This window comes from Phacochoerus africanus, chromosome 1 (assembly GCF_016906955.1).
Source record: "Phacochoerus africanus isolate WHEZ1 chromosome 1, ROS_Pafr_v1, whole genome shotgun sequence".
NCBI lineage: Eukaryota > Metazoa > Chordata > Mammalia > Artiodactyla > Suidae > Phacochoerus > Phacochoerus africanus.
Genome location: NC_062544.1, coordinates 28,375,961 through 28,446,488, shown reverse-complemented (window position 1 = coordinate 28,446,488; position 70,528 = coordinate 28,375,961). Strand labels below are relative to the sequence as shown.

Genomic DNA, 70,528 nt, shown 5'->3' with positions numbered 1-70,528 from the left:
CCTGTCCCCTGGCAAGAAGTTACTGCCCTTCTCCCCTATTCCCACTGCCCCTGGGCTCAGGTACCTTGCTGGGGGTGTTCAGGGAGCATCTGCTGGTGGGATTAACAGCCCTGGGCGCTCCGGGGGCGGGAGAGGGGAGGGGGCTGCATGTCTCACCAGAGCTGTGAAAGGTTCATTCAACAAGGGGCCTCTGCCGCCACCTACCGGGCATCTGAGGAAAGGGCTTTACAGTCACCCAAGGAGCTCTTCCTGTTGTCTGGACATCTGTAAATTTATATATTTATAAATGTTTGGATATTTATGAATACCACCATCTGCAGCAATAAAAGAAGCTATGACTTAATCAAATGATTACTATATGTCAGCTATTGTACCAGGTACTTTCAAAACACCATATCTTGATCTCTAACAACTTTAAAATGTGGCTGGTGTTATCTTGTTGTATGTATGTATGTATGTATGTATGTATATATGTATTGCATTTTTAGGGCCCAGGCTGGGGGTCAAATCTGAGCTGCAGCTGCCAGCCTACGCCACAGCCACAGCAACGCCAGATCTGAGCCACATCTGGGACCTACACTACAGCTCATGGCAACCCATTGAGCTAGGCCAGGGATCGAACCTGCATCTTCATGGATACTCGTCAGGCTTGTTACCGCTGAGCCACAATGGGAATTTCCTTGATGTATTTATTAAAAGAGAAAGAGACTCCTAAAGAAAAAGTGGTCAAGTTCCCACTGCTACAGATGGCCAAGTCCAGATTCTTATCCAAGTTTCTCTGGCCCCAGAATGGGGCTGAACAGTGTCCTGGAGAAAGGCAGAGAGGCAATGAGAGGGTGGGTAGGAAAGGAAGAAGAATGGAGCAGAGGGCTGTAGAAGGCTCTGGAAACTACTCTTGGTGCCCTTCCCAGGAAAACTCACTCATGTTTCCTCCCTCTTGGAGGCACCCATGCTGTCCCAAGGCCTGGCTCCGAGCCCTCCTCAGGACCTCTTCCCCACGACTCTGGGCATGCACCCCCTCACCCAGTACCACACAAGGGTGGAGAGCCTGGGCCACCATGCTCCTGGGCGTGTGGGGCAGGGGTGAGGCTGACTCCAGGCCCTAAGCCTGGTGCCCGGGGGACAAAAGTCAATTACCCTTGGAGAAGTGTAGGCACCCAGGTTTTGAGGGTCTGAGAGTCAATCTCCTCGAAGTCTGGGGGCCTGGTAGTTTCCCCAGCATGCTCTGATGGTCAAGGGCCCTGTCTGCTACCGCATGTGCCCTCCTCTCAATGGAGGGCACGTTGCTGATGTCAGGGAGACCAGCGCTCTTTTTCTGGCGCTGCCACTTTCTAGCTCTGTGATCTTGGGCAACTCCCTTCACCTCTCTGAGCCTCACTTTACCCTTCTGTAAAGTGGGACTAATCCCAGTCCCTACCTGTTAGGGCTCAATTGGGAATCAAGTGAAAACACCTGCGTCGAGCCCTGCGGACACGGTAATAAATGATATTACGAAGGATCTCACAGCCAGACAGCAGCCGTGCCTCAGAGCCTCTGCAAGGCTGAGAGGTGCCGTGAGATGCCCCTGAAGAATCGGGGAAACTGAGTCACTGGGCCAGGAAGTGCCTGGGTCCAGAGTTCAGCCTGAGTCACAGACCTAATGCTTGGGAAACCTCCTGCAGCCACCTCCAGAAAGGCTTCGGGCCACTGTCTGTTGGCCTCCTTCGCTCCCTGCCCCATCATCCAGGCCAGGCCAGGTCCCATCTATGTATCTGCCGAGGGAAGGATGCTCTGAGATGCACATTTCTCCCCCCTTACGGCTGGGGGAACCGAAGCTGCAAAGAGGGAGCTGGTGGCTTACCCAGGGCTGCAAAGCTGTGTTGGGGGTAGGACCCTGACTCCCCCTCGGGGGCGCCCATCAGCAAAGTTCCCAGTGGCTGGGCCCCCTCAGGGCTGGCTCACGCCCCCAGCCCCGGCCCTAGGATCAAAGGCGACGCTGCAGGAAGCCCTTCCCATCTGACTTCCCCAGAACTAGGACACGCTTTGACGTCAACACGTCCACATTCCTGCCCTCCAGCCCCGGGGCGGGGGCACTGATTTCCTCCCACCAGCGTTGGCATCACAAACAGGAAGCTGGGTCATGCGGGCAGGGCCGGGCCGGGCACCGGCAGGAGGGGGTAGGAGCCCAATCCCGGCCTCAGTTCCCAGCTGACACCCAAGGGGAGCTGTTTGATGTGTCCTCAGAGTCACATTGTTCCTAAGGTGCTTACAAAGAGGCTTTGGTGACTTTGTCCTTTTTGGTCCGCACGCACTCTCGTTCTCATTCATTACGACTCCCTTACTGATGAACAAAATGGCTACCATGGCTTTTCTCTCTTAATTCCCATAGTCCTCTTATTTTCACTGAACAGATGGGGAAACCGAGGCACTGGCAGGTTAGGTCCAAAAAGTCCAGGAGTTCCTTGATGGCTCAGTGGGTTAGGGATCCAGTGGTATCACTGCTGTGGCTCCGGTCACTGCTGTGGCGCAGGTTCAATCCCTGGCCACAGGTGTGGTTGCCCCCAAAAAGTGTGCAGCAGTGGGGAGCAGCCAGGGCAGGGATTTGGACCCCCAGAGTGTCTGGCCCAGAGCTGGTGCAGCCTCCTCCAGCGCTGTGTTAGCAAGAGCAAATCTGATGGTGTCTCTCCTGGGCTTATCCCTTCCGTGGCTCCCCTTAACCCCAGGGACAAAAATCCGTGCTCTGAGGATGGCACTCTATGCCCTTGTCCTGCTGCCCCCACCTCCCTGGTATGTCTGCTTTCAGCGTATGGAGTCACTTCTGATCCCTGAAATGCCTCTCGTTTCTCATTATGACCGTTTTCCATACGGGGGTCATCCAAAGGTCGAAGAAGGGACAGAATGTGGGTCGGGTCACAGAACCAATGAGGGGCAGAGTCGGAATTCACACCTGTTCTGGCTGGGCCAAAGCCTTCCATGCCCGAGTTTCCCATGTCACAGGGCAGAGAAATGTCCCCAGGGGCAGCTTCCGGGGCCCCACCTGGGAGATGCAGGGCAGGGGCCCTGGAACCTGCATGGTTAGTGACCTCCCGGGGGAGTCCGAGGACCTCCTCTCCAGCCCTCTGCAGCCCCCACAGCTGTCGGAGGGGTTCCTGTTGTCACAGAAGCTGCAAGGCATGCTGGGGGGCTTTTCCGGCGGCTGGGCCTGCCTTCCCAGGGCTCATGGCAGCCGGGAGCCACCTCAACTTCCTGCTCCTCCCTCTTGGGAAGCCCCTCCATGCTTCCCTCCTCATCGTCCTCCCCTCTCCTCTGGGCAGGCGGGCTTCCTACAGCAGAGAAGGGCTGCTGCAGCCTGGGGTTCTCACCCTTGACTGTGCTTCAGAACTGGAAGGGGAGTCCCGTTGACCATGGAGGGATGGGGACGGGGGTCTGAGAGAAGGTGTCCAAGGCCACCACAGGACGGAAAGGCAGGGAAGTTGTGGCTCAGTGGGTTAAGAAGCTGACTAGTATCCATGAGGATGCGCGTTCGATCCCTGGCCTCTCTCAGTGGGTTAAAGCTTCCTGCATTGCTGTGGCTGTGGCATAGGCTGGCAGCTGCAGCTCCAATTCAACCCCTAGCCTGGGAATTTCCATAGGCTGCAAGAGCAGCCCTAAAAGGACCCCCCCCCCCCAAAGAAAAGCCTACCAACCAACCAAACGAAAAAAATCCAAAATGCCCTGGAAGACTTTTAGGCACAGATTGCCAGGCCCATCCCTGAATCAGATGTGGAAGTCTGCGTGGGGCCTCAAAGCATGAGGTTCTGTGTGTTTGTATTTGTGTGTGTGTGTGTGTGTGTGTGTGAGAGAGAGAGAGAGAGAGAGAGAGGGAGAGGGAGAGGGAGAGGGAGAAACCATCTCATAGCCCTATAATTCCTTCACCTAAAAGTACAAATTCTCCAATTCTGAATGAGGCATTGAGGATTTATTTCTGGGTCTTTTCTGAAATTTTCAGCATAGCTTCTGCTTTTTTACTTTTTACTTTTTCAAATTGTTTTTTAAAATTAAAGGGTAGTTGATTTACGATAAGTTTCTTTCTTCAAACTTTGATGCTTCACACAGCCCTTCTCACGGCAACGCACAGGGACCTGGGCTGCCCCGCCAATGGGAGGGTAACATCCCCGATGGTGTCTGATGGCACAGGATGAAGTCATTCTGGGTCATTCAAGGTTAAACTTAACAGAGGACTCTATGGGTTAGTTTAAAAGTCTCACTTGGAAGAATGGACAGAGCATCTTTCTTTTCTTTTCTTTTCTTTTCTTTTCTTTTCTTTTCTTTCTTCTTTTCTTTCTTTCTTTCTTTCTTTCTTTCTTTCTTTCTTTCTTTCTTTCTTTCTTTCTTTCTTTCCTTCTTTCTTTCCTTCTCTCTCTCTCTCTCTTTCTTTCTTTCTTTCTTTTGCTTGTTAGGGCCACACTCTCGGCATAGGGAGGTTCCCAGGCTAGGGGTCTAATCAGAGCTACAGCTGCCGGCCTCTGCCACAGCCACAGCAATGCAGGATCTGAGCCATGTCTGCGACCTACACCACAGCTCACGGCAACACCAGATCCTTAACCCACTGAGTGAGGCCAGGGATCAAACCCGCATCCTCATGGTTCCTAGTCGGATTTATTTCCACTGCACTATGACGGGAACTCTGGACAGGAATTTTTCCAAAGACATGCAGAAGGCCAATGGGCGCGTGAAAAGAGGTTCAAGATCATTGATGATTAGGGAATTGCAAACCACAGCCATGACGAGATAGCCCCTTCGTGCCTGCTAGAAAGGCTAGCATCAAAAAGGCAAGAAACAGCAGTTCACACTGTGGCACAACGGGATTGGCGGCTCCTTGGGAGAACTGGGACTCAGGTTCCATCCCTGGCTCAGGACAGTGAGTTAAGGGTCCAGCATTGTCAAAGCTGTGGCTTGGCTCGAGGCTTCGGTTCGGATCTAATCCCTGGCCTGGGAACTCTGTACGCTGCAGGGCAGTCGAAAACAAACAAACAGACAAAAACCACGAGGAGGAACTGGAACCCTTGTACACTGCCTGTGGGCGTGTAAATGGGTGCAGCCACTATAGAAAACAGTTCGATGTTTCCTCATTAAACTAAAAAATAGAGCTACCGTATGATCCAACAATTCTGCTTCTTGGTATTTATCTGGAGAATGGGCGAATACGAATTCAAAAGATATATGCACCCCTATGTTCATAGCAGCTCTGTTTGCAATAGTCAGACATGAAAACAACCTGAGTACCCATGATAGATGGATGTGTGTGTGTGTGTGTGTGTGTGTACCATGGAATATTCAGACATATAAAGATGAAATCTTGCCATTTGGGGCAACGTGGGTGGACGTTGAGAGTATCATGGTAGGTGCTGTAAGTCAGATGGAAAAACAAAAATACCATATGATTTCATATGTGAAATAGAAACAAACCAAACCAAACCAAATCAAACATACAGCTACGGAGGATAGGGTAGTGGTTCCCAGAGGGAAGGGGGTTGGGGGGAGGGTTCTGTATGGTGACAGAGCTCAATTTTGGTAGCGAGCATCGGTAGTGTATACAGAAGTACACATGAAACTCATTTCCTGTCATAAACCAACGTTACTTCAAAAAAAAATCTCATTTGGTGTCATGCAGTGTCTCTGGGGGCCCCCACGATCACTAGCAAGCAGTGTCAGTCACTGAGAGAGACAGTTTGGAAAGATGGATGGGTCCAGGGGGACCTCAAGCCCCAGTGGAAGGGCATGGATTTCTAACACGTGCTGGTGCCATGCTGCCGCTGCTGCTGCTGTGGGGCCACACTTTGAGAAGCACTGGTATGGAGGAGGCCAGCTGGAGGGGTGGGCTGCCCGGGAGGCAGGGGGTGAGCAGGGGCTCAGCACCTTCCACCAGGTACAGCTGTGCCTCAGTTTCCTTTTTCATCAAACATGGGGAGACACACGTGCCTCTCAGAGCTGTGAGGTTTAGAGACCAGGAGACGTAGAGGACCAGAATTTATTTTTTTTGCTCACTCAGGAGTCATTTTTCAGGCTGGCTCCTTCCACTAATGTTTCCTAGGAAATATCTCTGTTCCCCTCATCCCTACTCTGATTCTCAAGGGGTATCGAGGATTTGGGGCATCACCCTGGTGCCCCCGGGGACGTGAATGAAGCAGCGGGTCGGTGGACCAGGCGTTGCTGGTTCTCCAACCCCTCTTGACAGATGGGGACATTGAGGCTGCACGTCCACTCTTCCACAGCCGGGAAGCGGCAGGGACATGTGTCAAACCAGCTCTTAGTTCCAGCGTCCCTGAGGGCTTCTTAGGGAGACCACCGCGCTCACCCCTGAACGAGATCCCAGGATACTGGGGAGACCTGAGTTCCCTGGACGGTTTCTCAGGTGACGGCGCCCTCTGGTGGTCGGCCTGCAAGGGCTGGGAAGGCGGGGAGCCTGGCGCCAGACCCTGGCAGCCCTCCTCCTCTTCCGGGGGAAGGAGTCTTTCGTTTTTATTCTTTCATCCATTCCGCGAACACTTCCAGAGTGCCTACGGAGTGCTCGAGGGACACACACTGGGACCCACGAAGACACCGTGGCTGCTCTAGCCACATTTAGTCCATCTGGGAGAACAGACGTTACTCACCAACCCACGCAGGTGTAGAAATACAGCTTATATTAAAAATGCGCAGAGGAACAACTCAGGGTGTGTGACAGTGTGTACCTGAGGGACCGGCCTGTGGCTGGGTCAGCCAAGGCCCTTGGCAGGAGAGGCTTGATCGGGAGTGGGATCGGGGTGGGGTGGGCATCAGTGGGGACCTCTGGGCAGGAGACACAGCACATGGGAAGACGCTGAGTGGGGAGGAGGCCAGGGGAGCCCGCAGGCTGGAGGGGTCTGGCCAAGCGGGGCGGTGGGAGGGGACACCCCTGTGGGAGGAGCTAGCTGTGTGGCCTTGGGCAAATTGCTGAAGTTGTCTGTGCCTCAGGTTCCTCCCTCGGATAACTGGGATGGTCGCGAAACACCACACGCTCCTGTGTATTTGGAGGTTCTTGGTATTTCTTGAAACTTTAGCTTGAGATTTTTTGATAATTTTGTAAAATGTCAGCTACTATCGCTTTGAATATTGCTCCCACTCTTTTTCTTCTCTCTCTCTCTGTTTTTCTTTTTAGGGTGGCGTCCGCAGCATATGGAAGTTTCCAGGCTAGGGGTCACATTGGAGCTGCAGCTGTTGGCCTACGCCACAGCCACAGTAACACCAGATCCGAGCAGCATCTGTGACCTAGACCACAGCTTGTGGCAACACAGGACCCTTAACCCACTGAGCAAGGCCAGGGATGGAGCCCGCATTCTTATGGATACTAGTCAGGATCCTATCCTGCTAAGCCACAATGGGAACACCCTCAATTAATTTTTCCTCCTATTAAAAAACTTCTGAACAAAAATTGCAAATCAAATAATAGACGAGGAGAAATGTTTTCAACACAAACATCCAGCAAAGGATTATCGTTCTTACTAGCACTCTTACTAACCGCTAACACTGCCCCCAAATCAGCAAAGGATAAGGAAACGCAATTCACAATAAGATAGCCCAAATAAGAAAATGTATATGCTTGCCAATAATGAAATATCGCAACATCATTGAGATGCTAGATATTTAAAGTATCCAATTGATCAAAGCTGAAAAATGACCAATACCCTGAGTTGATGAGTTTACAGGGAAGTAAGTATTCCCACATTGTTGGTGAAGTTGTAAATTGCTTCAGTCTTGGAGTTCCCGAAGTGGTGCAATGGGACTGTTCCCTGGCCCAGCAGAGTGGGTTAAAGATCTGGTGTTGCTGCAGCTTTGGCTTAGGTCGCAACTGTGGCTTTGATCTGATCTCTGGCCCGAGAACTCCATGTGCTGTAGGGCGGTCAACAAAAATTTTTTTTCAGTCTCTTTGGAGAACATTTTGGCAGCAGGGATCTAACATCTTAGATCTTTGCTTTTTAGGGCCACACCCAAGGCATATGGAGGTTCCCAGGCTAGGGGTCCAATCAGAGCTGCAGCTGCCGGCCTACACCACAGCTCACAGCAATGCCGGATCCTTAACCCACTGAGTGAAGCCAGGGATCGAACCTGCCTCTTCATGGGTACTAGTTGTCTTCATTACTGCTGAGCCATGATGGCAACTCCATATCTTTGCCCATTTTTTGACCTAACAATTCCTCGTCAAGGAATTTATCCTGTGGAAGCATTTGTGAGATGAGCCAAAAAAGCTTCAAGGACCTGTGTGACAGTGCTGTTAATAATTGAAAGAATTTGCATGCAATCAAAATGTTGATTAATAGGGGAATGATGAATAATTTATGGATCATCCAATCAACCGAATATTGTGAAATACTTAGATTTGATGACAAAAACATAGAGTAGCAATTCAGAAAATGCCAATACAGTGGTAAGGGACCCTGGGTAGCCCTTGTCCTAAAAGCCACCACTCTGCTTAGGGCCATAGGCGTCAAAGGGGGTGAGAGTCCACCCCCGGCCCCCCGGGACCCTCGGGCTGCCCCCCCATGCCTCGGCCATCTTCCCGACTTTCTCTCCTTCCTGCCCTGCCCCACACGGCCTCTCAGCTGAGCCGATCCTGCCATCTGCCTTCTCTCTCCCTCGAACCCTCCACAGTGCACCGCCAATCCACGTGCATGTTCACACACATACCCACACGCATCAACGCTCACTCCCAGACATTGCCACACACTCACCTTCACTCCACTCACACTCACCCGCCCACAGACACACACTCACCCGCAGCAACCCTCACCACCCCTGTATTCACACGCACCCACCCTTTCACTATACCCTCCACTCACACTGGACACAGCCACGCGCACGCTCTCACCCACGCACGTTCCCCCTGTCACTCTCACATTCATTCATACTCTGCACATTCACCCATTTTCACACACGTAGAACTCACCCACCAACATTCCCTCACACACATTCACTCGACGCTCGCACACGCCAATAGTCATCCTTCTGTAGATCCTCACACATGCAAACACCCCCCTACCCTCACCCTTGACACGTTCACACTCACGCTCACCCACCCACACTCACTCACTCACACACACTGCACCCCCATGTCCAGGACCCCTGTTCTCTCTGAGGTCCACAAGCCCGCCTCTGTCCCCGGCTGGCTGCTCTGAGCTGTCCCTCCCTCCTGCCTGACCCAACTTTCGGTATCCCGGGTGGACGATGTTTCCCCAAGGGAAGGATGTGCAGATTCCCAGTTCCCTCTCCTCCTTGGAGACTCTGTCATCTGGCTCTGTCACCCTCTCCCGCTTCAGGGCTGCCATCGCCAGTCCCCTGGACACCCCCTAATTCACTGATGACCGAGCTCACTTGGGGGCACTCTGATGCTCATGAGAGTGAGTGACCCACCCAGGTCCCAGGTCCCAGGCCCCCTCCACCTCCAGGGACTCTCCTGTCCCTGCCCCTCAGCCACCTGCTCTGCTGCACTGGGGGCCTCTGTCATCTCATAAACAGCATTGTCATTGACCATTCACGTCCAAGTGCTCAGCTCCAGGCCACCACTTCCCGTCCTGCCAGCTCAAGAACCTCCCCAACCCCAGAAACCCACTGGCCTCAGTCTGTGGTCACACTCATCCCCCCGCCCCCGCTGGCCCCCCTTCCCCAGCTCAGAGTTCAGAGCCCATTGTTCACTTCCTCACAAACCCCTCTCCTCTTCAGCTTTATTGATGTTTTTAGGTCCACACCCGCGGCATATGGAGGTTCCCAGGCTAGGGGTCCAATCGGAGCTGCAGCTGACACCCTACACCACAGCCACAGCCACAGCCACAGCCACGCCAGATTTGAGCCGCATTTGTGACCTACATTGCCGCTTGCAGACACTATGTCAGGTTCTCAACCTGCTGAGCCACAAGGGCAACTCCAAGGGGGTGGTTTTTGATTGTCCCTCTATTTGAGGGGCTCTCCTGTAGAGAGCCAGGGATACTAACTTCTGGGGATACCCAGAATAGCCCTGGGCGACAAAGAACTCTCTTATCCCAAAGCCGGTTTCTCTTACCATTAAAACAAACCCATCCCTCCATCCATCAATTGTTCAAACCAATAACTCATGATACTATCTCCCCCCACCCCCCACCCCGCCTGCCACTGCCTTTCTCTTCCCACCTTTACATCCAAACTTTCCGAAGGATGGTCCACACGGTTTCACCTTCCCTCCCCTGGTCACTTTCCAGGACACTTTAATCAGACATCCACGTCCACCATTCTGTTGAAATTGCTCTCGTCAAGCTTGCCCAGGGTCTCCCCATTGCTAATCTAACAGCCCTTCCCTGTTCTCATCAAAAGAAACTTCCAGCAGCCTCTTCACAATTCACTTCCGTCCTTGAGAAGCTCTTCTCAGCTCAGGACACCCCCCTGGCTGGCTTCTCCGCTGGCTGCTCCTCCTCCACCTGATCTCACATCTTAGGGGTCCTCGAATGCGGTCCTGAACCCCTGCGTTCTCTCCATTTACACCGTCTTCCCAGTTGAACCCATCCAATCTCATGATTTTAAATACCTTCTAGGGCGTTCCCATTGTGGCACAGGGGAAATGAACCCCACCGGTATACATGAGGATGTGGGGTCCATCTCTGGCCTCTCTCAGTGGGTGGGGGACCTGGCATTGCTGCAAGCTGCAGTGTAGGTTGCACAGGTGGCTCGGATCTCATGTTGCTGGGGTTGTGGTGTAGGGTGGCAGCTGCAGCTCTGATTCGACCCCTAGCCTGGGAACCTCCATATGCCACAGGTGCAGCCCTAAAAAGCAAAAATAGAGTAAAAGAAAAGAAAAGAAAAACCTATATTTCAAATCTAGACTATTCCCCGGCTCCAGATTCATACGTCTGGCTGCCTACACCACACCTCCTCTGGAACACCTCACAGGCAGCTCAACATGAATATACCCCAAAGGCAAAGTGTAGCTGCATTCTCGGCCCAAGCCTCCTGGTACCACCATGCACACGACTGCTGCAGTTGGAACCTTAGGGGTCCTTCTTGATCCCTTCCTTCCCATCTCCCAGTCTAACTCTGAGCCCATTCTCTTATCTCTGCCCCCCAACCCCAACGCATCCTCCCTCTGTCCACTTGTGCCCACTGGCCCCGTATCCCCTGGGTGCAGACCCACCTCCATCTCTGCCCTGGACCACAGCAGCAGCCCAGCACGACTCTCTGCTGGCCGTCCCCCACCTCAGGTCATTGTCCACAGACCTCATCAGAAATCGATGGAACACCTACCACGTGCCAGGTCCTGGGAACAAAAAGTGAATGAGATAGATTCTCTCTGCTTCCACTCACCTCTGGTAGGGTGAGTGAGAGAGAGAAAACTGGAAAAATGTGAGAAATGCTATGAAGAAAATAAAAGGGCTGCTGAAACAGACAAGAGTCTGCCTAGCAGGGTCACCAAAGGTATTTCTGGGTAAATGACCTTCAAGTTGAAACCCTGAGATGGCAAAGCCTTGTGGGCCCCCATAAGGAGCTTTGGGCTTAATAGGAGAATCTTTGTAGGATTTTAAGCAGAGGAATTGTATAATCTGGCTTATGCTTTAAGAAAATCCCTGCAGCTGCTGTGTGGACAATGGATTAGGGTGGGGTGAGGGCAGAGGAGGTGGAAAGCACTGATTGGCCAGGCCATGGGCACAGCTTTCAGCCAAGGCAATGAGCTCAGCCAGCACGATCCACAGGGATGGGGTGGGGTGGGTGGCGCCCCTGGGAAAAAACTGAAGCGCTGTTTCCAAAATAAGGGGAAAGAAGCCTGGGCAGGAAGACAAGTAATGGCTGTCCACTCCAGGGACCAAGATCAAGTGGACTATTATGCAGACGAAGAGCATTAGAAAGCTTTCTACCCTGGCATGTCTGAGGGCTCAATAAAACTTAAAGGAGGAGTTTCCTGTTGGCCTAGTGGTTAAGGATTTGGCATTGTCCCTGCTACGGCTTGGGCTAGATCCCTAGCCAGGAACTTCCACCTATCTCAGGTGAGGCAACAGAACAAAACGAAACAAAACAAAAAACTCCACTTTATTGAGGAAAGGGCTACCATAGGTCTAAGATATGAAGGGCTGTGCAGACCAGGAAAGAGAGATTTCTCTTCCCTTCTGCGGACTCAGGAGGAGAGTGGGAGAGGCAGGAACTCTCCATTGTGGCTTCTCAAGGATGGAGCCGTGGTCCATGTGGTCCAGTCCAAGAAAATCCTCATGGGATCAAGACCAGAGTCCAGCGTATAAAAAAGCAGTATCAACACAACGAAATTCTTCCATGAGTATCTCTCAGTCACCATGCAAAGGATGGATTTCCTACTGTCTTGTTCCCCCGTAGGTACTCTGAGCCTCTATTCCAAATTCCTCCTGCTTGACTCTGGGGCTCCCCCTTACTCTGGCTTTCTTCTGAGAATCCTCCCAAAAAGTGGTCAGGGGAGAAGTGGGACAAAGCTACTTGGTAGGAGGCAAGAAAGGTTCAGAACACATTCGCAGAGGAGTCATTGTCCCCTGGCCGTGGCCCGATCTTCCCCTGGCCTGTCTTCCTCACGCACCAAGTAGTCATTTGCTTAAGTGCAGAACTGCCTGTGTGTGCCTAATAAGAGCTGGGCACAGCTCTGAGAATCAGAGCTGAAAGATGAACTAGATCTTGCCCCTGCCCTTGAGAAGCTAATGGTTTACAGAACGTGATAGGGAAGAAAGCAAACCATCACAGATTAACCCAGCCTGGCGGTGTGGGGGGCCAGGGACAGCTTTCTAGAGGAGCTCGTATGGAGACTGGGAGGTTTGAGTGGAGAGCAGGCGAGTAGGCATCATCCAGGCAAAATGTGTGTGAGTCTGTGTGTGTGTGTGTGTGTGCATGAGTGTATGCACTTGGAGTGTGGGTGGGGGAACATTCCAGACAGAGAGAGAAGCCTGTGTACCATGGCTCTGACTCTCAATCCATTAACCCAGGCATGCATGAAATGAGCTGATATCCCCCCCAACCTCATTCCTATTTTGAGATCCCATTCCACCGGGCTTCTCTCTCTTTCCCCCAAGGTCATGGCCAAGTTCCAGGGGTTCGTGTCGTGCCAGATGTTTGCGGGGAGTAGGCGTAGAACACAGCCGATTCCTGGTTCCATCCACGTGGTAAACCAGAATGGTCCTAGAGTGGGTATTGCGTGCTGAGTCCTTGCACCCGAGTTGCTTTCTGTCCCGTGGCTTCTTTCTTTTGGGAACGGAGGGAGGGGGAGACCCTAGGTGGGGGAGGGAAGTGCCGGGGGGTCAGGGAGACTCAGTTAATATTTTAAAAGTACCAGCCTTCCACATCGTAAGGCGGTTTACTCTGGCTAGCACATAGCAAAGTTTAGGGTGGTGGGGTTGGTGAGGGTGGAGGAGCAAGCGGGGAGCATTGTCAGGCTGGACATTTGCCAGGGTGGACATTTGTCCCTCATCCCTGAAGAAGCAGGTGGTCTGAGCCTGGCAGGGGTCATTGCTTTCTCCATCGGAGGTGGGCGGGCTCTTTAAGGCCACCTGGGGGTGTCTCACAAGTTCACTCTACCCAGATTATGCAGAGAGAGGTCTTCTAAGTGGTCTAGAAGGTCTTCCAGTCTGTTATTAGAGAAACTGAGGGTAGCAAGTGCCAATGGCTTTGCTGGGGTCACAAGGCCACATCTCACCCCCAACCCAGGGCACAATGTCTTCCCTTATGGGAGTGGGAAATAATAAATAGCCCTTGGAGATGCCCCCTTCTGATTTTATTGAACTTAACTCCTAGTATTAGCAGACTTAGCTCGGATCCCGCATTGCTGTGGCTCTGGCATAGGCCGGTGGCTACAGCTCCGATTAGACCCCTAGCCTGGGAACCTCCATGTGCCGTGGGAATGGCCCTAGAAAAGGCAAAAAGACAAAAAAAAAGAAGAAGAAGAAGAAGAACATAGTCTTGTCTGGCCAGTTTTTTTTTTTTTTTTTTCCAGCACCTGCAGCATATGGAAGTTCCTGGGCCAGGGATCGAACTTTCGCCACAGCAGTGACCCAAGCTGCTGCAGTGACAACACCGGATCCTTAACCTGCTGTGCCCTAGGAGAACTCAATGGCCAGTTCTCTCTTCATGCCCACAATCCAGACCTCTCTTGCATTACAAAACTATAATATTTTTCTTCTAATGGCAATATATATTTCTGGTAGAATTTCTTCTTCTTCTTCTTCTTTTTTTCACATGCAGAGAAGCGAAAGAAAATAAAATCACTCATTTCACAACCACCATCTCTCCATCGAGATGAGCACCATCCACATTTCGGCATATTCCCTCCAGCTATTTTTCTGTGTCCAATTTTCACATATGTTTTAATATTCATGAATTGTTTACAGGGTCTGCAACTCTTTTTTCCCCCTTAGTAACCTAGCAATATCGTTCTCATGCTAAATGTGTTCCGGTGAGATTGAATCCCAGGTCGTGAGCTGTAACGATGGAAGGAGGAGCTCTGACCAGAAACTGTGAGCAAGTGGCCTTGGGGCGTCAGGGCTGCCAGGTACAGAGGCAGGGCTAGAGCCACGTTGCTGTCATTGTCGCGCCCTGTCTAGCCTCCCCGAAGGATGTTCCACTCCACGTCCGGCCATCGGGACCATCCACTGCTTCCACGATGCAGGCTACTCATGCTGGGATTCCGCCCTTGCCACCCAAAAGGTGGTTGAGGTGACCCCCTCCAGAGCTGGTCACAAACCCAGACCAGACTTCCTGCATCAGCTGGGTAACAATTATCTCAAATTCTTATGGACCAAATTGTGTCCCCACTCCCTCCCCCATCTCGTATGTTGAAGTTCTAACTCTCAATGTGACTCTGTTGAGAAAAAGGGCCATTTGGGAGGTTATAAGTATAAATGAGCTCATAAGGGTGGGCCCTCCTCTGATGGGACTGGTGTCCTTTTTTTTTTTTTTTTTGGTCTTTTAAGGGCCACACTGACAGCATATGGAGGTTCCCAGGCTAGGGGTTGAATCGGAGCTGTAGCTGCACCACAGCCACATCGGTGACCTACACCACAGCTCACGGCAGTGCCAGATCCTTAATCCACTGAGCGAGGCAAGAGATCGAACCTGCGTTCTCATGGATGCTAGTCAGATTCATTTTCTCTGAGGCACGACAGGAACTCCAGGACTGGTGTCCTTATAAGAAGAGGAAGAGACATTGGAGGGCCCTCGCTCTGCGTGGGCATGTGCGTGCACACACACACACATGCACACGCACACGCACACGCGCGCGCACACACACGGAAAGGCCATTCCAGGACACAGTGAGACAGCGGCAAGAGAGGTCACCAGACTCCACCTTGGATGGTGCCCTCATCTTGGATGTCCAGCTTCCAGAACTCTGAGAAAATAAATTTCTGTTACAAGCCACCTAGTCTGTAGTAGTTTTGTTATAGCCTCTCCAGCAAACTAAAACACACATGTAGGGGAGTCACCTTGATGGCCAATGATAGTTTTAGCAGCACTGCCGTTTCTTGTCTATATTTGAGTGCTTTCTCTTTACAATTAAAAAAATTGTGAAATACCTAGAACACAAAGCTTACCATCTTAACCATTTCAGAGTGTACAGTTCAGTAGCATTAAGTGTATTGAGATTTTTGTGCAAATGCTACCATCCTCCTCCAGAATGTTTTTCATTTTCCTGAACTGAAATTCTGCATCCATTAAACAATCCCCCCCAATTCCCCTCCCCACTCCTGCTTTCTTATTTTTCTTTTTTCTTTTTTTTTAAGAGCTGCACCTGAGGCATATGGAAGTTCCCAGGCTAGGGGTCGAATCGGAGCCGCAGCTGCCAGCCTACACCACAGCTCACAGCAATGCTGGATCCTTAACCCACTGAGTGAGGCCAGGGATTGAACCTGCGTCCTCAAGGGTACCATTTGGGTTCATTGCCGCTCAGCCACGAAGGGAACTCCCTCTATTCTACTTTCTATCTCCATGAATTTGACTACACTAGGGACTTGCCTAAGTGGAATCATGAGATTTTGTCCTTTTGTGACTGGCTTATTTCACTCGGCATAATGACCTGGGGGTTAGGTTTTATTGCATTTTTCTCCCCTTGCTTTATTTTAATGTGCTGACCCAAAGTTGCATGTGTGCATGTGTGGGTTGAACAGACCTAGGTCGGTCAGTGGCCTGAGGTGGGGACCAGACTTAGGAAACCACATACCGTTCTCCCAGCATTGAGGGGTCTGGGGAAGGAATGTGTCCCAGTCCCAGCCCCAGTCCATCCCCACTGTGTCCCCCACCTTGGCGCCAGTCCAATCTCAGTCACAGATGTAACCTCAGCCCAGCCCGTCACCCTAGCACACCCTCCTCAAGCTTATCCAGATCCACAGAGCCATTCACAGGAGTCTGGTTTCCCAGGTGATCTGGTGACATCCCGAGGGTCTGCTGGGGGGTGGCGGTGGGGGGCAGCAGATCTGTCCAGTGTTTGGACTTGACCTAGCAGTTTCTTTATGCTTTGATCTTTCTGCCTCTCACTAAAACCACTAGAGGGTGATGGTGCTCCATCTTCTAGAAGGAAACAGCTGATCCCTCCCCAGGAGGAGCTCAGAAAGCCCCCTTCTCTGGACCTCAGGACTTCCAAGGTCCCTGCCTTATGGTGGAATGGGGAGACGGCAGTCCCAAGGGGCTGGAGCCCTCAGCCAGCATCACACAGCCATCCTCCCTTCTGCCCCCCGCCCAGGCTGCTCCACTGCCCTTTGTCCATCCGTCTGCCCCTTCTTGAGCCTGGCCTGCGGGAGGAAGCCTGCCCAGGAGCCTCCAGCTAGCAAGTCATGGGAACATCTTGAAAGGAGGGAAGCTGGTTGCAGCAGAAGGAAAAATGTCTCTGGGGACCTTTGCCCCACCCTGGACTCCTCCTCCAATAGGCTGCTCTGTGCTCAGCCTGCTCTCTTCCGCAGCCAGTGCTAGGCCAATAGCTGGCCACCCTCCAGGGCCCGGTTCTTGGGGTGACCTCCCCAGAGAAGCCGCCCCCAGCACCGGCACCTCTGAGAAGAACAACTGGGGGTGGGTGGGGGAAGACAGCAAGGCGGGGCCAGAGGGACGGCCCTAGAGTTGGCTCTAGACTTGCCAGCCTACATCACAGCCACAGCAATGCCAGATCTTAGCCGTGTCTTTGACCTACACCGCAGCTCACATCAACGCCGGATCCCTGACCCACTGAGCAAGGCCAGGGATAGAACCTGCATCCTCATGGATCCTAGTCTGGTCCATTACCACTGAACCACCACGGGAACTCCCACTTCCCTGCATTTCTGTCCCATGGTGGCATTGGACACCTTCTCCCAGACCCTGTCTCCATCTCTCCACGGTGGGGCGGGTCTCCCTAGGGGATGCCAAGGTGGGTATGGGCCAACAAGACTGTGGGGATGGACTCCCGGGCTGTAGGCAGCTCCCTGTTGGGCTCTGCCTGGGGGAGGCCTGGCCCTTCCCACGCCCCTCCTGGAATGCAGGGCTGCTCCGGGGAGTTGAGCAAAAGTGTGACTTTCCCTCTGGAGTCTGAGGTCAGTCAGCCTCCCAGGCCCAGGCCAGCATTCTTGACAGGGAGCCAAAATAAGCAAGGGGCGAGGGGCCTGGGCCAGCCCGAGGCCAGGAGCCCCGCCATCTGATCGCCCCTCGCTTTCATTCCTTGCGGGTAGGAGGTGTGCTGATGCCAGAGATTCCACCCTCGGGGGAGGGAGATGTAGAAACCAAGGTTCTACTCTTTGGGCGACCCTGTGCTGGTCACCCATAGGTGCTGTTAGTGGTGTCACGGGCCCCTCTCCTCGAGGCAGTACAGGGCCTGAATGGAGGCCCAGGGGACTGCTAGGGACAGAGGCAGCCCCTGGCCCAGCTGGGTCGGGCAGAAGGGGGAGGAGGGAGGGAAGTGGTACCGCACACGGCTCATCCTGACACCCAAGGTGGTGGCGGGGGAGCGGGGGGGGGGCAGTGTGCTAACATCTTTTCACCTCAAAGATCCAGAAACAGAGGCTCAGAGAGGACCAGTAACTTCCCCCACAGCTCGAACCCCAGGCTTGTCTGTCTTCTGAGCCTGCATTCTCATCTCCTATGTTAGACTCCATCACCCTGGATGCACCTGCTGGAGCTGAGACGCCGGGATGAAGCCTCCTCAGGACCTAGAGAGTTGGCTCTACAGCCCCACCTAGAGGCAGGGAAGTGAGGTGCAGAGAGGGGACCTCCCCATCACACATCCACAGGATGAACGGCACCCCCAGAAGGCACCTTGGGGAGGCTGAGCTTCCCCACTTGTTGGGGTCAGAGTGTGGACGTGAACTCTGGCCTATCTCGCTGGCTCCTAAGCAGTTCCTCCAGACTCCTCAGAGGATGGCTGAAGCCTTTCCTGGGCCCTGAGGAGAGGCAGGGGCTTGGGGGTGGCTGAGGCTGTCAATTCAGAGAAAAAAGTTTAGACCTGGGCAGGTCAGAGTCAGGAATGGAGGAAGCTGAGAAAAGAGGACCAAAGCACTCTGATGCAGCTGCCCCAGGGGCTTCTGGAAGATTCCTCTGGGTGCAAATAACAGCCAAGGTTGGGGCTCTGTTCCCATAGCTGGATGCCTGGAAAGTTCATGTTTTCCACATCCCCGTGTGGGAGCCAAAACCAGCTTCCAAGATCCAGGAGAGGTGAGCCTGAAGGGAGAGGCAGATTCCCTGTCCCTGGAATTGGACTAATAGACATTACATAAGTCGAGGACTCTGCTTGATGGCTTTTGTCTCCTTGCTCTTCTAGGTGCCAAGTCTGGACCCCTCCCCTCATCTTCTCTCCCCTCCCACTCTTCCTTCTTTTCCTCCTCTTTCCTCTATCCCCTCCTCCTCCTCCCTGTCCAGATAATTTCTTCACAGACAAACTGTGATGCTGGAGAAGGAGTCAGACCTGGTTCACACCCTGGGCTCCACAGCTCACAAGCTGTGTGATTCGGGCAGGTCACTGCCCTCTCTGAGCCTCTCTTCCCTTTTCTGTAAAGCGGGATGATAACACCCGCCTGAATGCCTGTTTGCAGGGTCAATGAAAATACAAGTGCAGAAGTCCCAGGCCCATTTGCCCTTGGAAAATCACTAGGTCTAGATTATGGGAAATAATTCCAGAAAGAAAGAGAAGCAATCCTTTTGGCTTTGAGAGGCCATACACCGTAGGCTAAAGTTACTTAATCTCTCTGAGTCTTGGGTTTTCTCGCTACAAATGGAACAAATGATGGGATCTACCACAAAAGTTGAGGTTTCAAAATGAGGATTTAATAGATGATCTTAGCACATAGTAAGTGGTCATTAAATGACTTGCTGTTTGTTATTATTATTATTATTGATTGTTTTTTCCCGTGGGAAGCCAGGGAATGAGGGAAAGAGAATTCTCCACATATATGCTGGGCCAAAACTCCTCTGAGGCTAGCCGCATGAGGGGTGCTGAGGATCAGGGCACAGGCTTTGTACACTGAAGCAATACACAAGAGATATGAGGTGCCAGGGAGCATGGCCCAGGCATTAGTAAGAGCCTGAACATCGTGAGAAAGAAGGATGCCCAAATTACATCACTAAATGATCCACAGCCTTTATGCCTTGGATTCGATTTGTCAACCTCAGAACCACAATGGTCTAAACATGTCTGTTTTGGGGTCTGCCTTCCTTTTCCAGATTAGTCGATTCCAGAGGGTAAGGGCTGTGTCATACCTGGTTTTGAATCAGGTGTAGGTATGTGATAGAGACTGGCTCAGGGATTGAACTTTTCTTCTGTGGGGTCAAAGCAAAGACAGACAGCCCTGGAAGTTTTCCTGAAACTTTAAAAAAATCTTATTAAGCTGGCACGATGTGAGTTAGGAGCCACTGGAGGCCATCCTGATTGCCAAGGGAGAGCTTGTCCAAGAGTGATGTCAACCTTGAGGAAAGTGGAACTGAGAGACAGAGGCAAATGCCTAATAATATCATGTGAGCACCTGGATCCAGCCATTCCTGAAGCCAATCATGACCTGTTTAGTTGTGTGGGTTGTTACTTAGGTTAGGTTTTTCTTGAGTTGGGTTTTTGTCTTTATAACCAAAAGAGCCAAGATAAAGTTGGTCTTTCCCCCCTGCTTTCTTACAAAAGTCTTAAGTCATCAGAGGGCACCTATGAAAATACCTCCTGGCCCAGTAGAAGTGGGTAATATCATGGGAAACACACCAAGGAGGAGAGAAAGAAGCCTAGGTTCTGGGGCAGACTCTGCCTCTAACTGAGACCTAGGAGAAAGGGTGAAAAATGTGCCCCCCGGGAGATTTTGCGTTTACTTCGGAGCAACCTTACTACCTTGGAAGAAGCCTGGTTCTCTCTCTGTAAAATGAGGAAACAAACATTATTGTAAAAATTCATGGAGAGAATGTATGAAAATCATGGTTTCTTCTTGATAAATCCTTGTTCATTTCTCTTACCCTATTGTTACCCTTTTTTTTTTTTTTTTTTTTTAGCTCTTTAGGGCGGCATTTGCAGCATATGGAAGTTTCCAGGCTAGAGGTCAAATTGGAGTTGTAGCTGCTGGCCACAGCCACAGCCACAGCCACAGCAATGCGGGATCCAGGTCATGCCTGCGACCTACGCAACTCACGGCAACACCAGATCCCCAACCCACTGAGCGAGGCCGGGGATTGAACCCACATCCTCATGGATACTAGTCAGGTTCATTTCCGCTGCTCCACAACAGGAACTTCCTGTTCCTAAGATTCAGTGTCACCAAGCTGGGCTGTTGTAGCAAGACAGGAGGCACAGGCCTGGGCAGCAACTTCACTTCTCCCCTCCCCCACTGCAAGGTTCCACCCCAGAAACCTGGGCCCTAAAGCCTGGCCTGGAGGAAGCCCAACCAAACTGGTCAGCCTGGTCTGGCCTCCACTAGAAACTTCCAGGCCCTTATCTACACCATGACTAAATTTGGATCTCAAGCACAGACAATCAGCCTGGGAACTCCTAACAAATTCCAGCCAGGGCCAGCTGTTCCTGTTGATTTTTGCAGAGGAGGGAGATAAATTTTTCCAAATAAGAAGTTTAAATTAAAAGTAATAATTGGTCATTATAGAAACATTGGAAAAAGTGTGGCCCTAAAAAGAGAGAGGAAAAAAAAAAGAAAAAAAAAAGAAGTTAGATATCCGGCCCAACATGATGGTTGAGGATCAGGCTGTCTGGCTTCACAGCCCACACTATTACGCAGGGATGTATTTGTTTCGGGATGTATTTATTTCATGCTTTATTCAACTTTTTTTTTTTTTTTTTTTTTTTTTTTTTGCTTTTTAGGCCCGCAAGCATATGGAAGTTCCCAGGCTAGGGGTCGAATCGGAGCTACAGCTGCCGGCCGACACCACAGCCACAGCAATTCCGGATCCTTAACCCACTGAGCAAGGACAGGGCTCGAACCAGTAACCTCACAGTTCCTATAGTCGGATTCGTTTCCGCTGCACCACAAAGGGAACTCCTGTTCAACTTTTCTTAGACATCTGTTGTTCCTCCCTGCCCAACTTTCCTTCATGGCTCCACTTCGCCCCTAGCGTCTGTGATTTACCCCTCATCCCCCTCCACCTTCTCCCACCTCCCACCCCCCTCTACCCTTTGCACCCCCAACCCTTCCACTCCACTCCCTCCCACCCCATCTCCAACCCCCGGGCCCTAGGTCCACAGGTGCTGCCACTGGGTGGAGGTGAGCACGTGTCTTGGGTCTGACCAATCAGAGACCGGGATCTCCCTGGTTTCCATGATCAGTGAAGAAAGAGGCATATGATCCTGTTTGGTCCATGGAGGGATTGCTTAAAGGCAGGATGTAATCTGGACCTTCTCTCAGTTGTCTTGAGAAACTGCCCGGGAGTGGGGCACATCAGAGGGCAGAGGCAGAGGGGGAGAGACCAAGTCCTGTTGCAGCATTTCAGATTCTACGCAAATGCACCTATGTGAGTTCTTGGGTTTTGATATTGGACTTCTCAGTTGCCTGAACCTTTTCATCCCTATAGCCCAGGTCCAGGTGGGGTTCTGTCACTTGTAACCAAGTTCTGGCCAGTACAGGTGGCCCTCCATATCTGCAGACTCTGTGGGTTCAACCAGTCTCAGATGGAAAATATTTGGAAAAAAAAAATTCTAGAAAGTTCCAAATAGCAAAACTTGAATTTGCTGTGCTGACAAATAGTTACATACAGTATTTACATTGCATTAGATATGGTAAGTATTCTAGAGATGATTTAAAGAATGTGGAAGGATGTGCATTTATGCAAATACTATTTTATACAAGGGACGTGGGCATCTGTGGTTCTCTAGGGAGGGGTGGTAGTCCTAGAACCAATCCCTCGATAATACTGAAGGACAACAATAAAAGCTGGTTGTTCGACATTGGGGTTACTTATAGTTTCTCATCATTGTAAATAATGATGCACTGAGCATCTTTACATACAGAGCTTATCCTCAATCACAACTATTTCCTTGGGATATTCTTTCTTTTTTTTTTGGCCAATACCTTGGGATCTTTCTTTCTTCCTTCCTTCCTCCCCCTCCCTCCCTCTCTCCTTTCCTTCTTCTTTTTTTGCCATGCCTGCAAATTCCCAGGCCAGGGATTGAGCCCGTGCCACAGAGATGCCCTGAGCCATGGCAGCAACATCAGTCCTTAACCTGCTGCACCACCAGGGGATTCCATCCTTGGGATATTTTCCCAGGAGTTCCTTGGCAAAAGGATCAAACATTCTCAGGATTCTACAGACATCCTGCAAATTGTTTTCTCAAGGCTGGCAATGGTCTGTATCCCTCACCTCCATGCCCCAACAGTGTAGGCAATGGTGATTTTCCTTTTTTTTTTTTTTTTTTGTCTTCTTGCCATTTCTTGGGCCGCTCCTATGGCATATGGAGGTTCCCAGGCTAGGCGTCGAATAAGAGCTGTAGCCACTGGCCTACACTAGAGCCACAGCAACGCGGGATCCAAGCCGCATCTGCAACCTAAACCACAGCCCACAGCCACGCCGGATCATTAACCCACTGAGCAAGGCCAGGGATCGAACCCGCAACCTCATGGTTCTTAGTTGGGTTCGCTAACCACTGTGCCATGACGGGAACTCCGCAATGGTGATTTTTAAAACTGATTCCTAGAGAGACTTTTTTTAAAACAAGCCAAAGTTGTATTTGTTTGTTTGTTTGTTTGTTTAACAGGTGAATTATGTTAATATAAAACAGATAAAAACACAAAAATCAAAACACACAACACGCAAAAGCACAACACACAGGACCAGTGCAAACCCTTCCCAACAGCCCCCCCGCCCCAGGTTTTCAAACCTTTATTACCGATCCCCAAAGATTAGACTGTATTGGAGAGGTCACAGTATGGAAATCAGAAAAATAAGAAAAAGAGACATTTTTTAAAAGGTCTGTACACAGGTAGTGGAGGTGGGATGGGGTGGGGGACGCACACGTCATCACTCCAACATGGAATACGCAATGCAGAAGGGTGTCAGTGATTACCGCGGGTTTCTAGAACACTACCACGTACGCTAGTCCCCGGCCCATTTGTTAAAGTTGCTTTTAAAAAGGATTAAAAGTGCACAGACACTTTCATAAGGCACAGACAGATTGTTGTACAAGTCATCTCATTAGGGACTTGAGAAAGACGGTGAGACAATTACTGACAGATGCCAGGAGGCCATGTGTTCCTGAGCCGGAGTCCCTCTGCCAGGACCGGGGCAGAGATGGGGTCGAGTGGTGGCAAGTGACTCTCATCTGCCCAGACCTCGCACAACCCCATCCTCAACTGGAACTGACTGGGAGTTTTCTGGTGACCTGGGGATTGATTTCCAGCCACCAGTCCCAAGGCCTGAAAGTAACGAGTAGTCATCTCCCTGGCAAGACCTGGGGCGATTCTTGCCAGTGGGGTCTTTGAAGGGAAGGGTCTGCTCAAGGCTGTTTTTGGCAGCAGCTCACTGACTGCAAGGTGCCTGGCATTCTTAATGCAAAGAAGGCTTTTTGAAGCACGCAGGGGGCTCCAGGTAGAGAAAGCCGCTGTGCACTCCCTAAGACAGACCCCCTTCCCAAGGCAACGGAATGACAAGAAAGCCTAATAGATTCTGCCCCGAATGTCTCATAATGTCACTCCCTCTGACGTCAGAGCTGGGGCCCTGTCCTCTTGGCCCCGTCCTTCCAGCATCCTACACCTAGCACTCCGCAAATGTTTGTTGAATGACTTTGCATGCATGTGTACGTGGTTTTTATCAAACCCCGGAAGACTCATAGCCTGATCTCTGATGTACTCAGTAAACCTGAGTACCTACTCTGTGCTACCTACCACAGGACCCAGCACTGGACGGGTCAAATACAAGATGACAAATCTGTCTGCCTCCCGCTCCGCACCAGCAGCGCCCTGCAGTCCTTGTCTTTAGACCCCGGGGCCCAACCCTGTGTCCAGAACATGGGCTGTGCTGACCAGTGTTTGTTGGATGAAGGAAGCGGCTGCTCCAGGAAGCTAAATCCCAGAAGATCCCCAGTTCCGGGGATGGGTGAGAAAAGGAGAGGGTCTTGGTTTGCAAACAGCCCAGTTTTCTTGGTGGTTCAAAATGAGCAGGTACCAGACCACGACAAAGGGGGCATCCTCTGGTCTCCCTGTCCCACCCCGGGGGACCCTGCTTAAAGGGGTGGTGGTCACGAGATCCAAGGAGGTGGTGGGACAAACCTCTCCCTGAAGTGGCCCCACGTGGGCACCCCCATGTAACAGGAGGAGGCCCTTGGATGGGACCCCAGCCCACATATGGCTCAGCTGTGCTGGGAGAAGTTGGGCCTGAAAGGAAGGACTCCTGTCCTCCCAGGGTGTGGGTGGCAGAGGGGCCACGGCCTGGGGTTAGAACCCTCCACACAGGCGCAGGTGCCTGGCTCTCTCCAGGGGCTGCCCAAGTGAGCATCAAGAAAGCAAACTCAAGCAGGCTCGAGCTTTCTGTGCTCCAGGTCAGGCAGTGGAGAGCATGGGATGTGGCACCAGGCACTCCTGGGTTGGAGCCTCAGTTCTCTTACCTGCCAAATGGGGATAAAGTCACATAGCATTGGTTCTAAGGAGCAGAGCTTGTCCACATAACATGTCTGAATAGAAAGATCTGCAGAGCTATGGCATCTCAACAGTTAACACAGGCAGTGGCTTCCCTTAGTGGGGCCACAGAAGGTGTGTTTTGTAATTGGTGGCATCTTTGATACGCCTCAATATGGTATGAAGACCCACCTCCCAGGCCTGACATGCCGATAGCCCTCTCCAGCCCAGTGCCAACTGTACAATGGGGCCGAATGCAGGAGAATGGTTCCCTTCCATTTCTCCAACAGAATCTGGGGGCGGTGTGGGCAGCTCCTCTGCAGCGCTGAATAAATCAGTTTAGAGCATCAGGAAATGTCTGGTTTTTAGAAGATAAACACCCCCTTAATTCCTCTTGGAAACGGGGACGCTATTTATAGCAGCTGCAGAGCACGTGAAACAGGCCACCGGCTCTTTTCTTCCCAGGTAACAGGTTGCCAGACGCATGGGCTGGTCCACCTGGGTCCAGGTGCTTGGTCCCTGGGTTCCTGGTGGCGGCTACCCTGACCCTGGCTGGAACCAGAGGAAGCAGGAGAGAGGAGCTGACTCTTATAGGCCGCGAGACCACCAGCACTGGTGCCTGTGGCTCAATCCAGTCAGAGGAGCTGCTGCCTGGAGAACCACGGTCCCGGGGGGGTGACGAGCCCTCTCACATGGGCCCGTGCGTGGTGGCCTAGCCCACACCCAGCACGTGGGGGAAACGGAAGGCTCTAGCCGACCTAACTCTGCTGGCCACCGAGCACCGCCTGGATTTGCAAACTCCAATCTCGGCAAATGCTGGGGTTCCGGTCGCGCCACCAAAGATTCTGTTGCAAAGTTAAAATGTGGGCGTGTTTCCCAAGTTCACTAGGGCAAAAGAGCCAACCAGGGGTTCTCGCAGGGGCGGGAATAGGGTTTCTGAAGTTGAGATCGGGTCGGAATACCAGGTGGAAAAGAAGCAGATGGTCTGAGACCTGGAGCATCAGAAGGGCACGGTCTGACTGGTCAATGGGATGTGACCTGACCAGGGGGACCCCAGACACCCAGCATATGTTCGTTACATGAACACATAAGCTCCAAAGGGCTTCCTTTCCCTGCCTCCCTCTGTAGATGAACAGACTAAGAATGGAAATAAAAACGGTACCTGCTCTTGGCAAGGTGTCTTGGGCTTTGGGGAATGTTCTGCCGGTCCTAAGAGTGGAGTGGACAGGTGCCAGGCTTTCTCTTGGACAGATTGAGAAGTGAGAAACAGAGAGGCCTAGGGACTGCCTGAAAGGTACAGCACACGCCAGGGCAGAGGCAGGGCCCAGAAGGGGAGAGCAGACCTGCCAGCCTAAGTGTGGTCTGGGGGTCTGCAGCGACAGACCCAAGCAGGGGTGAGGGGGTTGGGGAGCAAGGGCAGGGCCAGGGTCCCAGGAAATGCCCAGCAAAGAGTCCCAGTGTCAGTATTTTCAGTGAGTGTCTTGGTTACTCGTGAACGACCTGATGATCCACTAACTTCTTAGTCATCGGCAGGGGAAGGGAAGCTGAGAATGAGAACAAAGACCATTTGCAAAGCCCTGCTTCCTCCCCCTACCTGGCCAGCCGTTTGCCCCGCTGATGCCCACAGCCAGTGACTGGTGCCAGGCCCGGCGTCTCAGCAGGACATGGAGAGTGGCCCTTCCCAGTCTCGGCTGAGTCCCCTGCCCCTAGGATTCTCTCCCTCTCCCAGGAAAAGGGAACCTGTTGCTTGTCTTCTCCATGGACATGGTGAGGGTGGTACAGACCGAAAGCAGCCCCGCACCACGTTGGGGGCTGGTGTGTGCTTATTGTCGGGCTGTGTGGGGGTGACGGGGTGAAGACATTTCTGCAGACGACACCCACCCAGAGCCCTGGCCCCAGCACCCAGCAGACTCCTCTCGGAGACTGAGTTCGAAACTCAAGAAGCGAACCGTTCTTTTATGTTTTCCCCCCTGGCAAGGAGTTGCTGCTCGGGAGCTGTAAACAATTGAGCTATTTTTTCCCCCCTCCCCTTAGGAAACTGGAGCATCCCCTTTTCCATACCCTCCCAGGGGGTTCTGTTTAGGCGGAGGCTTCGACCCTTCAACACAGCTGACGGCACAGCCCCAGCACGTGAACAATTTCCAGTCCCACTACTGTCTGGGCTCCGAATCGCACATTCCTTCGTGGTAAATAACCTCCTAGAGCCAGGATCTCTGGAGAAATACCTATGCGTTCTCTCTCTGTCATTCTCCCACGCTCCCCTCAACTCCTCTGGTCTGTCTGCCCCCCTCCCCTCCCCCTCTCTCACACACACGCAACCCAACCGCAGCAAAAGGCATTGCACAGAGGATACCGTTTCCCAGTGGAGAGGTCACCGTGGGACCAGGTGGTCTGCAAGGCAGTTCCTGAGCTTGCTCTTGGGACGGCCTTTTAGGGGCAAAGCACTTTCGAGCCAAAAGCAACCCTCACTTGGATGCAGACCCCCTGGGGGGGGGTGGGGCTCATCTCCATGACTGTCAGGCCCTGCCTACCCCTGGAGAGTGGCAGGCCAGGGGGCTGCACCCCTTGGATGCCCTGGTGGCCGTGGTGGTTGCCTGGCCCAGGGGGCTTCAGAAAGGTGACCTTGCTCTGGTCAAGGCCCGTCGGCGGGCCAGGCTATGGCCTGTAGATCTTAATGACGTCCTTGATGGGCCGCCGGCAGATGGGGCAGCAGGCCCGGGCCTGCCTCTTGAGCCGCAGGCCGCAGCCGTGGCACAGGCACATGTGTCCACACGTGTAGATGACCGTGTCCACCTCGCCGTCGAAGCACACCGTGCACTCGCCGTTCTTGCTGCCAGTCAGCTCCGGCGGGGAGAACACGGGGGACACTGGGGGGCTCAGCGGGGAGCTGGGGGCCGTCACTGTGCAAAGGGAGAAGAGGCAGACCTTGAGATGCAGTTCTCAGGCAGGCTCTGCCGGGGGCGAGGGGGGTCCCCGAGAAGGCAGGGCTTCCAGGGCAGAATCCGTGGGGAGACAAGTTTGGAAGACACTAACTTTGGTTTTTCTTCTGGGTTTTGCCCCCTTTCCTCCCCACAAGCATCCCAGCACCATTACCACCCTTTGGGATGCCTTATCCAGATGCTTCTCCTCCCTTCAGCTGAGGAAGAAGAGGATGCCTGGAGGGTGAGGGGGAGGTAGCTACCCTGTTTAGCCCCCAGGATAGGCTGGCACAAGCTGAAGGAGCCACGCCAGCTACCAGTGCAAGGCCCTGTCTCCTTGCACCCCCAGCCCCCTTCCCACCCCACCACCCACCCCAAGGGTTTGCACCTGCTTACCCAGGGATGATTCAGACGCTGAGGAGGACTGGTTGACGCTGAAGGCCATGTCAGAATCGCTATCGTCCTGGGAGCCGCTGAGAGACCCTGATGGGGAGGTGGTCGCAGGGCTGGACTGCAGGGTGCCTGAGACCAAAGAGACTCCCATCAGGGGCAGTGGGCGGTGGCCTCTGCTCTGCTAATCCCTGACTCTCCATGGCTTTGCACCTTCACCTCCTTGTGAATCTAATGGGAGGACAAGAACCCATCTCACAGGGTTCTGCTGAGAACGGATGGAATTGTACTAGCATGACAGACACTAGTTTCCACGCTGTATTTCAGAAGCAGCACTGGAGTTTTGTTTGGGGGCACTATGTCACCCTCACTCACATGATCCAGACCAGGCCTGTAAGAACTTCTACCCCTTGGTCTCCACGGTGGTTCAGGGAAGGGCATATACCTCAAGCAAGGCCATTAGAACTATTAGAAAAGAAGGGGCCATTCCATTGGGAGGTAAGCTTGGTGCTCTAGGGCCTGCCTGAGAAGGAAGCCCTTCTCAGAGGAAAACACAGAGGAAAGTAGAGCTTTGAGATGGAAAGAGAGGTGGAATCTTGATGACATCCTTTCAACACCTGGATCCCGCTGTTCCTGAATGCACCCAATCTACCCCCAGACTTCTGAGGTATGTGTAGCCTCCAAATTCCCTTTTTGCTTAGGGCACTGTGAGTAGGGTTTTGTTACCTGCAACTACAAGATTCCTGACTAGTGTTCAATATGGATGTGTGTTCTTCCCTGAATTCACTGTTGCTTCAGATAATGACGGGTTATTTCTGAGGTGAAGAGAGATGGCCCTCCCCCTCCCCCACTTGAGACAGATGGACAGATTGCACCATCAGGGCTGCTGTCAGATACAGATCTGGAGGGCAAGTCCCTGGCCTCCAAAAGCAGTCACTTCCTTTCTACCTTCTCCTACCTTCTCTTCCTGACTACTCAAAGGCACACCCTGGTTCCTCTGAAAGTGCTAGGGAAGAGGGGAGAAAGACCCTGGGCTTAGTTCTTGCAGCCCCCAGTGGGAACTTGGCCACTCATCTAGGCTGAAAGAATGCCTGTGCTTGTTGGTCCCTTTAAAAAACAAACAAAAAACCCCAAACCGACCAAATGACAACCACTGCCACACTCTTCCTCCTCCACCCTCAATGGAACATCAGCAATCACTGGCATTACTATTGTTACATATTAAACATGCTGCACATGGACAGTACCTGCAGGAAGTATTGCGTCCATCATTTCATCCTCACAACTACCCCAGGATGCAAGTAATTACTCCCTTTCTACACAGAAAGAAACTGAGGCTCAGGGATTCCATGATTTGCTCAACGTCTTCATGGCTGACCAGCTGCATGACTGGGACAGTCATTAATCTCTCTGCCCTTTAATCTGCTAACCTGTGCAGATGGGGATAATGATATTGGTTTTGAAGGGGCATCAGGAGGATAAAATTGAACGAGGTGACATATGAAATGTTTGTTTCTGTTGTCATTTGGACTTCTACTTCTAGAAACATGAAAACAGCTGGGCTCTCTGGGAACCTTTACTGATCACCACCACTGCTCTACCACGCTGGAGAGAAGCCCCTCTACTGCAGCGAACATCACGCTGGCCAAGTCGCCATTTGGGGACATTCGGACGTCCACAATCTGTGTCCTGTCCTCTGCCCTGCCCCATTCAAAGACCTCAGGGCCTGGCACACGGCTGGGGGAGGGGGGTGCTCTGTGTCTCTCTGGCATGAAGGCATGACTCAGTCTCAAAATGGGTGGTCCAAGCCTGCATTCAATTTTCTGTGGATGGTCTTAGGTCCATTTTCTCTCTTTAAATGTAGTTGCATTTACTTTTTCTCCTATACTTAATATGCATTAGATATGTAAATACTCTCTCTATATATAAAATGAATCATAACACTGGAAAGAAAAATTGCACTGACCATTCACCTGTCAAGCCCTGACACCAGCGGGTTGATGAGGAAAAGTGTGGTCCAGGGAGCTGCAACTTGGGCATCGCCGGGGGCACCAGTGAGAAATGCATCTTCTCAGGAGCCCACCCTTACTGAACCGGAAATTCTAGGTGAGGCCAGGTGGTTCTGATGCGCGCTCAAGTTTGGGGACCGCTGGCTAGGCTTCAGCAGCAGCTTTAGCCACCTACCCTGCGGCGCCCGGGTTCCCGGGGCAAGTCCCGCGCACGCGCGGTCGGGGGACTCACCGAGTAGGCGCAGCTGGCCGGCGGCGCCGCCGCGCACGGCGAAGAAGGCCCAGAGCGCCTGCGTGGTGTCGACGCACAGCAGGCGGCCGCGCGGGCGCCCGTTGACTCCCAAGAGCACGTCGCCGCCGGGCCGCAGCGTGAAGCTAAGCGCGTCGCCGCCGCTCGGCACCGGCCCGGCGCGCGCCACCACCCAGTACTCCTTGCGGTCGAGCAACGCGTCGGGGTCGGCAGGCAGCTCGGCGGGCCGCAGCCCGCCCGGGTCGCACGACGTGATGCCGAAGGCCAGCGCGCCGGGCGCCGCCAGGCCCGGGCGGCCCACCTCCACGAAGAGGCTCTCGCCGGGCCGCAGAGGGCGCTCGGAGAAGACGAGCGTGCGGCCGCCGTCGGGCCTCGGCGCGCAGGCCACCTTGCGGTCGAGCGACAGGCTCACGTCGGGTCCGCGCGTCGCGTGGAAGCGCAGGTCGGCCTCGAGCAGCGCCGGCGACGACGCGGGCCGCGGGCGCTCGCCGGGCCCGCACGGGATGGCGGCGGCCGCATGGTCGGCGGGCGGCGGGCCTGGGGCGCGGCCCAGCGCCAGGTGGCCCAGCTTGGCCACCACCTGGTTGTTCTCCAGCTCATTGTTGTCGAAGTTGGCCGCGTCGTGGCTGCTGGGCGGCAGACAGGCGCTGAAGCGGGCCTGGCCGAGTCGCGCGGGCGTCAACGTGTCGGCAAACCCGCTCTCTGCGCGGGGAGGGCAGAAGAAGCGGGGTGAGGCACGGCCCGCAGAGCCCGGGCCTTGACCTCTCCGCGCCCCCCCCCCCCCCCCCCCCCGGGCAGCCCCCACGCCCACCCGGGCCCGCCCCCTTCCTTTTCTTGTTCCTTTGTGAGTTTATGTAAAACCCCCAAGTGCACGGAACTGGATTAAGCATAATCCAAAGCGCACTGGACATACTCTTTGGGATGGACAGATGGGGAGGGGGGCTTCCTCTCTTTTTCCTCCCTCCCTCTCTACGCCCATCCTTCCATTCTTTCCTCTTCCTCCTTTCTGTCTTGTAGTCTACCCTCTCGCCTTCCTTTTTATCTTTCCTTCCTTCCTCCCTCTCTTCCTCGGAGGTTTTCATATTTTTGAACTTAAAGGGCATTTAGAAATCCTGTACTGTCTGCCTCCCCTACTGGAACATAAGCGCCAAGGAAAAGAGCAAGCCCTAGGGTCTGTGGCCTTGTTCTATGACAGGTTAATATTTTAAGGTCCTTTTCACACATTCTCTTATTTAGTCCTCATACAACCTGTGAGGTGGGTCCCGTTATCACCCGCCAATTAGCAAAGAAAGGAGCTGAGGCACAAAGGGGCTGGGGAATATGGCCAAGGCCACACAGCATCTAAGTGGCAAAGCGTGGACGGGAACCCTGCAGGGTGGGGTGTCTGGTTCCATGCTGCCTCTGAAAGAAGGCAGGGTGTGAGCCTGACCTCACTGCTGTGTCTGCATGAGGGAACACGATACCCTGGTGCTACTCTTAACACTGAACAGGTAAAAGTTTCTATAAGAAATGAACCCGTTGTATAGAACAGGAAACTAAGGGGTGTGTTTTAAAAGTCATAGTCATGAAAATGTTTTTGAATAATATTTAGTAATATGAAAAAAATGCTCTTGATATATACTCAGTAAAAAAGCAAGTAAAAATAGTGACGGTCGTTTAGGTAATAGAGGTTTTCATATTTGGTAGATTACTTGTTGGTCATCTCCCCACCTAGAATATGAGTCCCTGGAGGGCAGCATCTGTGATAGTCTGTTCACCACCATGTTTGAGGGCTTAGCAGAGTGTTTGGCCGATAGCCTTCACTCTTAGGTAGTCTCTTGGATGAATGAGTGAGTGAGGTCTCTAGAAGAGTTTGACTGCCACCCTGAATAACAAATCAGGGAAAGAAAGTATACTGAAGTGATTTTAGTGATTAAAAAAAAAAAAAAAGTATTCTGAAGTTCCTGTCAGGGGTTAAGGAATCCGACTAGGAACCATGAGGTTGCAGGTTTGATCCCTGGCCTCACTCAGTGGGTTAAGGATCCAGTGTTGCTGTGAGCTGTGGTGTAGGTCACAGACGGGGCTCGGATCCTGTGTTGCTGTGGCTGTGGCTGTGGCTGAGGCTGTGGCTGGCAGCTACAGCTCCGGTTAGACCCGTAGACTCCATATGCTGCGGGTGCAGCCCTAGAAAAGGCAAAAAAAAAAAGTATTCTTGTTAACTACAACAAGTAAACAAAGCAAGAAAACTGTAACTCAAACTTTTAAAACCAGAACACTATGGATTTAGGATTGGCACTTGCCGTCTCCCTCTACAAGGATGAAGTCATGAGCTGCTGCCCTTCAACACCCCCAGGAATGAGGCACTCTGTGCTCTGGGAAAAAACTGGCAGAACAGGTCTTCAGCTAGTTAGATATTTTCAGGAGAATATTATATGAGCCCAATTCTTTCATCTCTTCCTATCTTAAAAAAGCACTAAAATCCTTCATGGTGATGTCTGCTCCTCGTGACTAGCAGTAACCACGAGACTAGCAGCCACCTGCAAAATGTGTGCGTGGTTGTGTGTCCCTCCCCGCTTCACCAAAATCACATGTATGCTGGCCTCCCCCTCCCCCGCCTCCGGAGCAGTTTCAGGGCTCTCTGAAATGCTGCCTCCCAGGCTACAGTCCTCATTTCGCCCCCCAATAAAATTTAACTCGCAATTCTCACGTGTATTTTTTTTTTCAGTCAACACCACTCTAGCTAAGATTTTGTTACCCTCCTGTGATTTATATCATGGGAAAAATACTTCTTCCTCCTTAGTTTTCCAATATAAAATTAAATCATAATAATGAACATAGTTTTTCAAAAAGCGTGCCCCGACCACTGGTGAGAGCTTCATATGTCACTCCCTACTCCGACTCTCTCCATCCAGGGCAGAGTATGCAAGCTGGCCATCCAGGTTCAGTTGGCTGGCTCACAGACCTGTCTAGTTGGCCTCCTGGTGTTTTTCTTTTTCTTTTTAATTATTTTTGAAAAATAAACATATACAATAGTATAATGAATGCTATTTATCCAGATCCGACAATTCGTCATTCATGGCCAATCTTGTTTCATTGAAGCCCTCATATTATTTTGAAGCAAATCCTTGACATGTCATTTTAGCTGAAAAAATTTCAGTATGGCTCTCTAAAATTTAAAGACCTTATGATACCGTGTGCAAGAATATGCTTTTTTTTTTTTTTTCTGTTTGAATGAAATGCCAAATAAAGTCCCCTCGTTGTCATTGGTGTCTTTTAAGCTATGTTTGCTTCTTCATCTTTTCCCTCTTTCCACTGGTTTATTGAATAAATCACCACTGGTCTTCAAAAGTTCTTTTTTTTTTTTTTTTTTTGAATTAGTGGAATCAGGAAATTTCACCGAAACTGGATTTATAGGTTGGAACATCAGGTCTAGTAACACAGGGCCTGAATGGTGGTGGGTCATTAATGGGTTAAAGCTTGCCTTTTTGTTGAGGATGTTTGCTCTCCTTGCCCTTGGCCCTGACTGGCCCCTTCACCCATCTCAGCCTTGCTAGGGATCCTTGGGCATTTGACTTGTCTTGCATTAGAGGATGCTTCCCCATAACCTGAGGGAAGAAGGAGGACTGCTCTTTAAAAGGTTGGTCCTTTTAAAGAGCATATATGTGTGCATGTGTCTGTATCCATCTGTCTATACTACTGTATCCGTGCTATGTGTGTGCACAGGAAATCAGGTTTGAGAAAGGTGTAACAAAGGTTAACAGTCATTATCTCTCCCCGGGTGAGTTTATGAGGGACTTTGCAGATTTTTCTATATTTTCCAATTTTCTACAATAAACATGAGCACTACAGAGTTTCATCATCAAAGACCCAAATATTTTTAAAAATCAAGTTTTTAAGGAATAGTTAACAACGTGGGGAAATGCACATGCTATAAAAGCGAACATGAGAGGATACAGAACTGAATATGTGATTTGATTCTAAGTAGGTGGAAAATATATGCATGAGATGCATGGGAAAGATATAGGAAGGAAATAAGATAGAAATTTGAGCGTGGTTATTCCTGGGTGGAAATTTGCTTCTTTATAGTTTTCAGATTTCCTCATTTTTCTCTAAGGAACGTATTAATTTTGTGATAAAAAAAAAAGCGTGAATAAAAGTAGACAAAAACAAGTTCTTTTCTGGAAAAGGCATTTTAGGCAAGTGGATGTTTCTGGGAGCCTCTCGGTGTAATGCACTTTTCCAGGGCTCCCTGCCCTCCCCAGTCATCCTAAGAGGCCAAGCCTAAAGGCGTTGGCTGCGGCGCACCCCGGGGCCTCTGCTTTTGCCAGCACACTCTGCCTCTCTCCCCACCTGCAAAGCTCCTCTTCTTGCCCCTAACAGCTCCACGTAAGAGCTTGTCCTTCAGTACTGCATCCTGATGAAGACCATGGCCTGGAGATTTTAGGTTCAAATCCCGGCTTTAGCCTCTCCTGGCTATGTGACTTTAGGTAAGCTAAAGTCTTTCGTCTCAGCTTCCACAGCTTAAAATGGGTTAATGGCAGGAGTTCCCTTCATGGCTCAGCGGTTAATGAACCCAACCAGGATCCATGAGGATACAGGTTTGAGCCTTGGCCTCACTCAGTGCGTTAAGGATCCCACGTTACGGTGAGCTGTGGTGTAAGGTCGCAGGGGAAGGGAGAGGTAGGATGGGTAGCACAATTATCTCGGGTTTTTTTTTTGCTTTTTAGGGCCGCAGGCTAGGGGTCGAATCAGAGCAATAGCTGCCGGCTTACGCCACAGCCACAGCAACAGAGGATCTGAGCCACGTCTGCACCTACACCACAGCTCATGGCAAAGCCGGATCCTTAATCTACTGATCAAGGCCAGGGATCGAACCCGCACCCTCTGGGATACTAGTTGGGTTCTTAGCCCACTGAGTCACAATGGGAACTCCTATGCACTTTTCTTTAATGCGTCTTGTATTATGTGATTTAAAAGTAAGAAGGAAAGAGAATGAAGAGGGCCTAGGATAGACTCCAGTGGGCGGGCCAAGGAGGGGAAGAAAACCAAGAGCTTTCCAGGCCCTGAGCCATGAGCAGGTCAGAGGCGCGGAGAGGTCCCTGGTGCCCGAAGCGAGAGGCCTGGGAAGAGGATGGAGACCACGGCTCTGGATGTGGAGCACGAGGCTGAAGGGTGAGCTTGATAAACCTGGAGTGAGAAGGGTTGATGAGGGCCCACGAGCACCGGCCACCCTATGTGTCACTGCTGCAGCTGAACGACTTGCGTAAAGCACCTGGTGGTGACCTAACCCGGGAGAAGATGACATTGCAGGGCAAATCCTCTCCCTGACAGAATGGGCTGTCGAGGTGGACCCTGCCTGACTGGGTCCTTGATGATTCTGGGGGTAACCGGTAGAGCCCAAATGCGGAACGCCCACAGCATCCATGTACTCCTGCACACGTTACAAAGCCTAAAGAACGAGAGAAGGTGTTTTTGTGGTTTAACCTCCAGAGAGAGCCCTGTTTGCAGTCCCTCTACATTGCGGGCTGGCAGGTGCCCCGCTGTCTGAATTGTGTAACGATGCACCAGGTCACGGACCCACCCATTCTTGTCTCCCTCAGCTTCTGAGCAGGTTCCGTTTTACCTATAACTGCAATCCTGTGCAGTGCAGAAGAAGAAGCTTCTGGGAGCACAGCTCTACACAGTGTAGACTAAACACGGTAGAAAAGATGTTTGGGATTGATCTCTTCCCCAATCCTGACACTGCCAACTACAATGCATCCTATTGTTTGAACAGTAAAGTAGCATGAAAAACCAGAAGGTGGCGTAAACCAATGAAATCATGTTTCATTTACTTTGGGGTCTACTCCTACTTTTTTTGTTATATCCTTAAAGAAAGTTGACTTCGTTCCATTTGTATTTTTCTTTTTAATTTCACTGGGGTGAGCCGAAGAAGGACATGGAGTTGGGTGGTAGAGCCAACACTTTTTTATTTTTGCAGCATATGGAGGTTTCCAGGCTAGGCATTGAATCAGAGCTGCAGCTGCCAGCCTACTGCCACAGCCACGGCAATGCCAGATCAACAAGCCTGGATTTTGAGATTCTATTTATGTATGTATGTATGTATGTATGTATGTATGTATGTATGTATGTATGTATGTCTTTTTAGGGCTGCACCCACGGCATATGGAGCTTCCCAGGCTAGGGGTTGAGTCAGAGCTGTAGCCACCCCCCTACAGCAAAGCCAGATTCAAGCCACATCTGCGACCTACACCACAGCTCATGGCAACACCAGATCCTTAACCCACTAAGCGAGGCCAGGGATCGAACCTGTGTCCTCATGGATGCTAGTCAGATTTGTTTCCACTGAGCCAGGACGGGAACTCCAGATTAAGGCTAGACTTTGTGAGAAAGCAGTTCTCCTGCTAGATTTATTACGTTGGCGGAACATGGGACTGGAGCTGCTGGTGGCCTTGCCCCCCGCTAGAGGGAGAGCCAATAAAAACTACAGTGGAACATGAAATAAAGGCACGCCAATATTCTGGGTGCTGTGCCTTGGGCCGCTGCATCAAGCCAGGCTTTCACGTAGCTATTACCTGGAATTTTCAGTCACAGGAGACATTAATTCCCTTTTTTTTTCCTTTTTTTTTTTTTTTGCTTGAGTGACTGGTTTCTGTCACTTGCAACCAAAGATTTCTGGCAGTGTGGCCTGCAATGCCACGGCCTTGGGCTGGCATTGCTTGTTCGGTCTGACCACCTTTCTACCACTGGTCAGAGGAAGGATAACAAGGCCTTGACACTGAGCTGCCTGGAAGAGGGATGGGGCTGCCTCAGGACAGCATGGGGCCTGAACCCCAGAGCCCTAGGAAGGGGCTTCCTCAGAGAAAAGGGAGCCAGGAGACGGGAGATGAGTGTGCATGACCCAGCTGAACCTTCCCCTCCTGGGTCCAGGAGCTGCTAAATTCAGCAGAAAGTAACTTCTCTTTGGCCCAGAGGAGCATCCAGAAAAATCAGAGGCTCCAGGATGGACCACTCTGGGTTCCCGTAAGCTCATCCTGGTTGGTGCCTCAGAGAACAGTAAACTAGCAGCCACAGGCTGCCCTGTGGAGCAATGTCTCTAGCAGAGCAGTTGGCATGGGAGCAACCCCGGTGTCCACCCAAGTGGGGAGCATTAGGAAACCAGGACCCAGATAGACAGACACAGAGATATCTGAAAATGGGGCAGATGAAAAAAGAAAAACAGAATCAGAGCCTAAGCACAATGTCATCCATCTATACACACAGAACATATACAACTACATTTTTTGGCCACACCCACAGTATGCAAGAAGTTCCTGGGCCAAGGATCAAACCCATGCCACAGCAGCGACTGGCACCACAACAGTGACAACACCAGATCCTTAACCCCCAGGCCACCGGGGAACTCATATTTTTAAAGATACGCACATGTGCAAGGGCTATGCCAAACAGCAGAGTGGCGCCTCTCTGGGCAGGGGAAGGCGTGAATGGGAGCGGGGACTGGAGATGAAGCAGAGAATCAAACAAGAGAAGGGGCTACGATGTCTGGTGATGATACCGTGCCCTGAACTGAGAGCTCTGAAGAACTCAGCTCGGCACCCGGCAGGGAGGAGGGACAGGCCCCCCTGCGAAGAGGATCAGCCCAATCACAATCCTGGTTGTGCCCTGGGATCATTCGAGGAGCCTGGACAAGTCCAGATGCCTGGGAGCTACCCCGAGGTTCTGATCTAATTGGTCTGGGTGCAGTCTGGGGAGTGGGGTTTTCAGAGCCCCCCCCCCCCGACCACCACCACCAGGTGACCTCCATGTGCAACCACAGCTGGGAACCACCAAACTATAGGGAGACGCACCAGGGTTCTAATCCTGGTTCTGCCACTCACAGGCAAGTCACTTCCCTTCTCCGAGCCCTGGATTCTTTATCTAAAGGGGGCAATTTCAAAGTCACCCTATCTCGAGGAAGGACTGAGTGTCACAAGAGGGGACACCCTAGGGTCTGGCCACAGAGAGGCAGTGCCCTCTGCTGCAGCTGGACCCTCTTGCAGGAGGATGCTGAGCTGAAAGCACAGCTCCATCAGGTAAAAGAAATGCACAAGACCTATGAACCCCTTTTTATTTCTGAGACCTCATTTTGGCTCAGGTTCCAGGGCAAATACAGCACACCCTGCCCTACCAGATGGGGAGGACGCTTCCCAGAGGAGGGCTGCCAGATAAAACACAGGATGCAAAGTTACTTTTGAGTTTCAGATAACCAGCAGATTCCTTCATAAGTATGGTCCCAAACCTGCAGGGGGTGTGCTTGTACTAAAGATGGCATTCATCATTTTTCTGAAAGGCAAATGTGACTGGGCATCCTGAACGTGACAATCTCACCCCGATGCTGCCTTAGCCTGCTGGAGCTGAGGCTCTATCTATTCAGTGGGACTGAGAGAGGTAAGGGAGGGCTAAGGGGTCCCTATTCTGGAGTTTCACAGCCGAGACCCTCTCAATGAACTATGGGACCTCCTTGTTCCTTGGGAGGAAAAGGAGGCCAGAGGGAACTCCACCTGCCTTTTTTTTTTTTTTTTCGGTCGTGCTTCCGGCATAGGGGAGTTTCTGGGCCCAGAATCGAACCTGCACCACAGCAGGGACCCAAGCTGCTGCAGTGACTGCACCAGATTTAATCTGCTACACCATAGAGGACCTCCCGGCTACTTTTTATTTATCCACTTCATATGGTGGATGCCCCCCTCCGAAGCCCAGTTCTTCCGGGAATTGGGGGGAGGGGGAAGGACCCCATTTATGGTGGGGTTTCTGGGGTTCTTGCGTTGTGCTGGCAACAACGGAGTCCTGATTACCTGGACTCAAACCATACAAAATCATGTCTGTTTGGATTTCTTCTTGTTTTTATTATACTTTTTTTTCTGATTATAAATCATTGCTGCTAACTTGGGAGGGGCTGAAAGAAAAAAAAAAAAACACCACCCCTCGTCCCTTTACCCAGCTGTAACCAATGTCAATATAGTCTTTCCCTGGGAAGGAAATATTTCCTGAGCTTTGACCGCATGTCAGTAACTTCTCCATTATCTCATATAACCTTCGGAAAGGAAAATAATGTTATTGCCCTTTCCGATTGTAAAAGTAATATAAGCCCTCTACCTATATATTAAAAAAGATAACTCGTAGAGGTTTAAAGAAGGAAGTGAAACTCACCTCCGACCCCATCGCCCAGAGATGATATTCCTTCTCATCTCATTTGCCCTTCTGCATGGATTTGCGAACATTGTGCTGGGTGCTCCCAGGCACCCAGCACCTCGCAGGCACTACGTGCAGAGGTGGAAACTGAGGCTCGTGTCTGCCACCTGCCCCTGACGTTCTAGGGGGCTCGCTCCTTCCCTCCAGGGGGCGTGGGATGCTGGAGGGGCTCCATAAAGGCTCCTTCAATGAACAAGTGAACAAATGGGGGCAAGAGCCTGTGGCTCCTTGCGGGTTTGTTCAGTCTCATTCCCTCATCAAAGGCTGCTTCCAATTTGCATTTAAAAAAAGACATCCTAATCCACTGATGCTGATTATGGAGTGGCTGTGATTTCTCGGCTGTTACCCTGAGACGTGGGCTGTCCGAGGGAGCAGGTGAATGAGGCGTGATTGTTTTCCTGCTCTACAGGAAGAAAGAGCTCCAAAACAGACGGACAGGGGATCTCAAGGAGGTTTTAGAAGCCCACATTTCCTGGAGGTGAAACTCCAAGCCCTTCCATGGAAAACAGCATGGGAGAACACGGTTAAAATGCCCAAGTAAGGCCCTAGCTTGGAGGGTGGGTAGCTCTTCATCATTTGGTCTGCCTCAGCCGGGACTGCAGACCCGTGCTTTGGCCCACGTGCAAGCGGACAGAGATGCTTCTTTGCTGTTATTTCTTGAGCGCCTTTTATGTACCAGGCGCTGTGCCACATCCCTTTCATGTACTATCTCCTGTCTCCCGCCTCCCTGCCAAGAATCCCATGAGGTGGGTGCTAATTCATTTTATAGATGAAGAAACTGAGGCACAGAGAGGTTCAGTCACCTGGCCAAGGCCACACAGCTGGCGAGTGCAGAGCCAGGTGTGGAGCAGAGGTCTGTACAACTCCCAACTCTCTGCTCCTAACTGCTCAGAAATTCTGCTGCCTTCCTTCTTCTGGGGAGGGGGGGAGCCTGGACGCATGCATCTTCCCTCCGCTCCCGATGTTGTGGGTGGTGGGCAAGGGGCTCGGGGCCAGAGTTTCCCCTCCAGATGCAGGGCCGAAAGATCAGAAAGGGCCCAGACATTCTAAAATACAAACTGTGGTACATCCAGATCATGGAATAGGCCTGAGCAATGAAAAAGGAACAAATTTCTGATACACACAGCAATAGCTTGGATGGAATCGCAAAGCTCTTGTGCAGAGATTAAGGAGCCAGACGTGAATGCATATACTGTTTGATTCCATAAAGTTCAACAAGAGGCACAATGATCTAAGGTGAAAAATCAGAACAGGGCTGTCTCAGAAGGGCAGGCAGGAACTTTCCTGGGCGATAGACAGGGGTATACATGTGTCAAAACTCAAACTTGAGATCTGGGCAGTCACCGCAGGTAAATGACACGTAGGGATATGTCCCCTGAGAAACCTGAGCTCCTTTCACCACCACCACCACCCCCAGAAATGGAGGCTGGGTTGGCTCAGGTGCAACCTGTGAGTTCAAGAGCTAAGGTCCAAACAGAAAGCAGGTCAGTGGTTGCCAGGGGCCGGGGGGAGGGGAGAATGGGAAGTGACAGTGTAATGGGTATCGGATCTCCCTTTGGGGTGAAGAAAATATTTTGGAACTGGATAGAAGTGATGGCTGCCAACTGAATGCCACTGGACTCTACACTTTAAAAAATGGTACTTTTCTGGTATGTGAATTGTACTTCAGTTAGAAAAAAGTCTAAAGAGAGAGAGAGAGACAGAGACAGACGGAAAGCAATAGGGTCTTAAGATAAGAGCAGCAGACTTCTACCCCCACGAGTTCTTACGAGACCAGAATTTCAGCATTAGCGGCTGTCTTATCTGTTGGATTCAGAGTCACACTCTCTGCCTGCCTACCCAGTGGACCCTGAGCCCCTTAACCATGGACCTTGATATGATGCTTGTGATTGCTCGCTGCCTGGGCAGGGTAGCTAGGAGAGGATTAGGGCATATGTTTGATTGCTGAGTAAGTGGACTGTGAGTGAATGAATGAGCTCATGAATAAATACATGTGCAAATGAGTGAATCTATGAATGAGTGAGCGAGTGAACAAAGGAAGGAAGAAATGAGCACAGGAATGGATGAAAGGCGTGAATGAGCAAGTGAATGAACCCAGGCCAGACCCCGAGGGTTCCAATCCTGCCTTTGCAAGGCAAGTCCTTTAACCTCTCTGAACCTCAGTTTTCTCATCAGAAAACAGGGGTGGCCTTTTGTCGCAAGAAATAAATGACTTGAAGAGTGTCAACTGCTTAGACGACCCCTGGCAAAATGAGCCCCTCGTATCGGAGAATGTTAGATACGCATCCAAGGGCCCCGGGACCTACTGCCTGATCCAGGCGACGCCGCCCTATCCCCCTTCCTGCAGGGACCACGACCTACCGAGGAGCTGCACCTCGTCGGTGATGCCATAGACGTCGATGAGCGCCCAGAGAGGGCCGCCCACGGCCACGCCGCAGTGGAAGAGCACCGGCTCGCCGTCGTTGACGCTGTAGAAGACTCGGCCGTGGCGGTCCGCCCAGTAGGCCAGCACCGTGTCGCGCAGCGCCAGGTTCTCCGGCAGCGCCTTGGCCCAGTAGCCGGGCCGTGTGACGAGGTCGGGGCAGGCGTACTTGGGGATGTCCTGGGCGCTCATGAGCGACGGGTCGTGCGCCGTGAAACCGAAGCGCAGCGCGCCGCTCCAGCCCGGGCGCACGGCCACCAGGCGCAACCGCACCTGCTCATACAGCCGGATGGGCCGCTGCGTGAACGTGACCCCATTGCAGAAGCTGTTGCGTCGCGTGGCCCGGCGCGAGTGACCATCCAGCCGCACGTTCTTGCCTTTGGCCTGCGCGTGGAAGCGCGGTGCTTCGCCCAGGACCGGGCGCCGCTCTGGGCCGGGGCCGCAGCAAGGCCGGGTGGCCAGGAGGCGTGCAGGAGGGCTTGTGTCTGCTGGAAGAGACAGGCAGGAGGGTTAGGCCCCCTCGCAACTCTGCAGCCCCGATTTGTCTTTGAATAATCATTTCCATTTTAAAATTCCATCTTAATGAGATCAGTCACCGAGAAAGTTCTAGCCCAAGGTTGCCACGGCAAAGTCACGATCCCCACTTCGCAGATGAGCAAAGTGTGAGGCTTTGTGTGTGTGTGTCCCCGTCCAGTGAAGTACTGTTCCAAGCTCTTTCACTCCCAGACACGCCAACACCACTGAACTTGTCACAACGGCCAGACTGGGGTCAACTGACTTATCCGTCCCCATCCAACTGCTCCACTTCTAGAGGCTTCCTCCAAAAGCCACTTCTGAGCAGCAAAGGCCCTTAAAGGCAACAAGGGCCTTGGATTCTTGGGGAGTCATGGTGGAGGGGTCTTCGGTTGCTTTGCTCTGTGTAATTTTTATGAAAAAATAAGGCGATTTCAGTGCACTCTTGGGACCCCCCCAGGGGAGCCTGGAATCCTGGCTCTCTGGCCCTTCCTGGCTGTGTAACAGGCGGCAGACCCTGTCTCTTCTCTAGCCTGTTTCCTTGCCTTGTATAATGGGGACATTGCCTAGCTCACCTTGCTGCTAAAAAAAAACCTGTGTGGATAAAGTTCCTAGAATACTGCCTGGCACAGCATGTGCCTCACAGGCAATTAATAACGGGATCATAATACTGACGTTCCAGAGGAAACCCCAGCTGGAATTCTGACCCCCCCCCCCCACAGAATCAGGACTCCGATTTCACTTTTACCCGTAGAAAACGAAAGCGTTCTTTCTAAGCACGGATGGCTTTTCTAGAGCATACACCTTTCATAATTCATTTCTATGAGAATTTTGCCCTGAAGGACCTGGAGAATCTTGGGACAGTCTCCTTTCAAAGGAGCCGGCCGCTGGCCACACACAGGGCCAGGTCTGGAAGTGGGGACCGCATCCTTCCCACCTCTCCTTGTGCATCCAGGGGCAGTGCCTGGGAGGCTCTGGCAGCCCAGAAGGAGGCCGGGTGGGTAATTACTGCAGAATCTCTGCTGCTCACTCACAGCAGCAGCTGAGTACAGTTTTCATGGCAAAGGCTCACAGATCACAGACAGCCCCTGGCTCACAATGGCCTGTAGAATGGCGACCCCAGGGAGTGAGAGGCCCCTGCAGGGCCACGCTTCCCACTCCAGCCATGGGGTTCACTGTGCTTTAGGCACATGGTGGGGGTCCATGAACACTGAGGCTAATGGAAGCGAGGATAGGAGAAAATGAAGGGGGAAAGGCAAAGATGAGGCAGGCATGCCGTGGCTCCCCTCCCCAGGCCCCAGGGGAAGCAAGCCCCTGTCGCTGAGGTAGGAATTCATGCTGGGAAGCTGGGAGACCCCTCCCACAGAAGCCACGGACCCACAGAAAACAGAACACAAGAAATAAAGCCCAGAATAACTAAGAAAGGGGGTTCCCATTGTGGCTCAGTGGTAACGAACCCAACTAGCATCTGGGAGGATGTGGGTTCTATCCCTGGACTCGGCTCAGTGGGTTAAGGATCCAGTGTTGCCATGAGCTATGGTGTAGTCGCAGATGTGGCTCAGATCTGGTGTTGTTGTGGCTGTGACTGTGACTGTGGCTGTGGCCAGCAGCTATAGCTCCGATTGGACCCCTAGCCTGGGAACATCCAAGTGCTGCGGCTGTGGCCCTAGAAAGAAAGAAAAAAAAAAAAAAGAATAAATGAGAAAAAAAAAAAAGTTAAGGGCCTTTATTCAGTCATTCAACAAATGTTTAGCGAGCACTTAGTATAGGCTAGAATCTGTGTCAGGTACCGGAAATACAGCCGCCACCAAGATCAATAAGGCTCTCACTGGGATGGAGCTGACATTCTAGGGGGGCGAAGTCAGGCAATAAATAAAACATCCTCTGCCTGGAGGGATGCAGTCAAGGGAGGGGGCAGAAAGGAGGGTTATCTTAGACAGAATGTTCAGGGAGGGCTTCTCTGATGAATGACCTTTGAGCAGAGGCTTGAAGGAGGGAAGAGGGGTCCAGGAGTTGACAGCAAGTGCAAAGGCCCTGAGGTGGGAATGTGCTGGTGGGGCTGGATGGCATCAGCCAGTGTCAGGAGCGGCAGGAGATGAGAGAAGAGCTGGAGCAGTGGGGGCTGGGGAGGAGGTCCTGCGGTTGTGGTTTGTTTTTTATGTAATCATTTTGCTCTGAGCGAGATGGGACACTATTGGAGGTTTAGAGCAAGGAGTGGCAGGAATGCTCAGGCTCTTGTGTGGAGAGTGGACTGCTGGCCAGGGGGGTGGGCAGGGGAGCTGGGGGCTAAGACAAGGCTGAGACGATGGTGACTCAGACTGGGAGGGGGGCAGGTATGGGTAACGGTGGTCTGAAGGGGTCTGCTTCTGAATATCTTTGGAAGGTAGATTTGGAGGTTTTAGTTCTTTTTTTTTGCTTTTTTTTAGGGTCACACTCGTGGCATATGGAGGTTCCCAGGCTAGGGATGGAACTGGAACTACAGCCACCAGCCACAGCCACAGCCACAGCAATGCAGGATCTGAGCTGCGTCTGTAACCTACACCACAGCTCACGGCAAAGCCGGATCCTTAATCCACTGAGTGAAGCCAGGGATCGAACCCGCAACCTCATGGTTCCTAGTTGGATTCATTTCCGCTGCGCCACAATGGGAACTCCTGAAGGTTTTAGCTCTTAATGAGAGAAATAAAAAACATTCAGTACACAGTCACCCCTCTGTGTTTTCGGGTTCTGTGTCAGGGGATTCAATTAACCATAGATTGAAAATATTTGGGGGGAAAAAAGATTCCAGAAAGTTCCCCAAATCAAAACTTGAATTTGCTGTGACCTGGCAACTATTTACATAGCATTTACATTGTATTTACAACTATTTACATAGCATTTACATTGTATTAGGTATTAAGTAATCTCGAGCTGATTTAAAATATAAAGAAGGATATGTGTAGGTTATATGCAAATACTGCATCATTTTATACAAGAGACTTGAGCATCTGAGGATTCTGGTATCTGTGTGGGATCCTGGAACGGATCCCCTGCCCCCAGGATACTGAAGAAAGACTGTATTTGCTTTGGATGTTTGAACTATATACAACAAATATAATTTAAACTATATTTTTGAAATGTAAAAATGTTTAAAAGATCTTTTGGTTCTGTAACAGCTCCTCAAAGGGAAGGCAGAGAGGTAGGTGGTACGAAAGGGTTGAGAGGTACTGGGATGGAGCCCAGAGAGCAGGGGCTTGTCCATTCACCTGTGTCTCCCCTGTGCCCAGCAAGGGCCTGGCACACACCCCGCACGTGGACATGAGTGCTGCTGCCTTTCTTATGGTCAGTGCTGGAGCAGACCTCAGAGAGCACCTCCTCGAATAAGGTCATTTTGCAGATGGAAACATGGGTCTCCAGAGGGAGAGGACCTGCTCAAGTTCAAGGTCACTTAGGCTCTGGGCAGGAACCTGTTTCTTCTGGCCTGAGCACCTCTGACGCAGGGAGGGAGAATGTCAGAGGTCACCCCTACCCCAGGGGAGCCCTGGCCATGCACCATCTCCCACAGGTCCTGGGCCATCATGAAAGAGGACTCTAGTTTTCTGTAGCTCCCACAGCAGTTAGCCCCATGGGCACACCCTGCTCTGACCTGCCCAGCAGGCACCCATTCCTCCTTTTCTTGTTCCTGTGCCCCGATGCACCTGCGGAGAGCCAGCTTGCCCCCAACTAGTGGGCTGATCTCATCTTAACTCTAGAAACTGGAGTGTGACTCAGGTGCAGCCAATCAGATCACTGTAAACTTTTCAGGTAGGGGAGCCCTCGTCTGCTTATAAGCCAGGTTGGGCTAGATTTGCGATACAAAACCATCCTGAATGATAGTCATCATGCATCAGGAACAGGGTATGGGACGCCAACGCTGGCCTGGTTACTTGCCAGGCAGGACCTCATTTACTCCTTATAATAACCCTTTGAGATAGGACTACTATCGTCCCCAACTCGCAAATGAAGACAGCGTTTCAGAGAGGTTGAGTGACTTGTCCAAAGTCACACAGCTGGCTTGGCTAAAGGCGGCGCTGCAAATGAAGCCAGGTCTGGGGGGCCTCCATCCCGCCATTTTAGTTATTTCACTATGTTCTCTCTGCCCTGTAGGAATCAACACAGGATGAAAGAAGGGACCCCTGATGTAGGAGAGGGGGGCCTGCCCTGCACTGGGCTGTTGGAAGGCATCCGGCAAAATGTGCACTCCATTCTTTAGCCATCCATCCATCCATTTATCATTCATCCATCCATCCGTCCCAGTATCCATCTGTCCATCCATCCTGCATCCATCCATCCATTCATTTGTTCACCCATCCATGTATCCATCTGTCCATCCACGCATCCATCTGTCCATCCATCCATCTTTCCTGCAGATGCATCTGCTGGCGCGAAGCACTGAGGGTCCACAGGGGATCCTACAGTCCTGCCCTTGTGGCGATCTGAGCCTCTCCGTGGAGAAGACACACAGATGGACAACATCAACTACACGGACCAACAACACCAGCAAAGACCCGATTAGCCATCAGCGGGGGGTGGGGGGGTGGCTATTAGACCCAGAGGAGACCCCAGACTCAATTAGAGGCTGGGGGGTGGGGAGGGATGCCCACAGAGTCAGGTCTTCAGGCAGGAGAGGGGACACTCCAGGCAGAGGGAACACTAGGGGCAGAGGTGTGGGAAGCTGGACTTGGGGAGAGAAATGACCATGGCAGGTGTGGCAGAGGGCGTCTGAGCTTGGGCAGCCACTGTCTCACAGGGGTGAGGGACGAGGGGGCTGCTGCTGATGTCACAGGGACTAGACCGGAAGGCCCTGAATGCCAGCCCGAGAGGCTCAGCACGCACAGCGTAGGGGAGAGGGAGCCACGAGGGGCTTCCGGCCGAGCCAGGCTGCGGGCCATCTCCGGAACCGCAAAGATATGAGCAAGGGCTCCCTGGAGAGCAAAACTAGCAGGACAAAAATCAAACGAGTGGGGGAGATGCCATCCGGGTGTAAACCATCAGGAGAGGCTGCCCAGGACGGCAGACCCGCGTTCTCCCCACGCTAGGGCCCTGTACCAGCCACCCGGCTCTGGGTGGCAGCTCCCTCCCGTGTCCAAAAGGCCGGGTTCTCTCCAAGGTCCCTGCAGCTGGCAAACCCTCCAGGAAACATTAAATAGGACCACAGATCAAAAGCCCTTCTGAGCACCAAAGACCACAAGCCACCCTTATTCGATTATTTTTTATCTCCCCTCCCATCTCTGTTGTTTGTCCAACCTTATCTCCCCATCAGAGAGTTTCTTCACAAAACTGGCTTGGGAATCCTAAGCAAATGTTCCTTCAGCGTGGCCTGGTGATTTCAGTGAAGGCTGGTGTGGGGAGAAATACTGCCTTTTTCTTTTTTCTTTTTCTTTCTTTCTTTTTTTTTTTTTTTTTTTTTTTTGTCTCTTAGGGCCATACCAGAGGCATATTGAGGCTCCCAGGCTAAGGGTCGAGTCAGAGCTGTAGCTGCCGGCCTACGCCAGAGGCACAGCCACGCTGGATCCAAGCTGCGTCTGCAACCTACACCACAGCTCACGACAACCCTGGATCCTTAACTCCCTGAGCAAGGCCAGGGATCAAACCCCTGACCTCATGGTTCCTAGTTGGATTCATTTCCGCTGTGCCACGACAGGAACTCCCTGCTTTGTTACTGTAAGAGTAAGTTGCCTGCGAAACCAGCTATATGTTAGGATAAAAGGCAGCCAAGGAAAGCGAAGTTTACGTATTTGTTATCCAGACTATATGATCCAACCCTCTTTTTAAACCTCCTCTGAGGCGAGAGTCCTGATGTGAGATAAAGAAAAGCAGAGTGAAAAAGCTTCTAAGAGGATGTGCTATTTACGCACATGGAAAACAGTTAAAAGAACAACAAGAGGCAATTGGACCCCAGCGTCTGCTTTTAGCTCAGCTCAGGGCAAGTGACTGCTCCATGAAACAGACGACCTTGGCCATGGACTCCAGAGGCCTCCACAGAACATCCAAGCTTGCAGATGCCAGTGGAAAACCTGAAATTTGTCATTTCAATTACTGCAATAGACACTGTGGCCGCAGTACAGGACGTTTGAGAAGAAGGAGAAAAATCCACCCCATTTCCCCACATTCACACTTTCGCTTGCATGACATTTCTCATGGCCCCCTGGCCCTCAGCCAGGTGCCATGTCTTCTGCGGATGTTTTCGGTTCATGGTTACAGTTAATTCTCTAAACAAATCTTCACTTACAGGATGATTTCCTCTATTTTCCAGGAAAAAGCACACTTCCTGCAGCTACAGGGTGATGGAAACCCAGCTCTGGCTGACCCCAGACCAGGGCTCTTTCCTCCTGTTTCCACTTTCTTCCCGAAGTAGCAGAGAAGGACTAAGCGCGAAGTAGCCCTGAGTCCCTTTTCTAGCCGCATTGCAATCAGAGCACACATTCAATTGTGCTTCCTGCCTTTTCTTTCCCAGCTCAACAGGACACAAAAAAGCATTTCTCCCCACGTGGCTCCTGAGTATTCACTGTGCTTATGATGCGCGGCTGCAGAATATTCCACCGAGGGCCAAAATGTCCCCTGCCGTTCCCCTCCTGGTGATCATGTCAGCTGTTCCCCCAAATGGCTGAGTCCACAGGCACAGAGGTTCCTGGATGCTGGGGCCAGAACTAGATTCAGATGGACACCCTGTGCCTGAGAAAACCTCGGGCTGCAAAGAGGTCCCCACACGCCAGGGACCAGACCTTTCTCTCATGCAAAGCCTTATGTGGGGGCTGCCTCCGGCCAGTGAGGGGCCCAAGAACCCAAAGAACAAGGAAGGGGGAGGTGGGGACCAAGGGGAGTCCTCTGCAGGTCCTTCCCGTGCCTAGGAGGGTGGGGACTGTCCTGGCCCACCCCCGGTGATTATCCAAAGGCTGAGCAGCCCCCGCTTAGACCAGAGGGGAGGGTCCTCCCAGCGTTTAGTCAAGGAAGCAATGCCTCAACTCGAAAATGTCTGAGCAGAAATTTTAGGGTGTGGGTGAGGAGTAGCTGTGGGTAGTTAGGGAGGACGGAACTCTGTTCTGGCTAAACAAATGTCGCCACTGCCAGCCTTGGGCTAGTCCTTCGGAAGGCAGGGGGCCTCAGAGCTGTTCCAGGGCTGGCTATTCCTACGGGGAATATCACTCCATCTCTCCTATGCTTTTCTTTTCTGATTCTTTTCTTGTCTTTTTAGGGCTGCACCTGCAACACATGGAAGTGCCCAGGCTAGGGCTCAAAGCGGAGCTGCAGCTGCCGGCCTACACCATGGCCACGGCAACACCAGATCCGAGCCACATCTGCAACCTACGCCTCAGCCGGCAGCAACACCAGATCCCTGACCCACTGAGCAAGGCCAGGGATGGAATCCAAATCCTCATGGATACTAGTCAGGTTCTTAACCCACTGAGCCACAACGAGAACTCCCAGGCTTTTATTTTCTAAATCTCAGTTTGAGAGGGGGTTAAAAAGAGACGAGGCTTGGAGCCAGACAGATGAGGGTTCAAGTTCTGGTTTTGTCAATTCATAGCTGTGTGATCTTGCAGTACCTGCCTAACTTCTCTGGGCCTCCCAACCAGACCTAGAAAACTAGTAAGAGTCATGTCCACCCTGCGTGATTGCTGTGAAGACGAATGAGGCCAATGTGTCAGGTACGGCGTGAGGCACATAGCAGGTGTTCATTGAACCCTTGGCCCTTCTCTTTAGCTACCTTATTTAGTTCCTTTGATGAGAAAAGGTTTATTTCTTTTTTTTATTTATGGGTCTGGGGACTACATCCTGCAACAGTTCTCCCATGGGGGGCTGGCGACCTTGGCCAAGAAAGTCCTCTTGAAGATGCCAGGATCGCTTTCCCTATGTGTCCAAGGACAGAGACCTATTTTTAAGCCATCCTAGCAAAGTCTCAAATGTGCACTGTACCACCCCCTGAATGATGCCCGCTCATCGCCCCAGCCCAGCCTTTCCTTTGATCTAAAAAGAGCCCAAGGAAATGGCATTTACTGCCAGGAGGATGGCAGGAAGCAACAGCTCGGGTTTCTCTGGCCGCCGAGATGATGGCCCCCAGCGTGTTGGCATTCAGCAGATGGCATCCTGGCTGAAATTTTCAGCAAATTCCGCTCCACCGGGAAAGGGAATTGCCAACTGCCAGGACAGCCTATTCTGTCCCCTCCCTCTCAGCAGAGGATTTAACTGGCCTTTTACTGAGCCCTGGTCGCCTGCCGGCTCGGGCCTTTGCTTTATTCCCAGGGGAGGGGTCGAATCAGAGCTGTAGCCGCTGGCCTGCGCTACAGGCACAGCAACACCAGATCCAAGCCACGTTTGCAACCCACACCACAGCTCATGGCAACACCGGATCCTTAACTCACTGAGCAAGACCAGGGATCGAACCTGCATCTTCATGGATGCTAGTCAGATTCATTTCCACTGAGCCACGATGGGAACTCCCCACCTTCATTTTCCAGATAAGGAAACCAAGGCAGCACAGCTGGGTGGTGGTGGCAGGAAAGGGCCAGGCTCGGCCCTTCCCCCCACCCGCACCCCCCAACCCCTCTCCAAGGCCCCAGCTGTGGCCTTTGGGGGTGGGGGGCATGGGTCTCGCTAAGTGTTATGAGAGCTGTACCAGCCTCTCTCCCCTGAAACACACTCACATTCCACAGGCACGATTCGAAGTACACCATCAGGGGCTTCTGCACCCACCCAACATCCAGTCCCAGATGTTGGGGCCTCCAGGAAGAAGTCTCTAGTTCAAGCGGCAATGGCAGGAAGAAGTGGGGTGCACCTGCGTGCCTATGTGTACGTGTTGTGTGCTCTAGAGAGGAAAAGGCGAGGCTGGCATTTGGCAGGGCTGCCCGCCACCCGAAGCAGGGCGAGGATATCAGTCTCCTTTGGCAACAGAGAGCACCTTTTCTATTGGTAGGTTTGAAAGCGGGCTAGAAACAAAATAACCAACCCTCCCTCACCTCTGCCAAACAGGGCAGTGACATGCACCCAGGAGACAGGCGCCAGCCTAGGGATTTTGATCTCTGTTTCAGAGGCCTGGGCGGCCGGCACCCAGGATGGAAAGGGGCCAGCGCACGCTGGAAACCGCCACCCTGCTCCTCCCCGCTCCTATTCTTTGCAAACAGAATCCCGGGCAGCGGCAGCGCGGCTGGGAAGGCCCACGGCTCCTGTCAACAGCTGTGAGGAGCCCCCGGGGGTGGGGCCCGGGACGGGGTGGGGTGGGGGGGAGGTCACGCGACACTGCTCGTTGGGAGAAAAGCCCACTCCTTCCAGGCCTAAGTGGCAGCCCTCTTGGCTCAAGTGGGTTCGGATGATGCACCGAGTTCCCAGGGGCTGAGGTCATGGCGATGCTCCCTCCGAGTGTGTTCCACAGAGTCGGGATTCCCAACCTGGCTCCGACCCTCTGCTGGGCCCCTCTTTTTGATAAAGGGACCCAGGAAACTCCAACTTCAAAGGTGCCGGCTCCCGGGGTTAGGGCCCCACTGCTGCAGCGGGTGTGTGGGGGGATGTGCCCTCATTCCTTCTCGAGCACATCCCTTGCTCCCTCATCTAACATTCACGAGGCATCTGCTCAGTGCCAGCACTGTGCTGGCTGCAGAGTCACACACGGTCCCTGCCTCTGGAGCTAGGAGACCAGGAGTGGGGCTGGACACAGACACCGTGACTGCCCAGGGTGGTCAGCAGGGAGGGGGGACCCTGGGGTGCCTCTCAGAGGGGCCCCTCTGCATTCGGAGGAAGATGTGGCTGGGCAGGGGGGCAGATGATAAAGGATGGGGAACTGTGTTTCAAGCAGGGGGAAGAGCATAGGCAAAGGCCCGGAGGCGTGAACGAGCTCAGTGCTCTTGGGGAACTGCCGGGACTAGTGTACCAGGGAGAGGGGAGGTTGCAGAGGGACTCAGGAGCTGCATAACAAAGGGTCTTTTCTTTTTTTTCTTTTTAGGACCGCACCTGCGGCATATAGAGTTTCCCAGGCTAGGGGTCCAATCGGAGTTGTAGCTGCCGGCCTACACCACAGCCACGCCAGATCCAAGCCGCATCTGTGACCTAGACAACAGATCATGGCAGTGCCGGCTCCTTAACCCACTGAGCGAGGCCAGGGATCGAACCCATGTCTTCATGGATGCTAGTCGGATTTGTAACCTGATGCGCCACTACGGGAACTTGCACAAAGGGTCTTAAAGGCTGAGCAGAGGAAGTTAAGGTCCTCAAGAAGGAAGCCCTGAGGAGTCATTGCTCTGAAGAATGAGAGTCGCAGCCTGGGTCTTCCCAAAGAAACTGCCCGTTCCTCTTGTCCCTGCCTATCGAAATGAGCCAGCCTAGCAGGAGTGGGAAAACCAGCCCAGGTTTCGAACGTTGCTTCCAACGGCTGGCACAGCCCTGCCCTTTGGCACCTGCCTCTCCTTCCAGGCAGCTTGTGGCAGCTGCCTGCTGATAAACCAGCTGATCGGCCAGTTTTCTCCTTCTCTTTGTCCTAAGAGCAGCCACTCCCCCAGCCTGGGTGGTGCCCAGAAGCCTGGCTGTTCACTAACCTCGGCCCCAGGCGGGCACCTGCAAGGGCCCCTGTCCCGACTTTTTGGAACAAGAGATCCACGGGCCCTGCTTTTCAGGATCAAAAGCTGTGCTGGAAATTCACTTTGAACATTGCTGCCCTTGCTTCTGGAACTGAGGAAACGTTCTTCCCAAGCCCTAGGACTGGGCAGTGCTTGCTGGCCCCAAAGAGTGGGAGCCCACCTCTGTGGCACTTTCAGTGTGTGCCAGGGGCTCATCACGCGGCCCATTCACTCATGACCACACCCTATCAGGTGGCTTCCACACAAGGAAACTGAGGCCCAGAGAGGCAGACATCCTGGCCAGAGGCCGCCCAGCCTATGAGGGTAGTAAGCAGACTAGATTTTTGAATCTGGTCCTTTCTGACCCTGAAGCTTGCATCCTTCCTAATTTATGCCTTCCTCCTCCCCAAAGTCTCTTCCTTATCCCTTGATCTGCAAGAAAAAAACAAAGAACAACAAAAAAAAAACTAGTCTATGTACAAGATGCTTCAGCCACCTCCTGAGAAAGTCGTGGGGTGAGGCCCTGGCTTGGTTTCAGGGAGGGGCTGGGGTGGGAATGGATGTCATCAATCAGCCTGTTTTGAGCAACTCAAAGGCCACGGGTTGGCAGAACTTGGGATGAACAATAAGCAACATCTAAAAAGGGAAAGCGGTGACAGATTACAGTGGGGTGGGGGCAGATGGAGCCCCAGGGCCTAACGTCTCCAAGTTCTGAAAAGGGAATTGGAGGCGGGGCATGTTCAGAGAGGCAGATCTCCTCCTGGGGAAGGAGTGGTAGTGGTATAAAGTCTGGGCCTGGCAACCCCCACCGGACTTCCTGTGATCCTCCTGACAGTGCTGAAGGAGGCAACTGCTATCCAGGAAGAGAGGCTCAGAGAGGCTGGGAGAGCTGCCCCAGGTCACACAGCCAGGAAGTGGTGGGCTTAGCATTAGAACCCATACCAGCCTGGGCCCCCCATGCTAGGAAGAAGATGCTATGGGTGCTCAGGTAAAGCAAAGAAGTTATCCCTACAGGGAAGGAACAGGGCATGATGCTTGGCACACAGTAGGTCCTCAACGAAGGTTGAGTCCTTCCTTCCCTGCCACATTTGGCTTTGAAGCCCACAGAGAAGTGACTCAAGGATGTCCCTTCCACTCTGCTTCCTTCTCCAAAGATCTAGCTTTCTCTTTCCCTTGCCTCTGTCAACTTGGCCTCCAATTGCCTGAGTTCTCGCGAGAGCTGGTAAGCGTAGTCTGAGGATGCCTGCGGAAAGCCTGTGTGGACTTCTGCCCCCTGATCCGAGGTAAAGGATACATATTGGAAATGCAAACTCAGGAGCCCTAAGAAGCATCTCCTTTCCGTACATCCTAAGCTCTGATGACCTGAGAGCTGTTGGCTTATGAGGGTCTCTCTAGAGCCGTATGAACCCATTTCCCAGATGAGGACAGCAGGCATAGATGAGAAGGGGCTGGTCCAAGGTCATGATGCAGGCAAACAGCTGGGTGAGGATCCCACTTAGATCTGAATCCGAAGGCCACGCATGCTCTTGACCGTTCTGGGGAATAGCTTCCCTAGCCAGCCAGCAGTTGCCTTAGGAATCTATCCCAGGGACTTGAGAGGTACAACCCAACAGGACTCTTTGGTCCTACTGCTCCTCTCGCCTTCATCAATTGCAAGAGCACAGATCACTTGCCTTTAAGGAATGCAAAGTCGCCTCTGGCAAAGAGGGTGAGACACGTCCCTTTATGGAGTCCCCGTCTTAAGTTGGCTCAGACTTCTCATGAAGCCTCCTATTTATTCCTCATCACAACCCCAAGAGGGAGGTACCATCATTATCCCCATCCTACCTACAGACGAGAACTGAAGGTTCAGAGAGGGGAAGTGACTTGCCCAGGGTCACACAGCTTAGATTTAGAAGTGAGATTTGAATACAAGACTGCCTCCAAAACCAGGGCTCTCGTTCCACCACCTCTCTTGGGATTCAGCCAAAGACCCCCATCTGTAATCTGTGTGCCCTTTCACGAGGCTCTGGTCCTCAGTGTCCCGATCGGTCGAATGAGAGGCGGGGCGTGGTGATTCTGAGCATGCTTTGGTCCTGGAGACAGAGCCCCTGAGTGACCTGTCTGTGGGGATGAAGCCTGCACCATCCCCAGAGACGGGGAAATTCCGTTCTCCCTGCTCCTGCCCTTGAATCACCCAGAACCTTGAGGGGAAGCGAAGCTCCTCTGGGGGGTGAAGATCAGCCCCTGCAGAGTGGAAAGTTACCAGGCAGACCCGGCTTTGGAGACCCGGGGCAGGCGTGTGCCCACCCATCTCAAAAACCCATCCTCCTTGGGGAAAAGGAAAGGGAACGTGTGTCTAAGGGATGTAATTGCGATACGAACATTGTGTCACGTTGAGGAGGTAAACAGAACACGCTTGTTAATGGCCACGGGCATTCTGCCAACTGCTGGTACTGCCCCAGACACCCCCCAGCCCCACCATAGCCCCACTTGGCTTACTCATTAAAGAACTTTCCCCCGTCTGCCCAGAGGGGAGGCAAGAGGCCAGCTCTGAGCTGCCCTGAGTCCTGCTAACAAGAAGAACGAAGGAGAAGGACTGAGAGGAAAAGGGGAGGAACGTCTAAGAATGGCTGGTCCGAAGCCCACTCAGAAGGGCCTGCTGCCACGTGTGAAAAAGTGCTGAGGCTGGGAGGTCACGGGCGAGGAAACAGACGCAAGAGGGGGTAGGTGGCTTTACCTTTCTCAGCCTGATCGATAGTTTCCTGATCTATAAAATGAGGCTAAAAGCTCCCAGCATGCAGAACTGGCAGGGGGATTATACGAGTGAAAGATTACGAAGGGTTCTTGAGGGGTTCAGCAGATAAGCACTTTCTAGCACTTCCTCTAAGATCCCAGGGTCAAAAGCACCTTGAGGAGTTGCCGTTGTGGCTCAGTGGTGACGAACCTGACCTGCATCCACAAGCACGCAGCTTTCATCCCTGGCCTCGCTCAGTGGGTTAAGGATCCGGCGTTGCCATGAGCTGTGGAGTAGGTCACAGACGAGGCTCACATTGGGCATTGCTGTGGCTGTGGTGTAGGCTGGCAGCTGCAGCTCCGATTCAACCCCTAGCCTGGGAACTTCCATATGCTGCGGTGTGGCCCTAAACAAACAAACAAAAAAGGCACCTTCATGGACAAGTCCTCCCAGATCCATCTGATGCTCTAGTTGCCTCTACAAAGTCCATGTCAAATCCCAAATTGGGCTAAATACTAGTGCCACTCCAGCCAAAGGCACTTGCTCCCCTCCCCCTGCCCTCATTCCACTTCTGGCTAGCTTCCACAGTTAGAAAGCTCTTCCTTTGACTGAATCGAAGTCTCGCATGATGTCCACACACATCTGATCAAGTCTGTGCTTGCTCCGCAGTGCCCTTCCCCATCAAGTCAGCTCCCCTGCCTCATAGATCTGAAGGCAGCTCTCAGGTTCCAGGGGTCCCCAGGGTAGGTTGCTGGGGGGCCTTGGCCGCTGGGGCTGACCTGGCCCTTGATGTGCTCTTCAGAAAACCCTCAGGACATCAGCCGTCCCCCAGCCGGCTTTGAAAGGAGGTTGGAGATTTACATATCAGACTTGGGGACGATCAGCTCGGGCTGACACAGTGAACCCATAAGCCGCTTGGAGAGTGCCCCCCGCCCTGCCATGCCTAGAGGGGGATGTGAGACTGACAACCTCAGAAGCAGGTGAGCAACTGAAAACAAATCTGCCAGACACGTCTAAATGCTCACGGGTTTCTGCTCAATACTATGAAGGCCTCCAGGGCGAATGTGAAATGCCCTCCCTCCCAGTCATCCATCCCGCACCGATATCCCTTCCTTGTAGTGGGAATCCTGTTGGACTACCCGAGCTGTGTGCCCTTAGGCAAGTTATTTTCCCTCTCTGTTCTCTCAACAGTTATATGGGACTAAAAATAGTAGTTCTCTCACAGGGCTTGTCCTGAGGGCTAAATGCAGGTACCCACTGAGAACGGTGTCTGGCACAGATTGGCTGTGAGATACTAGCTCCTGGTTATTATTATTCTTTTGTGTCTGTCTCCCTTGGGAGTGCCAGGCTCAGCAGGGGCTTGTTTGCCTCGGGAGCACATAATCCTCAGAGGTGCCCCCTGTGAGCCCCCACTATCTGTCAGATGCTTTACGGGAGCATCATTATCTCCTTCCTGCAGAAAAGGGAATCACAGCTTAGACAGGTCAAGCTGTTTGTCTGGATAATAAGGGGCAGTGTCGAGACTCAGACCGAAGGATGGAGGACCCCAGCCCGTCGTGCTATGACCAACTCTGCTAATAATGACAGCACAGCAGGGGGACAGGATGCTCCGGGTCTGCAGGCAAGCCTGGGTGCAGGGCAACAAAGCGTTCTCAGCCTGGCCCCTTGCTCTTGCCAGTAGACCGGAAGGGGCTGCCTGGAGCTCTGGGGGGTGGCGGGGGTGGGGAATAAGCCTGCAAACACCTGGGCTCAAGGGAAAGGATGTAGGTACAAGATGACACCTGCCAATAGGGACAGGGGGTGGCCAAGCAAGGGCCATTATTTTTGACTAGGCAGACACATCGGGAGCCCTAGTCGGACAGAAGGAAGGGGTGTGGAGCTCCCGTTCACCCCTCTCCTCAGGGCAGGATTCCGGGAAGCCACCTCCATCTTTTTAAAGTCTCCAGGCCTGGGTTGTGATGGATGGGGTTGGGAGATGGACCTTTTCCTCGGGCAGTTTCATGCTGGCAGCTGGGGACAGAGGTGATGCAGCCTCCCAGGACACGGATGGTAAGAAGCTATGCCTGCAGGAAGGACAGCTTGTGGGGAGGGGGACTCAGGAGCTCAGGACAGGGACAAAGGGCAGCAGCATCAAGAGGTCCCAGGAGGCAGCCGCCCATGATGATGCGGGAAGGGGCTGGGGGGCTGGGCAGGTGGGGGGTGACATTCTGCTCTGTCCCTTCCTCGCCACCTGACCCAAGGCAGGTCTCAAGACCTCTCTGAGCTCAGTTTCCTCATCTGGGAAGTGGGAGGCTACTTCTGGAAGGCTTGTCCTGATGGCTTAAAGGGCCTGGCATGGGGAGGGCGTGTCGCAGCTCCAACCACTCGGCTCTACCCCCGCGGATGGGCGCTCACGACCTACCACACGCGGGCCCCCTCCTCCCCCCTCTGCTTCCTCACCACACACCTGGCTTCTGGGCTGCTATTTTAAGCCCTCCGAGAGCACCACCAAGTCCAGACAGCTCTTTGGTCCAAAAGAGGGCAGAGCTGACTCTTCTTGTTCGCGGGGAAGATTAAACAGCCTGTTCCGCGCAGTCTTTTGCAGCCCAGCCCAGCAAACAGCCCAGCATCCCGGCGGGGAGTGTGGCCTCTGAGAAAGCTATGTCTCCTGACTGTAGGCTGGCTGGCGAGAAACCCCTCTTCCTCTGACCTGATCTCACCCAGCACCCTGACCTCCTATTGCCACCCCGACTGGTACTGGGACCCCAGAACTCTGTAGCTCCCCCTCCCTCTGCCCAACACCCCCTGTTCCCCCTCCCCTCAGCCTTTTGCACATCTAATGCTCTGCCTTGAACACCCATTGCTTTGTGACTGACTTCTCTGTTTTCTTTTTTTTTTTTTAGGGCCGCACCCATGGCATATGGAAGTTCCCAGGCCAGGGGTTGAATCGGAGCTGCAGCTGCCGGCCTACGCCACAGCAACAGCAACAGCAACACCAGATCCGAGCTGTGTTTGCGACCTACACCACAGCTCACAGCAACGCCGGATCTTTAACCCCCTGAGTGAGGCCCGGGATTGAACCCGAGTCCTCCTGGATACTAGTTGGGTTCATTACCACTGAGCCACGATGGGAACTCCTAATTTCTCTGCTTTTTAGTCTTGGCTGGACAGCACCTCCTCCAGGAAGCCTTCCTGGCATCCTCCTCTGGGCTCTCACCTCCCTCACCTACCATAAGTGCCCTGTCCTTGTTAGTTTCTCCCATTAGCACTGGACGTCTGGTGAGCCAATGCAAACTGCAAGATGCAACCCGCCAGGCAGATTCTTCTCATCAGAAATCAGGTGTCTTGGGTCGGGCTCCAGGAACCCTGGGGAACTGCTGTCAGCGCCATGAAAGGGATGCCTCCCAATCCAGCCCCGCGGCTCGAGGCTCGGGGTCACCTGGGGCAGGGCTTTCAAGGCAGGAAGAGAAGGGCACCTGTCAGCTGGCCTGGTCCAGGGACCCCAGGGGCAGGCTTGAGGCCTTGCCTTTCCACGGTGGCAACAATAACCATGACAGCAACAGCCCTGGGCATTGTGCTCAAGCCTCTGCCCACACCATTCCATTTAATGCTCACCCCCCCCCCCCCACCAACCACCAGGGAGCTCCCATCCCCCCACTTCCAGGGAGGAAACCGAGGCCCAGGGAGGGAAGTCCTTGCCCAACTTCACGCCACTGGCAAACGGCCCCTCTGAGACTTCAACCTAAGCAGTTTGACTCCAAGATGTGTGTCTAGACCCGGACACCAGACCTCCAACTGCTGTGGACCAGTGCATGGTCTCACCACAGCCCTTAACCACTGCGACCCAGGGAGAGAAATGCACTCGACATTGTGACACACCACACACCCACAGGCGTGCACGCACACATCACTGAAACACAAGTTTCTGAGGCAAAAGTGCTCTTACTATGCGAATGTACTCAATATGTTATCTTTTATTCTCTTCTATGCCATTAAAGATTTTTTAAAAAAGCTGGTTGTGCATGACCCACAGCAGAGGTGGCCAGACCTTGTTTGGGGCATTGGGCACCGGCCCCTCCCTCTCTGAGGCACAGGGTAGCAGCGCCTTATGCTCTCGGATATGCCCGACCATGTGACCTGCTCTACTAGAGCATCCGATCCCTCCTGCCCCAGTGGCTGGCTCACGGGGGCTGCCCGTGGCTGTCCATCCCATTCATGGCTGAACCCCGGGGCCAGCACATGACAGATGCCCAACAGATGTCAGATAAAGGCACTCTTAGGAAACTGCAGGGCAGGGCATACCCCAGAATCACCCCAGCCTGGGCACATGGCACTTAAGCAGAGATCAGGGTGGCCTGGGGCAACTGAACCACAGAAGAACCTAAAGGCAGACAGAAAAAGATGACACTTAGAGTTCCTGTCATGGTGCAGCAGAAATGAATCCGACTAGGAACCATGAGGTTGCGGGTTTGATCCCTGGCCTCACTCATTGGGTTAAGGATCCGGTGTTGCCGTGGCCTGTGGTGTAGGTCACAGACACGGCTTGGTTCTGACATTGCTGTGGCTGTGGTGTAGGATGGCAGCTTAGCTCCAATTCAACCCCTAGCCTTGGAACCTCCATATGCTGCAAGTGCGACCCTAAAAAGCAAAAAAAAAAGAAAAAAAAGAAAAAAATGACATTTGAGTGGGGGTATGTTTGAGTGGGGGCAGACATTCAGTTGGGCTTTCCTTCAGATGTCACCTCCTCCAGGAAGACTTCCCTACCCCCATAGCCCCAGAGCTCCCTCCTTTGCTGCCGGGGGAGATAGAGAGAGAAGGGAGCTGAGGTAGGAGCAGGAAGAGGGTAAAAACAGAGGGAGGCCCTAGTTCCTTCTGGCTCTGCAGGCTCCTTGGGGAACTTCAGGTTTCCTATGAGCTGGCCAGACCCATTGCTTCTTCCTCACTTCCACGGAGGAAGTGAGGAAGAAGCTCCCTTCCCCTCCCCCACCCCGCCCCAGCCCCAGGCCCTCAGCCCCCAGCACCCTCACAGGCCATCACCTAGGAGCCTTGACTAGTTAGGCCTCGCTGGCCATGTGTTGACAGCCTGGTAGGTTTCAGCGCTGTTGAGGGAGCCGCTATCTCTTTGAGAGGCTCAGACGCAGGCCCCTTGCTCCACTGGGAGGCTATAAAAGTGATTCTTCCTGACCTGGTGGGAGGGAGGCAGATGGGGCCAGATAAGGCGGGCAAGTCCCGTGTAAAGGAGGAAAAATGGTGCAGAGAGAGAAAAATGTCACTGGCTGGCTCATCTAGGCAGCCACCGCGATGGCTGTAAGGGGAGTGACAAAGGCTGCTGTCCTTCCTAGAGCTGAGAAAAGAGTGGCTGCCAGGCCGCGGGAGCATTACTACCCACGGCCAGAGGGCAGCAGATCTGACCCACGTAGGCCCAGCACCCACGCGGCTCCGTATCCAGGTCGAGTAAAGAAAGGGTCTCAGCAGGGGGAGCCTCTAAGTGGCCTGAGAGCAGCAGGTGCTTCTGGTCTGGACACAGCATTGGCAGACTGACCATCTAGGGCAGGGAGGGTGGTTCTCCCCCCTAGACCAGTGTGCCTTTTTTCTTCCCCGCCCTGAGCCTCCATCTACCTCCCAGAAAAATGGGGATAAATATAGCCTCTCTAAAGCCTTGTTCCGAGGATCTGAAATAGGCACTGTGGATCAAGCCCTTAACTCAGGGATTGGCACAGAGCAGGGTCAATGCGCTTCCCTCATTCCAGAGCTCCAGGCTCACTGCGCTAACACTGACAAGGACCGTTGACTTGGTCAAGCATGGACTGACTTAATGATTAAACCCAACCAGCAGTTTGAATTCAGCCTCTTCTCCAACCAGAACCAGGGGTGAGCCCCAGAGGCACGCTGAGGAAAAGGATCGAAACGTGCTGGCGAAAGAACGGGGAGAGTCCCCCCCCCCCTTCCTGTCCCTGCTGGAATTCTGCCCTCCCCTCCCCCCACCTGTTTACACTTTCCTTTTTTTTTTGCCTTTTCAAAACCCAGATTAAGGCTCCTGGAGTTCAGAGGAAAGGACAGAGCGGCATTAGGGATAAGACAGGCTGTGTGAGTTGCGGGCAGGTGTCTCACCCTCTCTGTGCCTCAGTGTCCTCCTCCATAAAATGGTGCAGAATGGTATCTTATTTTGCAGGACTGAACCGCGACTAGAAAGGGAGTGGGTAATGCACACAGTAGGCACTTAGCCATGGTGAGTTCCTGTGCTGACCCCTGCACACTTGTTTATAGGGCACTGATCTAAATCTGCTGATGCCCTTTTCGAAGGCCACCCGGAGCTTCCCCTTAGTGGATTTTAAAGGGCATTCCTTTCCTTTGGCATTTCCTTATTGTATACAATAACATGCCAGGTGTACTATGGGGCGCCCAATAAATGGTATCTGAACCATGGGTTGGGAGGGTACTGCCTGTCAGGGAAAGAATGCAGGACTTTGGAGCTAAGTAAACCGGAATTTCAGTTGTGGTTCTGCCAACTGGATGAGCCATGTGTGGTGGGATGAGTCATTTTCCCTCTTTGAGCTTTGGTTTCCTTATCTGTAAAGTGGAGAGGATAACCCCTGCCTTGCAGGGCTGTTGGGAGAATTAAATTCATTCATGCAATAATTAAAAAAAATTTTTTTTTTCTTTTTAGGCCACACCCGCAGCATATGGAAGTTCCCAGGCTAAGGGTCGAATGAGAACTGCAGCTGCCAGCCTACACCACAGCCACAGGCACTTGGGATCTAAGCTGAGTCTGCGACCTATGCTGCAGCTTGTGGCAATGCCAGATCCTTAACCCACTGCGAGAGACTGGGGATCAAACACCCATCCTTGTGGATACTAGTCGGGTTCTTCAGCTGCTGAGCCACAGTGGGAATTCCTATGCAACAAATATTTACTAAACATCTACTATGTCCTAGTCCACTGCTCCCAGTGCTGAATATACAGCAGTGAATAAAACAGACAAAATCCATCCTGAGGAGACAGACGATAAACAGCTCACTAAACACGCAGGGTGGCACATGGTGATCCATGCCAAGAAGAACCACAAAAGCAGGGGAGAGGGAGTGGGGAGCGCTGGGGGCAGGAGCAATGACAGCAGAGACCTGCAGGAGGCTGGGGGAGCCATGTGGAGGTCTGGGGGGAAGAAGGTTCCAGGCAGAAGGATCAGCAAGTGCAGGAGCCTTAAGGAGAAGCGTGCTTGGCATGTAAATGAAGCCACAGATGCAGGAAGCCTGGCACGGAATCCAGGTGCTCGGCAAATGCCAGCTCTCTATTTCAAGTCCCGTAGAAGGACCCCCACGCATGTGTCCTTTTCCTGGGAACGAAAGCGCAAAGATTTCTACAGGGCAAGATGGAGCCAAGCGTTCGTTCTTTCAGCCTAATAGGCAGGCAACATGTGAGCTCCACCACCAGTTTCTGGGCCCTGGCCAGGCACCAGGCTCTGGGCTGGGCAATTAGGGATACGAGATGATCAAGATGTGGGCTCTGTCCTTAGGTAGCCCCCAGGGGAGTCATGGAGATGCGTGATGACAATGCAAAGTGGTGAATGGGGCGAGACTTAAGAAGGAGGCAGAGGGAAGGATGGGATTGGGTGTGGGCGGTCAGGGGGGGCTTCCTGGAGGAGGTAACAACTGAGTTGAGTTTTGAAAGATGGACCAGACAATGAAAGGATATTCTGGGTGTGGGGAGCATCACGTACTGAGCACAGAGGTGTTAACAAATGGCACAGTGTGTGTGAAAACCTAATGATGGGCAGGTTAGAAACCCATAAACAGTTCTTTGTGTTCTTGGCACCTGCTGCCTGATGCGGGGCAGGCATTCCAGTTTTGTTTCCTTCCCCAGACTCAATGCTAGCTTCAGCCCCAGCAGCGTTTGAATTTTCCACACTTAGCTGCTGCAGTGAGTAACCGACCTTAACCCCAGGCTCCCAGCCCAGGGTGGCCCAGTCCACAGGGAGAGGGCCGAGTGGGATGGAGACTACATAAATATCCAGCTATATTTAGCCCGCTTGGCGTGTGTCTGTCCCTTCATCCACCCCAAGGCTGATCCACAGGTGGCAGAAGAGGTTTTTTTTTTTTTAACCAAAAGAGCACAAACATTTCTTAAGGAAGAAATCCTACCAAGGGGCCCATGACTTCGTGGCTGGTGGGACATCTCTCTGCTGCTCTATTCACCAACATCCCTGGACTCCTCCAGACTGGTTGGTGGGGTTCTCCTCATTCTGGCAATAGCCCTAGCCAGGGGAGGTGTGGCCAGCCCCGGGGGAAGTAGGCCTGGGTTCGAATCCCACCTCTGTCACTGACTAGCTGGTGATCCTCTCTGAGAATTTGGTGAATTCTGTGTGCAGTGGCTGGGAAGCTGACCAGGGACTTACAACGTGGAAGGAGGCGGCTCCTCTTCTATAAGCCGGCCTTGGGCATGCAAGGCTCGGCGCCATCCATTCCTATCCCTTCCAGAGGAAGAAATAATGATCTTTGGATATACAATAATATTTTTTTGGACATAGCTCTCCTAGAAGGGAGAGCTAGTGATCCCGAAGTGTTAGAGCAGAGGGGGGGGGATACGCCCCTCTTCTCCTAAAACCTCAAGCATGTGTCTCCCACTTTCTGCCTAAAGGATGCTACCCAGACTTAAAGCAAAATAAAGACATTCTAAAGACTTGGGGTCAGGGAGGAGGCTGGGCAGACAGACCTCCGTCTCAATCCAGATCCCCCTCCCCTACAACCAGCAGCGTGACCTTGGGTGTGTCATTTTTCCCCTGCTCTGAGCTTCAATATCTTCATCATAAAATTGGGATACACACCTTTAAGAGAAGCTTCTTAGCATTCAACACTGGGGTATGTAACCTCCGAGCCACAATTACCAAGGATTTTCTAGCAAGGCCTCCTTTGCCCCCACCCCCGGCTCTGAATCCCCTTACTCCAGGCCCCGGAAATTCTGGGGTGGTGTTACCTAGGGGGCGATGTGCTCTGCAGAGGCGACTGCCTACTGCGAGGGGCTAGAGAGCCCCCAGCTGAGCGGACACCAGAGGGGGGCGCAACCGGGGTTCGCTTAGGAACATGGTCAAACCAAGGCAGCATGTGCCGCGGGGGCGCTGGGCGGCTGGGAACCCCTGTGAGCAACCCCCACTCAGCCGCTGCAGTCTCGGCACAACGGGCGGCTTCTGGCCGTCGGAAGCCCTGCGGAACCCGTCTCCATGCACACCCAGAGCGCCCCGGGCTCCCTCGTCAGCGGCTTCAGGCTGGAACAAAGGCGAGGGGACGCGCGGCATCGCCCCAACAGCCCCTTCGCGCGTCTGGCCAAAGCCAGGAGAAAGAGGACGAGGGTCCCCAAGGTAACCAGGACGCGGTACCCGCCCTCCTGGAGCGCAAAGCCCAGCCGCTTCGCGCGCGCGTAGCCGGAGTCCGGGAGGAACCGGAGACTCCAGCCCGTCGCGCGCCGAGGGCTACACCGGGGGCGGGGTGGCTCTCCGGAAGTCACCCAGAGGGTCCCCCAAGGAGAGGAGAATCCCAACGCCCGTCTCCTAGGCAGGGCTCCCCGGCGTACCTGGCAGAGTCCTGTGCACCGTGTTGCCCATCGCTGCGTCGGGGTGCGGCGTTGGCAGCGGCGCGCTCGGGGTGCACGGAGGCTAATTATGCCGTGGGCCGGGGACCCGGGCCGGGGTCGGGCTCCTTGACATCGCGGCTGCAAGGAGAGCCGGCAGGCGGCAGCTAGGGCGGGTGCCGGGAGGGAAGCCGCGGCGGCTGGAGGAGGAGGCGGAGCCACCAGCCCGGGGTCCGTCGGCTCCGCCCCCGCCTCCCGCGGCCTCCAATCGCACGGAGAGGGGCGGGGCCGTGGCCGCCGCATCTTTTGAAAGTTTGCACCAAGCGGCGGGAGGGGAAAGGCAGAGCGTCCCGCCCTCGCTGTTCCCGCGCCCGGGGCAGGAAGGCGCGCTGGGCAGTTAGGTGCCCTCAGGGTGCCAGGCTCGTCAGCCTGCTGGCCTTTCAGTCATGTATTCCAATATTTTGAGAAGGCCTACTGTGTGCCAGGCGCTGGGCCCCAGGGGGCGAAGCTGTCGTGCCGCTGCCATAATTGTACGCGGGTGCAGGGGTGCAGGGCTGGAAGCAGGTGAGGAGGTCTGAGGCACAAGGTCACGTCCGACAGTGTAAAGAGCTTGAAAACAGTCCAGCCAAGGTGACAGGGGTGGGAGTGGGATCTCGTGCCTACAGGAGGAGAAACCTAGACAGTTTCCAAAGGTTGGCAGGAGGGAAACTTTCTTCATTAATTCACGCATTCGTTCATTTATATATTGAGCGCTGGGCACTGCAGATACAGACAAGGCATGAAGACAGAAATAACAAGCATTTAAAACCATATAATATAATTATCAAAGCCAGGAAGAAAATAAAACAAGATGAGACTGATGGGGTGTGTCTGTGGGGCTCAGGGAGAACCTGGGGACATGTCAGTTCTGCCTGATGGACAGCAAAGAATCAGCATGGGAGGAGCTGGGGAGAATGTCCCAGGCAGAGGAAGTCATTGGCATTTCTCATTCATTAATTCACCCTACCATATCTCAGCACCTTTCCTGTGCTGGGGCATGAGGTCTGCTCCTCCCTCCCCTCACTGGGCACCATTTTCCAGATCAGAACCCTGAGGCTCAGGAGGTGTGATGACTTGCCTAAGAAGAACCGATTCCAAACCGGTATTTTTCCTACTCTGCTTTCCATGCGTTTGTATCCCTTATGACCTTAGGCAGTACGTTATTATCTCCACTTCACAGATGGGCAGATTGAGGCTCAGAGAGTGAAAAACAGGTGCCCCAAATTTCCCAGGAGGAGGCAAAGCTGGCCTGGAGCTATATGAATGAAAAGGGGTATTGTTCCTGGTGAGGTTGCTTTGGCTCTGGGTACCACACTTGAGAAGCAAGACAAAGCTGCTCCACAAAAATGGGGCAGGTGGCTTTGGGAGAGAGGGAGGTCCCAGTCACAGATAGAAGCAGAGGAGGGGGAAGTATCCCGGGGCCAGGATGGCAGTCTCTAGTCACAACCTCTCCTGGCTTTGACTTCCACACCCTCCCTCCACCCCCACCTCCCTTAACCATATGTAGAATCACAGAGACAATGCCACCCTCCCTTGGCACCAAGATCCTTGCTTGGATTGGAGGGGCCCCTGGGTGGGGCTGCCTCTCTTGACTGTGCAGTGTTGGCACAGCCTCCCATGACACTGGGTAGAGGGAGGGCCCTGGCTGTGCTCCCTGGCATTGCTCCCTCTGGGCATGCCCCAGCAGATCCTGCCCCCTGCACAGCAGGCGGTCAGGTGCACCTGTGAAAAGGGGTCCGGGGCTGGGTGCGGGCATGTCCACTGCAGACTTCTGGGTAAAAACCTCCTTCCTCCATGGAACCCAAAGTTCTTTGCACAGACTCCTCCTTGCAACTCAAGAACTGAGAAGTCAGGCTACAGTCCGTCCAACCTCAAAGCTCGGTTTCAGAATTGTTACAGGAAGCCTCTACTTTTCAGCAAACCCTGCCCATCAGACCCTCGGATTTCCAAAGCCACGGTCTTCACCCACAAAAGCAGTATTTTTCACTTGCTGGTTACAAAGTGCCAACCACTCAGTGGGCACCAGGCTGCACCCTTTAAGTGATCCTCCTCACAGTCTAGTGGTGTGCTTATTAAAACAGTTCCCATTTGGCAGGGGAGGAAACTGAAGCTCAGGGTAAGGAAGGAATCCCCGAGTTCACACAGCCAGGAGGAAGCAGAACTCAGAGGGTTCTAGCTTTTACCGAGGAGGGAACAGTCTCAGAACCAATGAAGCCACTCGTTCAGTGTGGCACAGTGGTGAGCAGAGGAAGTCAAACATCTTGAGTTTTTCTGGCTCCTGTACCTCCATTTACACCATGCTGCCCTCAATCAGCAAATCACATTTGTAGGCTATTGAATCTGGCTACTCTTAACCTGGCCGCCAAGGCAAAGAGGGAAAGAAGCCCTGGCACATGGCTTTTCTTGTCCTCTTCCCTTGCAGATGCCTACTTGGTGCTGGTGTCAGTCCCAAAGGGGAGGCCATCGCTGGTGCACAGGGAGGCTGGGTGGACAGAATCTTCCTTGTGAGTATACCCAGAGGCACACCAACAGCGTTCAGATGGATGGATCCCATGCTGGCCATTGGAAAATGCCAAGCACTGACGTTTTCCTGAAATCCAACGGTGGCAGCTCTGGCCGGGGTCACGGGTGCCCTGGACCTGGCTTTCTCATAACACAAGGACAGAGCTTAGGTGCTTTGAGACAAGTGGTCTTGATGCCCATGGGATGAAACTTGAGGCAGAGGCCAAATTGAAATCAATTTATGATCCCAACAACTTGCATTCACTGTGCTGGTACAGTGAAAATTACATTTATTGGGTGCTAGATGCTATTTTAAGTCCTTTAGATGTATCAAGCACATGACAACCCTAGGAGGTGATATTACTAATACGCCCATTTGATGGGTGGGGAGACAATGTCTAGAGAATAAAGGCAGCTTGGCCTCAGTCATATAGGCAGAGAGCAGTGTTGCTGAGCAGGTTAGGTTCTGATTTATTTAATCCTCACAATAACCCCATGAAGCGAGAAAAGGAGTTAAGAGCTAAGGAGTTGCTTATATTTACTGGCTTTTCAAATCTCCATCTCCTCCAGCAGAGGCAGGAGCCATTATCATCGCCATTCTAAATGGCATGCTGGGAGGCTCAGAGAGGTGCAGCAACTTGCCCAAGGCCACACAGCCAAGAGGGCAGAACCTAAACAGGAGCCCAGCCTGCTCTGACCCCAGAGTCTATGAGTTCCTCCTCTTGGCCCCTCAGGTGGCTGAGAATTTGCAAAGAGCCCCACCCATCCTACCTGGAGAGACATAGAGGGCAGGCCTGTGCTGACTCAGCCGAGTCCAGTGCCCAGTCTTAGCCTGGCCCTGGTCCCTGCCGCCTTCCTAGAGCTGTGGAGAACCCCCCGGAGGACATGGACTTTGATTTATTGATTTATTTTCTTTTTAGGGCCACACCTGCAGCATATGGAAATTCCCAGGCTAGGGGTCAAACCGGAGCTGCAGCTACCAGTCTATGCCACAGCCACAACAACGCTGTATCGTTAACCCACTGAATGAGGCCAGAGATCAAATCTGGATCCTCACAGACACTATGTTGGGTTCTTCACCTGCTGAGCCACAATGGGAACTCCAAGGACATGGACGTTCAAAAAAAGTGGAATAATGGGTATGGAAGGCCAAATCCTAGCGAGACTGCTTACTTACTTGCCTTGAATCTTGTTGTCTGTGTATCTTTGCACAGTTACTTCAGCTCTCTGAACTTCATTTCATCTGTAAAGGGTGGGAATTCGCGTCGTGGCTCAGCAGTTATCGAACCTGACTAGCATCCATGAGGACACGGGTTTGATCCCTGGCCTCGCTCAGTGGGTTAAGGATCCGGCGTGGCCATGAGCTGTGGTATAGGTCGCAGACATGGCTCGGATCCCATGTTGCTGTGGCTGTGGCGTCGTCTGGTGGCTATAGCTCCAATCGGACCCCTAGCCTGGGAACTTCCATATGCTGTGGGTGTGGCCCTAAAAAGATAAAAGACAAAAAAAAAAAAAGAAAAGAAAAAAAGATCATCTGTAAAGTGTGGATGATTATAATGACTCCCTGATAGACACTTTCAATGAGATGATGATTGGAAAGTTCTTGGCAGAGAGTAGGTACTCAATAAGTGTTTAAGGAATGAATGGATCAATGAATCAATAAACCCTAGGAACAAGGGTTGGGTCTCACCCACAGGTGACCAGGTGCTGGCTGAAGGCTCAAGCTCTGGAACCAGACGATCTGGGTTCATTGTCTGGCTTCCCATCCCTTGACCATGTCACTCGGCTTCTCTGTGCTGCACACCCATCGTGTGTAAAATGGACTAATAAGAGTCCTAGCTTTAGGGAGTTCCCTGGTGGCTCAGCGGAACCCAGCATTGTCACTGCTGTGGCTCAGGTTGCTGCTGTGGTGTGGGTTCGACCCCTAGCCTGGGAACTTCTGCATGCCATGGTGTGGCCAAAAAAAAAAAAAAAGTGCTAGCCTCATAGGATTGTTTTGAGTATTAATTGAGAGAATACATACCAAATGCCTAGATCAGTGCCTGGCACATGGTAAATATTCAATAAAATAAGCCGCCGTGTTTATATTAACTATTGTTATTCTTGGGGTCAGTTGCTTCAGGAAGAGGACATTTCTTCTAGAGGCAGGGAACAGAGTCGGGACATGGGGTGGGCCCAGTGGGGGGATGTCGCTTCTCTTGGCCTTGAACACTGTGGCGTCTCGTGTCTTGGCGGTGGGGGAGGGGGGGTGGATCCTCAGAGCTGGGTCAGGAGCTACCAGCTGTGAGGAGCCTGAGCAGGGGACTGCAGGGCTTGTGCCAGCCTAGGGCCTGGTGGTGTCCCTTCAGGCCATGCGAGGAGTGGATCATGCCTCGCAGCCCTGGGACCCTTGGCTTCCTGTCACCCTTGGATCTTTCAGGCAATCTTAACCACCTTTACCTGGCCCCACACAGGCTGGAGCATTAGGAGAGTCACGG

General features: G+C 52.7%; 1 protein-coding gene across 4 annotated transcripts; it reads right to left on the bottom strand.

Annotated features, from left to right (window-relative positions):
• Nucleotides 1–22,792: 22,792 nt before the first annotated feature.
• NEURL1B (neuralized E3 ubiquitin protein ligase 1B) lies at nucleotides 22,793–65,698 on the bottom strand. Of its 4 annotated transcripts, none has more exons than XM_047789039.1 (5): nucleotides 65,514–65,698; nucleotides 42,116–42,664; nucleotides 30,530–31,249; nucleotides 28,295–28,420; nucleotides 22,793–27,880 (listed from the first exon to the last, which is right to left on the bottom strand). In XM_047789039.1, exons 1-5 carry the CDS (start codon nucleotides 65,542–65,544, stop codon nucleotides 27,636–27,638), a joined length of 1,671 nt encoding a protein of 556 aa, XP_047644995.1. In that variant the 5' UTR covers nucleotides 65,545–65,698; the 3' UTR covers nucleotides 22,793–27,635. The 4 variants fall into 4 exon arrangements, with proteins under 4 accessions (XP_047644995.1, XP_047645070.1, XP_047645139.1 ...); XM_047789114.1 differs by having other exon boundaries at nucleotides 42,116–42,661; XM_047789183.1 differs by lacking the exon at nucleotides 30,530–31,249.
• Nucleotides 65,699–70,528: the final 4,830 nt, after the last annotated feature.

Coding starts and splice junctions, on each gene's coding strand:
- NEURL1B (XM_047789039.1), bottom strand. CDS start 65,544: ATGGGCAACACGGTGCACAGGACTCTGCCAG. Junction 42,665..65,513: donor GGTGCACAGGACTCTGCCAG/GTACGCCGGGGA, acceptor TGTCTCTTCCAG/CAGACACAAGCCCTCCTGCA. Junction 28,421..30,529: donor CGGCCAGCTGCGCCTACTCG/GTGAGTCCCCCG, acceptor CTTTGGTCTCAG/GCACCCTGCAGTCCAGCCCT.